Raw genomic sequence first — 72089 nt, 5'->3', positions numbered from 1 at the left:
GTACCATCACCAGGTTTGCCAGCCAGTCCGGATGCTTGATTTCTCTAATGAATCCGGCCTCGATGAGCTTGGCCAGCTCCTCCCCCATGGCTTGTCGCTTGGGTTCGGAAAAGCGCCGTAGTGTTTGCTTGACTGGTTTAAATCCCTTCAATATGTTGAGGCTATGTTCGGCCAACTTGCGTGGGATTCCTGGCATATCCGAAGGGTGCCAGGCGAATATGTCCCAGTTTTCACGCAGGAATTCTCGTAGCGCGGCATCAACTGTTGGGTTCAGTTGAGCTACGATAGATGTTGTCTTCTTGGGGTCCGTTGGGTGGACCTGGAATTTGACTATTTCTTCTGCTGGTTTGAATGAGGTGGACTTGGGGCGTTTGTCGAGGATCACGTCGTCACTGTCCACCGTGGAGCGTAGTGCGGTTAATTCTTCGGCCGCGAGGGCTTCGGATAGTGCCTCCAGGGCCAGGGATGCGGTTTTGTTTTCAGCGCGGAGTGCTATGTCCGGATCACTTACGAGAGTGATTATACCGTTTGGTCCGGGCATTTTGAGTTTCATATACCCGTAATGAGGTATATCTTGGAAGCGTGTAAAAGCATCCCGCCCCAACAGGGCATGATATCCGCTGCTGAAAGGGGCCACTTGGAAAGTTATTTCTTCGAACCGATAGTTCTCCCGCGTGCCGAATACCATGTCAAGTGTCATTTTGCCCGCGCACTGCGCCTCCCGACTAGGAATAATTCCCCGGAAGGTTGTGTGACTTTGCTTGATGCGGCTCCTGTCTATTTCCATTTTATGGAGTGTATCCTCATAAATGAGATTTAGTCCGCTGCCGCCATCCATGAGGACCTTGGTGAGTCTAAACCCATCCACGATGGGACTGAGGACTAACGCGGCTGGCGCTCGTACTGTTCTGTACTTTGGTTCGTCGCCGACGTTGAATGTTATCGCCGTGTCGTTCCATGGGTTTATTACAGCAATTTGGCAGACTTCGTCGAGCTCGCGAAGTGCCCTTTTATGCTTGTTGTTTGAAGTGAATGTCTCAAAGACTATCAATACTCTTGAGTCATTGTCTTCTGGGGGATGCTGTTCCAGGGCATTCTTGATAAGGATGTCCTCGCCGCTCTTGGCTACCTGTCGTAGTATCCAACGTGCTCTAAGACTGTGGGTTGCCACGGTATCTGTTGTTGTATGTATTTTGCATGGGCCATCGAGCCATCCCTCCAGAACGGTGCTGTGCCGTATAGCGGCTTTGTGTTTCTTGACTGTTGAGCTGGGCGTGCCACGAGGGTGCGCCCTTTTCGCCTGTAGGGGGAGTTGGGTTGGGACTGACGGTTCCCAGTCAGCGAATTTTAGTATGTGGCAGCGATTGATGGCGTTGAGGATTCCTTTGTCCGCGCAATTTTTGCAGAACGCTGATATTGCGTCCTCGTCACGGCAGTCTTTTACCTTGCCTTTGACAAGGAGGAATCTGGCCCAGAAGTGGTGGACCTTTTCCTGAGACTGCTGTTTTATGCTCATGAGAGCATCTATGTCCTGGCGGGTGGGTGGAATTAAATCCGAACCCCGACCTGACCGGTTATCCGGAGTCTGACGACCTTCCGGGCTTGACAGTCCGAGTTCCGGAATATTTTCTGATTGTTTGGGACCGTCGTCCGACGCTATGTTCGGAGGGCTAGTCACATCCTTTCGTGGGTGAGTATCCGGCTCTTCATGAACGGCGATCCGAACATAGTCTGTCTTCGATGTAGAAGAAGACTCGCCGTCCTGCTCCACGACTACCGCAATCTGGTGGGTGACCGGCGGAGTTTCGGTTTCTCCCTGATCGGTCTTAGGCCCGATCCGATCGTAATCTGTGGCGATTCCCAAAGCGGCGATGCGATCTAGGAGCTCGTTTAAGGATGAAAACTCAATTGGATCCATCTTCTTGGAGTGCTCGGAATTGATGCGAAGGGGGTTTTCGATGGCCTGAGAGGTCATCGTCGGCTCAACAGCCGAACGGGCGATCTTAGTAAAGTCGCCCATCCGGAGGGTTTGGCCCGGGGCCAGAGCTACCCCGGCTGTGATGTTGTCTTTAAGGACAAGGCGAGCCATCGAGCCTTTCATCGACGGCACAGTGGAACTCTCAATGAAAGCACCAATGTCGGTGTCAAAACCGGCGGATCTCGGGTAGGGGGTCCCGAACTATGCGTCTAGGATCGATGGTAACAGGAGACGGGGGACACGATGTTTACCCAGGTTCGGGCCCTCTCTATTGAAGGAAATATGCCCTAGAGGCAATAATAAAGTATTATATATTTCCTTATATCATGATAAATGTTTATTATTCATGCTAGAATTGTATTAACCGGAAACATAATACATGTGTGAATACATAGACAAACAGAGTGTCACTAGTATGCCTCTACTTGACTAGCTCGTTAATCAAAGATGGTTATGTTTCCTAGCCATAGACATGAGTTGTCATTTGATTAACGGGATCACCTCATTAGGAGAATGACGTGATTGACTTGACCCATTCCGTTAGCTTAGCACCCGATCGTTTAGTATGTTGCTATTGCTTTCTTCATGACTTATACATGTTCCTATGACTATGAGATTATGCAACTCCCGTTTACCGGAGGAACACTTTGTGTGCTACCAAACGTCACAACGTAAATGGGTGATTATAAAGGTGCTCTACAGGTGTCTCCAAAGGTACTTGTTGGGTTGGCGTATTTCGAGATTACGATTTGTCACTCCGATTGTCGGAGAGGTATCTCTGGGCCCACTCGGTAATGCACATCACTATAAGCCTTGCAAGCATTGTGATTAATGAGTTAGTTGCGGGATGATGTATTACGGAACGAGTAAAGAGACTTGCCGGTAACGAGATTGAACTAGGTATCGAGATACCGACGATCGAATCTCGGGCAAGTAACATACCGATGACAAAGGGAACAACGTATGTTGTTATGCGGTCTGACCGATAAAGATCTTCGTAGAATATGTGGGAGCCAATATGGGCATCCAGGTCCCGCTATTGGTTATTGACCGGAGAGGTGTCTCGGTCATGTCTACATAGTTCTCGAACCCAAAGGGTCCGCACGCTTAAAGTTAGGATGACAGTTTTATTATGAGTTTATGTATGTTGATGTACCGAAGGAGTTCGGAGTGCCGGATGAGATCGGGGACATGACGAGGAGTCTCGAAATGGTCGAGACGTAAAGATCGATATATTGGACGACTATATTCGGACTTCGGAAAGGTTCCGAGTGATTCGAGTATTTTTCAGAGTACCGGAGAGTTACGGGAATACGTATTGGGCCTTATTGGGCCATACGGGAAAGAAGGAAAAGGGCCTCAAGGGTGGCCGCACCCCTCCCCTTGGTCTGGTCCGAATTGGACTAGGGAAGGGGGGCGCCCCCTTCCTTCCTTATCTTTTTCCCTTCCTCTTTTCCTATTCCATATGGGAGGTGGAATCCTACTAGGACTAGGGAGTCCTAGTAGGACTCCACACTTGGTGCGCCCCCTCCTAGGGCCGGCCTCCTCCTCCCTTGCTCCTTTATATATGGGGCAGGGGGCACCCCATGAACACACTTGATATACGATATTTTAGCCGTGTGCGGTGCCCCCCTCCACCAGATTACACCTCGATAATACCGTCGCGGAGCTTAGGCGAAACCCTGCGTCGGTGGAACATCAACATCGTCACCACGCCGTCGTGCTGACGAAACTCTCCCTCAACACTCGGCTGGATCGGAGTTCGAGGAGCGTCATCGAGCTGAACGTGTGTAGAACTTCGGAGGTGCCGTGCGTTCGGTACTTGATCAGTCGGATCGTGAAGACGTACGACTACATCAACCGCGTTGTGATAACGCTTCCGCTGTCGGTCTACGAAGGTACGTGGACAACACTCTCCCCTCTCGTTGCTATGCATCACCATGATCTTGCGTGTGCGTAGGAATTTTTTTGAAATTACTACGTTCCCCAACAGTGGCATCCGAGCCTGGTTTTATGCGTTGATGCTATGCACGAGTAGAACACAAGTGAGTTGTGGGCGATATAAGTCATACTGCTTACCAGCATGTCATACTTTGGTTCAGCGGTATTGTGAGATGAAGCGGCCCAGACCGACATTACGCGTACGCTTACGCGAGACTGGTTTCACCGTTCGGAGCACTCGTTGCTTAAAGGTGATTGGCGGGTGTCTGTCTCTCTCACTTTAGTTGAACCGAGTGTGGCTACGCCCGGTCCTTGCGAAGGTTTAAACAGCACCAACTTGACAAACTATCGTTGTGGTTTTGATGCGTAGGTAAGAACGGTTCTTGCTAAGCCCGTAGCAGCCACGTAAAACTTGCAACAACAAAGTAGAGGACGTCTAACTTGTTTTTGCAGGGCATGTTGTGATGTGATATGGTCAAGACATGATATGATATAATTTGTTGTATGAGATGATCATGTTTTGTAACTGAGTTATCGGCAACTGGCAGGAGCCAGATGGTTGTCGCTTTATTGTATGAGATGCAATCACCATGTAATAGTTTTACTTTATCACTAAGCGGTAGCGATAGATGTAAAAGCAATTAGTTGGCGAGACGACAACGATACTACGATGGAGATCAAGGTGTTGCGCCGGTGACGATGGTGATCATGACGGTGCTTCGGAGATGGAGATCACAAGCACGGTGCTTCGGAGATGGAGATCACAAGCACGGTGCTTCGGAGATGGAGATCACAAGCACAAGATGATGATGGCCATATCATATCACTTATATTGATTGCATGTGATGTTAATCCTTTATGCATCTTATCTTGCTTTGATTGACGGTAGCATTATAAGATGATCTCTCACTAAAATTTCAAGATAAAAGTGTTCTCCCTGAGTATGCACCGTTGCGAAAGTTCTTCGTGCTGAGACACCACGTGATGATCCGGTGTGATAGGCTCTACGTTCAAATACAACGGGTGCAAAACAGTTGCACACGCGGAATACTCAGGTTAAACTTGACGAGCCTAGCATATGCAGATATGGCCTCGGAACACGGAGACCGAAAGGTCGAGCGTGAATCATATAGTAGATATGATCAACATGGTGATGTTCACCATTGAAACTACTCCATCTCACGTGATGATCGGACATGGTTTAGTTGATATGGATCACGTGATCACTTAGAGGATTAGAGGGATGTCTATCTAAGTGGGAGTTCTTAAGTAATATGATTAATTGAACTTAAATTTATCATGAACTTAGTCCTGATAGTATTTTGCAAATTATGTTATAGATCAATAGCTCGCGTTGTTGCTTCCCTGTGTTTATTTTTGATATGTTCCTAGAGAACAATTATGTTGAAAGATGTTAGTAGCAAAGATGCGGATTGGATCCGTGATCTGAGGATTATCCTCATTGCTGCACAGAAAAATTATGTCCTTGATGCACCGCTAGGTGACAGACCTATTGCAGGAGCAGATGCAGACGTTATGAACGTTTGGCTAGCTCAATATGATGACTACTTGATAGTTTAGTGCACCATGCTTAACGGCTTAGAATCGAGACTTCAAAGACGTTTTGAACGTCATGGACCATATGAGATGTTCCAGGAGTTGAAGTTAATATTTCAAGCAAATACCCGAGTTGAGAGATATGAAGTCTCCAACAAGTTCTATAGCTAAAAGATGGAGGAGAATCGCTCAACTAGTGAGCATGTGCTCAGATTGTCTGGGTACTACAATCGCTTGAATCAAGTGGGAGTTAATCTTCCAGATAAAATAGTGATTGACAGAATTCTCTAGTCACCATCACCAAGTTAGTAGAACTTTGTGATGAACTATAGTATGCAAGGGCTGACGAAAGTAATTCCCGAGCTCTTCGTGATGCTGAAATCGACGAAGGTAGAAATCAAGAAAAACATCAAGTGTTGATGGTTAACGAGACCACTAGTTTCAAGAAAAGGGCAAAGGGAAGAAGGCGAACTTCAAGAAGAACGGCAAGCAAGTTGCTGCTCAAGTGAAGAAGCCTAAGTCTGGTCCTAAGCCTGAGACTAAGTGCTTCTACTACAAAGGGACTGGTCACTGGAAGCGGAACTACCCCAACTATTTGGTGGATAAGAAAGATGGCAAAGTGAACAAAGGTATATTTGATATACAGATTATTGATGTGTACTTTACTAGTGTTTATAGCAACCCCTCGGTAATTGATACTGGTTCAGTTGCTAAAGAGTAGTAACTCGAAAACGGGAGTTGCAGAATAAACAGGGACTAGTAAAAGGCGAGGTGACGATGTGTGTGGGAAGTAGTTCCAAGATTGATATGATCATCATCGCACACTCCCTGTACTTTCGGGATTAGTGTTGAAACTAAATAAGTGTTATTTGGTGTTTGCGTTGAGCATGAATATGATTTGATCATGTTTATTGCAATACGGTTATTCATTTAAGTTAGAGAACAATTGTTGTTCTGTTTACATGAATAAAACCTTCTATGGTCATACACACCAACGAAAATGGTTTGTTGGATCTCGATCGTAGTGATACACATATTCATAATATTGAAGCCAAAAGATGCAAAGTTAATAATGATAGTGCAAATTATTTGTGGCACTGCCGTTTAGGTCATATTGGTGTAAAGCGCATGAAGAAACTCCATACTGATGGGATTTTGGAATCACTTGATTATGAATCACTTGATGCTTGCGAACCGTGCCTCATGGGCAAGATGACTAAAACGCCGTTCTCCAGAACTATGGAGAGAGCAACAGATTTGTTGGAAATCATACATACAGATGTATGTGGTCCGATAAATATTGAGGCTCGTAGCAGGTATCATTATTTTCTGACCTTCACAGATGATTTGAGCAGATATGGGTATATCTACTTAATGAAACAAGAGTCTGAAACATTTGAAAAGTTCATATAATTTCAGAGTGAAGCAGAAAATCATCGTAACAAGAAAATAAAGTTTCTACGATCTGATCGTGGAGAAGAGTATTTAAGTTACGAGTTTGGCCTTCAGTTAAAACAATGTGAAATAGTTTCACTACTCACGCCACCTGGAACACCACAGCATAATGGTGTGTCCGAACGTCATAACCGTACTTTATTGGATATAGTGCACTCTATGATGTTTCTTACCGATTTACCACTATAGTTTTGGGGTTATGCATTAGAGACAGCTGCATTCACAAAAAAGGGACACCATCGAAATCCGTTGAGACGACGCCTTATGAACTGTGGTTTGGCAAGAAACCAAAGTTGCCGTTTCTTAAAGTTTGGTGTTGCGATGCTTATGTGAAAAGGTTTCATCCTGATAAGCTCAAACCCAAATCGGACAAATGTGTCTTCATAGGATACCCAAAGGAGACAGTTGGGTACACCTTCTATCACAGATCCGAAGGCAAGACATTCGTTGCTTAGTATGGATCCTTTCCAGAGAAGGAGTTTCTCTCGAAAGAAGTGAGTGGGAGGAAAGTAGAACTTGATGAGGTAACTATACCTGCTCCCTTATTGGAAAGTAGTTCATCACAGAAATCTGTTCCTGTGACTCCTACACCAATTAGTGAGGAAGTTAATGATGATGATCATGTAACTTCAGATCAAGTTACTACCAAACCTCGTAGGTAAACCAGAGTAAGATCCGCACCAGAGTGGTACGGTAATCTTGTTTTGGAGGTTATGTTACTAGACCATGACAAACCTACGAACTATGAGGAAGCGATGATGAGCCCAGATTCCGGGAAATGGCTTGAGGCCATGAAATCTGAGATGAGATCCATGTATAAGAACAAAGTATGGACTTTGATTGACTTGCCCAATGATCGGCGAGTCATTGAGAATAAATGGATCTTCAAGAGGAAGACGGACGCTGATAGTAGTGTCACTATCTACAAAGCTAGAATTGTCGCAAAAAGGTTTTCGACAAGTTCAAGATGTTGACTACGATGAGAGTTTCTCACTCGTATCTATGCTTAAGTCTGTCTGAATCATGTTAGCAATTGCCGCATTTTATGAAATATGGCAAATGGATAAACAAAACTGCATTCCTTAATGGATTTATTAAAGAAGAGTTGTATATGATGCAACCAGAAGGTTTTGTCAATCCTAAAGGTGCTAACAAAATATGCAAGCTCCAGCGATCCATCTATGGACTGGTGCAAGCATCTCAGAGTTGGAATATACACTTTGATAAGTTGATCAAAGGATATAGTTTTATACAGACTTGCGGTGAAGCCTGTATTTACAAGAAAGTGAGTGGGAGCACTACAGCATTTCTGATAAGTATATGTGAATGACATATTGTTGATCGGAAATAATGTAGAATTATTCTGCAAAGCATAAAGGAGTGTTTGAAAGGAGTTTTTCAAAGAAAGACCTCGGTGAAGCTGCTTACATATTGAGCATCAAGATCTATAGAGATAGATCAAGACGCTTGATAAGTTTTTTCAATGAGTACATACCTTAACAAGATTTTGAAGTAGTTCAAAATAGAACAGTCAAATAAAAGAGTTTCTTGCCTGTGTTACAAGGTGTGAAATTGAGTAAGACTCAAAGCCCGACCACGGCAGAAGATAGAAAGAGAATGGAAGTCATTCCCTATGCCTTGGCCATAGGTTCTAAAAAGTATGCCATGCTGTGTACCAGATCTATTGTATACCCTACACTGATTTTGGCAAGGGAGTACAATAGTGATCTAGGAGTAGATCACTGGACAGCGGTCAAAATTATCCTTAGTGGAATAAGGATATGTTTCTCGATTATGGAAGTGACAAAAGGTTCGTCGTAAAGGGTTACGTCGATACAAGTTTTGACACTAATCTAGATGACTCTAAGTCTCGGTCTAGATACATATTGAAAGTGGGAGCAATTGGCTAAGAGTAGCTCTGTGCAGAGCATTGTAGACATAGAAATTTGCAAAATACTTACGGATCTGAATGTGACAGACCCGTTGACTAAAATTATCTCACAATCAAAACATGATCACACCTTAGTACTCTTTGGGTGTTAATCACATAGCGATGTGAACTAGATTATTGACTCTAGTAAACCCTTTGAGTGTTGGTCACATAGAGATGTGAACTATGGGTGTTAATCACATGGTGATGTGAATTATTGATGTTAAATCACATGGCGATGTGAACTAGATTATTGACTCTAGTGCAAGTGGGAGACTGAAGGAAATATGCCCTAGAGGCAATAATAAAGTATTATATATTTCCTTATATCATGATAAAGTTTTATTATTCATGCTAGAATTGTATTAACCGGAAACATAATACATGTGTGAATACATAGACAAACAGAGTGTCACTAGTATGCCTCTACTTGACTAGCTCGTTAATCAAAGATGGTTATGTTTCCTAGCCATAGACATGAGTTGTCATTTGATTAACGGGATCACCTCATTAGGAGAATGACGTGATTGACTTGACCCATTCCGTTAGCTTAGCACCCGATCGTTTAGTATGTTGCTATTGCTTTCTTCATGACTTATACATGTTCCTATGACTATGAGAATATGCAACTCCCGTTTACCGGAGGAACACTTTGTGTGCTACCAAACGTCACAACGTAAATGGGTGATTATAAAGGTGCTCTACAGGTGTCTCCAAAGGTACTCGTTGGGTTGGCGTATTTCGAGATTAGGATTTGTCACTCCGATTGTCGGAGAGGTATCTCTGGGCCCACTCGGTAATGCACATCACTATAAGCCTTGCAAGCATTGTGACTAATGAGTTAGTTGCGGGATGATGTATTACGGAACGAGTAAAGAGACTTGCCGGTAACGAGATTGAACTAGGTATCGAGATACCGACGATCGAATCTCGGGCAAGTAACATACCGATGACAAAGGGAACAACGTATGTTATTATGCGGTCTGACCGATAAAGATCTTCGTAGAATATGTGGGAGCCAATATGGGCATCCAGGTCCCGCTATTGGTTATTGACCGGAGAGGTGTCTCGGTCATGTCTACATAGTTCTCGAACCCAAAGGGTCCACACGCTTAAAGTTACGATGACAGTTTTATTGTGAGTTTATGTATGTTGATGTACTGAAGGAGTTCAGAGTCCCGGATGAGATCAGGGACATGACGAGGAGTCTCGAAATGGTCGAGACGTAAAGATCGATATATTGGACGACTATATTCGGACTTCGGAAAGGTTCCGAGTGATTCGGGGATTTTTCGGAGTACCGGAGAGTTACGGGAATACGTATTGGGCCTTATTGGGCCATACGGGAAAGAAGGAAAAGGGCCTCAAGGGTGGCCGCACCCCTCCCCTTGGTCTGGTTCGAATTGGACTAGGGAAGGGGGGCGCCCCCTTCCTTCCTTCTCTTTTTCCCTTGCTCTTTTCCTATTCCATATGGGAGGTGGAATCCTACTAGGACTAGGGAGTCCTAGTAGGACTCCACACTTGGTGCGCCCCCTCCTAGGGCCGGCCTCCTCCTCCCTTGCTCCTTTATATACAGGGGCAGGGGGCACCCATGAACACACTTGATATACGATATTTTAGCCGTGTGCGGTGCCCCCCTCCACCAGATTACACCTCGATAATACCGTCGCGGAGCTTAGGCGAAGCCCTGCGTCGGTGGAACATCAACATCGTCACCACGCCGTCGTGCTGACGAAACTCTCCCTCAACACTCGGCTGGATCGGAGTTCGAGGGGCGTCATCGAGCTGAACGTGTGTAGAACTTCGGAGGTGTCGTGCATTCGGTACTTGATCGGTCGGATCGTGAAGACGTACGACTACATCAACCGCGTTGTGATAACGCTTCCGCTGTCGGTCTACGAGGGTACATGGACAACACTCTCCCCTCTCGTTGCTATGCATCACCATGATCTTGCGTGTGCGTAGGAATTTTTTTGAAATTACTACGTTCCCCAACATCTATGTGGGTAATACCCTACTTCCTGCTTGATTGATCTTGATGAATATGAGTATTACAAGAGTTGATCTACCATGAGATCGTAATGGCTAAACCCTAGAAGTCTAGCCTATATGACTATGGTAATGCGTATATCCTTTCTGGACTAACCCCTCTGATTTATATAGACACCGGGGGGATCTAGGGTTACATAGAGTCGGTTACATAAGAAGGAATCTTTGGTCGCCAAGCTTGCCTTCCACGCCAAGTAGAGTCCAATCCGGACATGGGTACAGTCTTCGGCCTTCATATCTTCATAGCCCATGGATAACAGGCCGGACGCCCGAGGACCCCTTAGTCCAGGACTCCCTCACCGGTCGCGCTCGCCGGCGGACGTGGGGGCGATGGAGAACGCGGGCGGCGCGGGGGTCCAGCGTGGTGGTGATGCGGGCTCCTCCTTCTTCACGGAGCTGTCGCAGCGCCCCGACGAGGAGCCGACCTCGCGGTCGTGCTTCCCCTTGCGGTTCCAGAAGCCCATGGCTTCGAGGTGGCCGGCCGGCGAGCTCAAGGACGAGGGAGGGCTAGGGTTTCAAGCTGTCGGGTTTCGAGGAGGCCGCGGGATGGAGTGGGGCAGTGTGGACGATGACCGGTACACGGGTTCCCCATTTAAGAAGGACGGCGACCTTCCATTGGGCCGATGACAGGTGGGGCCAGCCGCCCGTGCGCATTGATGTTGGCGGGTGGAAGGTAGGTGGCCGCCCCGTGATACGTCCATTTTGCATCATGCTTTTATATCGATATTTATTGCATTATGGGATGTTATTACACATTATGTCACAATACTTATGCCTATTCTCTCTTATTTTACAAGGTTTACATAAGGAGGGAGAATGCCGGCAGCTGGAATTCTGGGCTGGAAAAGGAGAAAATATTAGAGACCTATTCTGCACAACTCCAAAAGTCTTGGAACTCTACGGAAGTTATTTTTGGAAATAATAAAAAATATTGAGCGGAAGAAATACGTCAGGGGGGCCTCCACCTGGCCACGAGGGTGGGGGGCGCGCCCTACCCCCCTGGGCGCGCCCCCTGCCTCGTGGGCCCCCTGTTGGCCCTCCAGTGCCCATCTTCTGCTATATGAAGTCTTTCGTCCAAATAAAAATCATAAGCAAGCTTTCGGGATGAGACTCTGCCGCCACGAGGCGGAACCTTGGCGGAACCAATCTAGGGCTCCGGCAGCGCTGTTCTGTCGGGGACACTTCCCTCCGGGAGGGGGAAATCATCGCCATCGTCATCACCAACGCTCCTCTCATCGGGAGAGGGCAATCTCCATCAATATCTTCACCAGCACCATTTCCTCTCAAACCCTAGTTCATCTCTTGTATCCAATTCTTGTCTCTAAGTCTGGGATTGGTACCTGTAGGTTGCTAGTAGTGTTGATTACTCCTTGTAGTTGATGCTAGTTGGTTTATTTGGTGGAAGATCATATGTTCAGATCCATTATGCATATTAATACCCCTCTGATTATGAACATGAATATGCTTTGTGAGTAGTTACGTTTGTTCCTGAGGACATGGGAGAAGTCTTGCTATTAGTAGTCATGTGAATTTGGTATTCGTTCGATATTTTGATGAGATGTATGTTGTCTCTCCTCTAGTGGTGTTATGTGAACGTCGACTACATAACACTTCACCATTATTTGGGCCTAGAGGAAGGCATTGGGAAGTAATAAGGAGATGATGGGTTGCTAGAGTGACAGAAGTTTAAACCCTAGTTTATGCGTTGCTTCGTAAGGGGCTGATTTGGACCCATATGTTTCATGCTATGGTTAGGTTTACCTTAATACTTTTGTTGTAGTTGCGGATGCTTGCAATAGAGGTTAATCATAAGTGGGATGCTTGTCCAAGTAATGGCAGCACCCAAGCATCGGTCCACCCACATATCAAATTATCAAAGTACCGAACGCGAATCATATGAACGTGATGAAAACTAGCTTGACGATAATTCCCATGTGTCCTCGGGAGCATTTTCCTTTATATAAGAGTTTGTCTAGGCTTGTCCTTTGCTACAAAAAGGATTGGGCCACCTTGCTGCACTTTATTTACTTTTGTTACTTGTTGCTCGTTACAAATTATCCTATCACAAAACTATCTGTTACCTATTATTTCAGTGCTTGCAGAGAATACCTTGCTGAAAACCGCTTATCATTTCCTTCTGCTCCTCGTTGGGTTCGACACTCTTACTTATCGAAAGGACTACGGTAGATACCCTATACTTGTGGGTCATCAAGACTCTTTTCTGGCGCCGTTGCCGGGGAGTGAAGCGCCTTTGGTAGGTGGAATTTGGTAAGGAAAAAATTATATAGTGTGCTGAAATTTACTGTCACTTGTTACTATGGAAAGTAATCCTCTGAGGGGCTTGTTCGGGGTATCTTCACCCCGACTAGTAGAGCAAAGAGTTGCTCCTCAACCTACTGAACCTACTGAAAATGAAAATGTCCACTTTGAAATTCCTTCGGGTATGTTAGAAAAACTGCTAGCTAATCCTTTTGCAGGAGATGGAACAAAGCATCCTGATGAGCACCTAATATATGTGGATGAAGTTTGCGGATTATTTAAGCTTGCAGGTATACCCGGTGATTTTATTAAGAAGAAGGTCTTCCCTTTATCTTTGAAGGGAGATGCATTAACATGGTATAAGCTATGTGATGATACGGGATCATGAAACTACAAACGATTGAAATTGGAATTTCATCAGAAATTTTATCCTATGCATCTTGTTCATCGTGATCGCAATTATATATATAATTTTTGGGTTCGCGAAGGAGAAAGCATCGCTCAAGCTTGGGGGAGGCTTAAATGAATGTTATATTCATGCCCCAATCATGAACTCTCAAGAGAAATGATTATTCAAAATTTTTATGCTCGGCTTTCTGATAACAATCGCACCATGCTCGATACTTCTTGTGCTGGATCTTTTATGATGAAGACTATTGAATTCAAATGGGATTTATTGGATAGAATTAAACGCAGCTCTGAAGATTGGGATCTCGACGAAGGTAAGGAGTCAGGTATGACACCTAAGTTTGATTGTGTTAAATCTTTTATGGATACCGATGTTTTCCGTAAATTTAGCACTAAATATGGACTTGACTCTGAGATAGTAGCTTCTTTCTGTGAATCTTTTGCTGCTAATATTGATCTCCCTAAGGAGAAGTGGTTTAAATATCATCCTCCCATAGAAGTAAAAGTAGCTGCACCTATTAAAGTTGAAGAAAATACTATCACTTATAATGATCCTACCTACTTCTTATGTTGAGAAACCACCTTTCCCTGTTAGAATAAAGGATCATGCTAAAGCTTCAACTGTGGTTCGTAAAAGCAATATTAGAACTTATAAACCTCCTGAGCAAATCAAAGTTGAACCTAATGTTGCTATTGTTAAAGATCTCTTGTCTGATAATATTGATGGGCATGTTATTTATTTCTGTGATGAAACTGCTAGAATTGCCAAACCTTGTGCTAAAGATAAACATAGACCTGTGGTAGGCATGCCTGTTATTTCGGTTAAAATAGGAGATCATTGTTATCATGGCTTATGTGATATGGGTACTAGTGCTAGTGCAATACCTTTTGACTTATACAAAGAAATTATGCATGATATTGCACCTGCTGAGATAGAAGATATTGAGGTCACAATTAAACTTGCCAATAGAGATACTATTTCACCAATGGGAATTGTTAGAGATGTTGAAGTCTTGTGTGGGAAAACTAAATATCCTGTAGATTTTCTTGTTCTTGGTTCCCCACAAGATAGCTTTTGTCCCATTATATTTGGTAGACCCTTCTTGAACACTGTTAATGCTAAGATAGACTGCAAAAAGGATGTTGTTACTATTGGTTTGGGTGATATGTCTCATGAGTTTAATTTCTCTAAATTTAGTAGACAACACCGTGAAGAGGAATTGCCTAGTAAGGATGAAATAATTGGTCTTGCTTCTATTACCGTACCTCCTAGTGATCCTTTAGAACAATATTTGCTAGACCACGAAAATGATATGTTTATGAATGAAAGAAGGGAAATAGATGAAGTATTCTTTAAACAGGAACCTATCCTGAAACACAATTTGCCTGTTGAAATCCTAGGGGATCCTCCTCCACCCAAGGGTGATCCCTTGTTTGAGCTTAAACCATTGACTGATACTCTTAAATATGCTTATCTTGATGAGAAAAAGATATATCCTATTATTATCAGTGCTAAACTTTCAGAGCATGAAGAAGAGAGATTATTGAAAACTCTGAAGAAGCACCGCGCTGCTATTGGATATACTCTTGATGATCTTAAGGGCATTAGTCCCACTCTATGCCAACACAAAATAAATTTGGAGAAAGATGCCAAACCAGTTCATGATCATCAACGACGGCTGAATCCTAAGATGAAAGAAGTGGTAGGAAAGGAAATACTAAAGCTCCTTGAGGCAGGTATAATTTATCCCGTTGCTGATAGTCAGTGGGTAAGTCCTGTCCATTGTGTCCCTAAGAAGGGAGGTATTACTGTCGTACCTAATGATAAAGATGAATTGATCCCGCAAAGAATTATTACAGGTTATAGGATGGTAATTGATTTCCGCAAATTAAATAAAGCTACTAAAAAGGATCATTACCCCTTACATTTTATCGATCAAATGCTAGAAAGATTATCCAAACATACACATTTTTGCTTTCTAGATGGTTATTCTGGTTTCTCTCAAATACCTGTGTCAGCCGATGATCAATCAAAGACCACTTTTACTTGCCCTTTCGGTACTTTTGCTTATAGACGTATGCCTTTTGGTTTATATAATGCACCTGCTACCTTTCAAAGATGCATGATGGCTATATTCTCTGACTTTTGTGAAAAGATATGTGAGGTTTTCATGGACAATTTCTCTGTTTATGGATCCTCTTTTGATGATTGTGTGAGCAACCTTGATCGAGTTTTGCAGAGATGTGAAGACACTAACCTTGTCTTGAACTGGGAAAAGTGCCACTTTATGGTTAATGAAGGTATTGTCTTGGGGCATAAAGTTCTGAAAGAGGTATTGAAGTTGATAAAGCCAAGGTTGATGCTATTGAAAAGATGCCATGTCCCAAGGACATCAAAGGTATAAGAAGTTTCCTTGGTCACGCCGGTTTTTATAGGAGGTTCATTAAGGACTTCTCTAAAATTTCTCGGCCTCTGACTAATTTATTACAAAAAGATATACCATTTGTCTTTGATGATGATTGTGTAGAAGCATTTGAAATACTTAAGAAAGCATTGATCTCTGCACCTATTGTTCAGCCACCTGATTGGAATTTACCCTTTGAAATTATGTGTGATGCCAGTGATTATGCTGTAGGTGCTGTTCTAGGGCAAAGAGTTGATAAGAAGTTAAATGTTATTCAATATGCTAGTAAAACTCTAGACAATGCTCAAAGAAATTATGCTACTACTGAAAAAGAATTCTTAGCAGTTGTATTTGCGTGTGATAAGTTCAGGCCTTATATTGTTGATTCTAAAGTAACTATTCACACTGATCATGCTGCTATTAAATACCTTATGGAAAAGAAAGATGCTAAACCTAGACTTATTAGATGGGTTCTCTTGCTACAAGAATTTTATTTGCATATTATTGATAGAAAGGGAGCTGAGAACCCCGTTGCAGACAACTTTTCTAGGTTAGAAAATGTTCTTGATGACCCACTACCTATTGATGATAGCTTTCCTGATGAACAATTGAATGTCATAAATGCTCCTCGTACTGCTCCATGGTATGCTGATTATGCTAATTACATCGTTGCTAAATTTATACCACCTAGTTTCACATACCAGCAAAAGAAAAAGTTTTTCTATGATTTGAGACATTACTTTTGGGATGACCCACATCTTTATAAAGAAGGAGTAGATGGTGTTATTAGACATTGTGTACCTGAGCATGAACAGGAACAGATCCTACGCAAGTGTCACTCCGAGGCTTATGGAGGACACCACGCTAGAGATAGAACTGCACATAAGGTATTGCAATCCGGTTTTTATTGGCCTACTCTCTTCAAGGATGCCCGTAAGTTTGTCTTATCTTGTGACGAATGTCAAAGAATAGGTAATATTAGTAGACGTCAAGAAATGCCTATGAATTATTCACTTGTTATTGAACCATTTGATGTTTGGGGCTTTGATTATATGGAACCTTTTCCTGCCTCTAATGGATACACACATATTTTAGTTGTTGTTGATTACGTTACTAAGTGGGTAGAAGCTATTCCAACTAGTAGTGCTGATCATAACATTTCTATTAAGATGCTTAAAGAAGTTAATTTTTCCGAGGTTTGGAGTCCCTAGATATTTAATGACTGATGGTGGTTCACATTTTATTCATGGTGCTTTCCGTAAAATGCTTGCTAAGTATGATGCTAATCATAGAGTTGCATCTCCTTATCACCCTCAGTCTAGTGGTCAAGTAGAATTGAGTAATAGAGAACTCAAATTAATTTTGCAAAAGACTGTTAATAGATCTAGAAAGAATTGGTCCAAGAAACTTGATGATGCATTATGGGCCTACAGAACTGCATATAAAAATCCTATGGGTATGTCTCCGTATAAAATGGTTTATGGAAAAGCATGTCACTTACCTCTCGAACTAGAACATAAGGCTTATTGGGCTATTAAAGAGCTCAATTATGATTTTAAACTTGCCGGTGAGAAGAGGTTATTTGACATTAGCTCACTTGATGAATGGAGAACCCAAGCCTACGAGAATGCCAAGTTGTTTAAAGAAAAAGTTAAAAGATGGCATGACAAAAGAATACAAAAGAGTGAGTTTAATGTAGGTGATTATGTATTGCTATACAACTCTCGTTTAAGATTTTTTGCAGGAAAACTTCTCTCTAAATGGGAAGGCCCTTACGTTATCGAGGAGGTCTATCGTTCCGGTGCCATAAAAATCAACAACTTCGAAGGCACAAATCCAAAGGTGGTGAACAGTCAAAGAATTAAACATTATATCTCAGGTAATCCTATAAATGTTGAAACCAATGTTATTGAAACCGTAACCCTGGAGGAATACATAAGGGACACTTTCCGGAATGTCTCAGACTCCGAAAAGGAATAGGTATGTGGTACGGTAAGTAAACCGACTCCAAAACAGTTCTAATGGCAATTTTTCTCCGTTTTGCAATATTTAGAAAAATAAGAAGCAGTCCGGGAAGGACACGAGGCCTCCACGAGGGTGGAGGGCGCGCCCTACCCTACTGGGCGCGCCCCCCTACCTCATGGGCACCTCGTGTGCTCTCCGGACTCCGTTTTCTTGCACGATACGTATTTCGGTCGGTAAAAATTCATTATATAATCTCCCGAAGGTTTTGACTCCTGTATCACGCAAATATCCTCTGTTCTTGTTTCGAGCTGTTTTTCTAACAGATCTAGATCATCATGACGTCTCCAAGTGCCCCCAAGGACAAGTTCTTCGAGAAGGTCATCAATCCCTACCTCGCGGAGGTGCTGCGACACCCTCAAACCATTGAGATGCATGAGGGGGTGCTGCACATCCGCGGTGTTGAGGGACCACGGAGGACCGGAAGCGTGGAGACAAGGCTTGAAGCAATGGAGCAACAAGTTTTCAAGTGCCAGGAGATGGTGGAGCGTGGACTTGACTCCAATCACATAATGATTTCGGAGTTCACCAACAACCACAAGTTGGATGCTAAGGACATTGGGGAGGCCATCTTCAAGCTCCACGAGAAAATCGAGCACCTCCAAGCCCAAATCTATGACCTGCAAAACCAAAACTGTGAGTATGAATATAGATTCAAGAGGATGAGTTTGGCTGCAGATTTAAGGATCCCGGAGACTCGATCATCCTTCTATGATGGTGAGCCTATGCCTTGGAAGATGGACGACAAGCCTACATCATCAACAATCCCTTCACCAGCAAAGGAGACATAATCATATGGGTATGGGCACTCCCCTTGGCAACTGCCAAGCTTGGGGGAGGTGCCCCGGTATCGTATCACAACCACATCTCCTATCTTTACCGTTTTCCTATTTAGTAGTATCTTGATCTAGTAGAATAAAAGTTTTGGTATGATCTAGTTTTGAGTTTTGCTTTATGATCTCTCTGTGTAATCGAGTCCGTGAGCTTTATAATAAAGTTTAGTGTTGAGTCAAGGGCTTGATTATCTTGCTATGATCTTGAAGTGAATAAAAGAAAAGAATAAAAAGAAACAAAGAGATCATATTGATCTTATTGAGAGTAATGACTTCACATAGAAAGAGTATGATGATTAAAAATTGTTGAGATTTGACAAACATAGCTTTGGTCATCGTTGCAATTAATAGGAAGTAATAAAGAAAGAGAGGTTTCACATATAAATATACTATCTTGGACATCTTTTATGATTGGGAGCACTCATTAAAATATGACATGCTAAAGAGTTGATGTTGGACAAGGAAGACAACGTAATGGGTTATGTTTTCTTATATCTGAGATAAAGTATATTGTCATGGATCATCCAACATGTTGAGCTTGCCTTTCCCCCTCATGCTAGCCAAATTCTTTGCACCAAGTAGAGATACTACTTGTGCTTCCAAAAACCCTTAAACCAGTTTTGCCATGAGAGTCCACCATATCTACCTATGGATTGAGTAAGATCCTTCAAGTAAGTTGTCATCGGTGCAAGCAATAAAAATTGCTCTCTAAATATGTATGATTGATTGGTGTGGAGGAAATAAGCTTTAACGATCTTGTGATGTGGAAGAAATAAAAGCGACGGACTGCATAATAAAGGTTCATATCACAAGTGGCAATATAAAGTGACGTTCTTTCGCATTAAGATTTTGTGCATCCAACCCTGAAAGCGCATGGCAACCTCTACTTCCCTCTGCGAAGGGCCTATCTTTTATTATTATCTTCTACGTTATGCAAGAGTCATGGTGATCTTCACCTTTCCCTTTTTATATTTTATCCTTTGGCAAGCACAGGATGTTGGAAAGATCCTGATAAATATATCTAATTGGATGTGGGTTAGCATGAACTATTATTGTTGACATTACCCTTGAGGTAAAAGGTTGGGAGGCGAAACTATAAGCCCCTATCTTTCTCTGTGTCTGATTAAAACTCCGTAACCACAAGTATTGCGTGAGTGTTAGCAATTATGAAAGACTAAATGATAGTTGAGTATGTGGACTTGCTAGAAAGCTCTGACATAGACTCTTTCTGATGTTATGATAAATTGCAATTGCTTCAATGACTGAGATTATAGTTTGTTAGTTCTCAATAAAGTTTCTGATTCATATTTTGCATTGTGAATAGATTATTACTTGAGCATAAGAAATCATATGATAATATCCATATATGTTGTTGTTATGAGAACAATCATGATGCCCTCATGTCCGTATTTTATTTTATTGACACCTCTACCTCTAAACATGTGGACATATTTATCGTTATCGGCTTTCGCTTGAGGACAAGCGAGGTCTAAGCTTGGGGGAGTTGATACGTCCATTTTGCATCATGCTTTTATATTGATATTTATTGCATTATGGGCTGTTATTACACATTATGTCACAATACTTATGCCTATTCTCTCTTATTTTATAAGGTTTACATAAGGAGGGAGAATGTCGGCAGCTGGAATTCTGGGCTGGAAAAGGAGCAAATATTAGAGACCTATTCTGCACAACTCCAAAAGTCCTGAAACTCCACGAAAGTTATTTTTGGAAATAATAAAAAATATTGAGCGGAAGAAATACGCCAGGGGGGCCTCCACCTGGCCACGAGGGTGGGGGGCACGCCCCCTGCCTCGTGGGCCCCTGTTGGCCCTCCGGTGCCCATCTTCTGCTATATGAAGTCTTTCATACGAAGAAAAATCATAAGCAAGCTTTCGGGACGAGACTCCGCCGCCACGAGGCGGAACCTTGGCGGAACCAATCTAGGGCTCCGGCGGCGCTGTTCTGCCGGGGACACTTCCCTCCGGGAGGGGGAAATCATCGCCATCGTCATCACCAACGCTCCTCTCATCGGGAGAGGGCAATCTCCATCAACATCTTCACCAGCACCATCTCCTCTCCAACCCTAGTTCATCTCTTGTATCCAATTCTTGTCTCTAAGTCTGGGATTGGTACCTGTAGGTTGCTAGTAGTGTTGATTACTCCTTGTAGTTGATGCTATTTGGTTTATTTGGTGGAAGATCATATGTTCAGATCCATTATGCATATTAATACCCCTCTGATTATGAACATGAATATGCTTTGTGAGTAGTTACGTTTGTTCCTGGGGACATGGGAGAAGCCTTGCTATCAGTAGTCATGTGAATTTGGTATTCGTTCGATATTTTGATGAGATGTATGTTGTCTCTCCTCTAGTGGTGTTATGTGAACGTCGACTACATAACACTTCACCATTATTTGGGCCTAGAGGAAGGCATTGGGAAGTAATAAGTAGATGATGGGTTGCTAGAGTGACAGAAGCTTAAACCCTAGTTTATGCGTTGCTTCGTAAGGGCCTGATTTGGACCCATATGTTTCATGCTATGGTTAGGTTTACCTGAATACTTTTGTTATAGTTGCGGATGCTTGCAATAGAGGTTAATCATAAGTGGGATGCTTGTCCAAGTAAGGGCAGCACCCAAGCACCGGTCCACCCACATATCAAATTATCAAAGTACCGAACATGAATCATATGAACGTGATGAAAACTAGCTTGACGATAATTCCCATGTGTCCTCGGGAGCGTTTTCCTTTATATAAGAGTTTGTCCAGGCTTGTCCTTTGCTACAAAAAGAATTGGGCCACCTTGCTGCACTTTATTTACTTTTGTTACTTGTTGCTCGTTACAAATTATCCTATCACAAAACTATCTGTTACCTATTATTTCAGTGCTTGCAGAGAATACCTTGCTGAAAACCGCTTATCATTTCCTTCTGCTCCTCGTTGGGTTCGACACTCTTACTTATCGAAAGGACTACGATAGATCCCCTATACTTGTGGGTCATCACCCCGCCACGCGGCCAGACACGGACGAGCGGCGCGTCCGTTCGGTGTCCGCGGCGACCCAAACCCAGCGCAAGTTTGCGCTCGAAATGGGTCGGCCCGGACACAAAACGGACCAAATGGGTCCGGGCCGTCGCGCGCTGGGCCGCCTCGTTTGTCCGTTTTACCCCAAACGGACAGGGCCGGACAGAATGGGGTCGCGTGGTGGAGTTGGCCGACATCGGAGGGACCGCTGGTCGGAGAAATGGACGGTGGGAGCGGACACATAGCAGATCGACCAGCTGTGACAATGCCGTGCACCTACCTGAGCTAAGAAATGTGACAAGTCCAGGGCGTACCTACATAGGCGATCCAAAGTTCCAACCACTGCTTTGTTGTGCGGCGCGTAAGAGCATCTCCACCACCCGCGCTATATAGGCGCCGCGCTGAAAAATTAGTGCTTTTTGTGCGTGCTACCACTCCGGGCGCTCCAGCGGAGACGCAAAAATCGCGCGCACGGCATATCTAGTTCAGCGCGTGATACGTCTCCAACGTATCTATAAATTTTGATTGCTCCATGCTATATTATATTCTGTTTTGGATGATTAATGGGCTTTATTATACATTTTTATATTATTTTTGGGACTAACCTATTAACCGGAGGCCCATCCCAAATTGCTGTTTTTTTGCCTATTTCAGAGTTTCGCAGAAAAAGTATATCAAACGGAGTCCAAACGGAATGAAACCTTCGGGAACGTGATTTTCGGAACAAAGGTGATCCAGAGGACTGGGAGTCCACGTCAAGAAATCAACCAGGAGAGCACGAGGCAGGGGGCGCCCCTACCCCCCCTCCCCAGGCGCACCCTCCACCCTCATGGGGCCCACGTTGCTCCACCGACGTACTTCTTCCTCCTATATATACCTACGTATCCCCAAACCATCAGAGGCATCCACGAAAACCTAATTCCACCGCCGCAACCTTCTGTACCCATGAGATCCCATCTTGGGGCCTTTTCCGGCGTCCTGCCGGAGGGGGCATTGATCACGGAGGGCTTCTACATCAACACCATAGCCTCTCCGATGATGTGTGAGTAGTTTACCTCGGACCTTCGGGTCCATAGTTATTAGCTAGATGGCTTCTTCTCTCTCTTTGGATCTCAATACAAAGTTCTCCACGATTCTCGTGGAGATCTATTTGATGTAACTCTTCTTTTGCGGTGTGTTTGTTGAGACCGATGAATTGTGGGTTTATGATCAAGATTATCTATGAACAATATTTGAATCTCCTCTGAATTCTTTTATGTATGATTGGTTATCTTTGCAAGTCTCTTCGAATTATCAGTTTGGTTTGGCCTACTAGATTGATCTTTCTTGCAATGGGAGAAGTGCTTAGCTTTGGGTTCAATCTTGTGGTGTCCTTTCCCAGTGACAGTAGGGGCAGCAAGGCACGTATTGTATTGTTGCCATCGAGGATAACAAGATGGGGTTTATATCATATTGCATGAGTTTATCCCTCTACATCATGTCATCTTACTTAAAGCATTACTCTGTTCTTTTGAACTTAATACTCTAGATGCATGCTGGATAGCGGTCGATGTGTGGAGTAATAGTAGTAGATGCAGAATCGTTTCGGTCTACTTGTCATGGACGTGATGCCTATATACATGATCATACCTAGATATTCTCATAACTATGCTCAATTCTATCAATTGCTCAACAGTAATTTGTTCACCCACCGTAATACTTATGCTCTTGAGAGAAGCCACTAGTGAAACCTATGGCCCCCGGGTCTATTTTCCATCATATTAATCTTCCAACACTTAGCTATTTTTATCGCCTTTTATTTTACTTTGAATCTTTATCATAAAAATACCAAAAATATTATCTTATCATATCTATCAGATCTCACTTTCGTAAGTGACCGTGAAGGGATTGACAACCCCTTTATTGCGTTGGTTGCGAGGTTCTTATTTGTTTGTGTAGGTGCGAGGGACTTGAGCGTGGCCTCCTACTGGATTGATACCTTGGTTCTCAAAACTGAGGGAAATACTTACGCTACTTTGTTGCATCACCCTTTCCTCTTCAAGGGAAAAACCAACACAGTGCTCAAGAGGTAGCAAGAAGGATTTCTGGCGCCGTTGCCGGGGAGTCTATGCAAAAGTCAACATACCAAGTACCCATCACAAACCTTATCCCTTGCATTACATTATTTGCCTCTCGTTTTCCTGTCCCCCACTTCACCCTTGCCGTTTTATTCGCCCTCTCTTTTCCGTTTGCCTCTTTCTCGCTCGCTTCTTGTTTGCTCGTGTGTTCGATTGCTTGTTTGTCACGATGTCTCCACCTAGATTCGGTGATCTTCACCTTAAAAGGTTAGAGGGGATTGAAAACAATGTCAGAAACCTTATGACTTTACAATTTGAGCATAATAATTTCTTTAGAAACGAGCTTAAGGAACAAAAAGGCTTTATGGGATACATGAATAAAGAGCTCAATGATATGTCTAAGGAATTTTATGGTTTGAAATCTCAGATTGCTCATCTTGAGAAGCTAATTGCTGAAATCTCGGATAAGCAGGCCACCTTAGTTAATAAGATGGCCGCTAAACCGGAATTTTTTTATGAGAATAAAGATGAAGATCTAAAAGTTATTGATGTGTCTCCTATTAAATCTTTGTTTTGCAGTATGAATCTTGATAATGATGGGGCTGGAGATGAGTCACCTTTACCTAGAAGACGTCCTAAAAATTCGGAGTTTTTAGATCTTGTTGCAAAAATTGGTAAAAGTGGGATTGAAGAGATCAAAACTTTAGATATTAATGAACCCACTATTTTGGATTTCAAGGAATTTAATTATTATAATTGCTCTTTGATAGATTGTATTTCCTTGTTGCAATCTGTGCTAAATTCTCCTCATGCTTATAGTCAAAATAAAGCTTTTACTAAACATATTGTTGATGCTTTGATGCAATCTTATGAAGAAAAACTTGAGTTGGAAGTTTCTATCCCTAGAAAACTTTATGATGAGTGGGAACCTACTATTAAAATTAAAATTAAAGATCATGAATGCTATGCTTTGTGTGATTTGGGTGCTAGTGTTTCCACGATCCCAAAATCTTTGTGTGATTTGCTAGGATTCCGTGAATTCGATGATTGTTCTTTGAACTTTCACCTTGCGGATTCCACCATTAAGAAACCTATGGGAAGAATTAATGATGTTCTTATTGTTGCAAATAGGAACTATGTTCCCGTATATTTCATCGTTCTTGACATAGATTGCAATCCTTCATGTCCTATTATTCTTGGTAGACCTTTCCTTAGAACGATTGGTGCAATCATTGATATGAAGGAAGGGAATATTAGATTCCAATTTCCATTAAGGAAAGGCATGGAAAACTTCCCTAGAAAGAAGATTAAATTACCTTATGAATCTATTATGAGAGCTACTTATGGATTGCCTACCAAAGATGGCAATACCTAGATCTATCCTTGCTTTTATGCCTAGCTAGGGGCGTTAAACGATAGCGCTTGTTGGGAGGCAACCCAATTTTATTTTTAGTTTTTTTTTTGCTTTTGCTTCTGTTTAGGAATAAATATTTGATCTAGCCTCTGGTTAGATTTTTTATGTTTTAATTAGTGTTTGTGCCAAGTTAAACCTATAGGATCTTCTTGGATGTTAGTTATTTGATTTTGCTGAAAATTCCAGAAACTTTCTGTTCACGAAAACAATTGTTAAAAATCACCAGAACGTGATAAAATATTGATTCCAATTTCAGCAGATCAATAAACAAATTGTCTAGGTCTTCCTATTTTGGTAGAGTTTTTGGAGTTCCAGAAGTTTGCGTTAGTTACAGATTACTACAAACTGTTCTGTTTTTGACAGATTCTGTTTTTCGTGTGTTGTTTGCTTATTTTAATGAATCTATGGCTAGTAAAATAGTTTATAAACCATAGAGAAGTTGGAATACAGTAGGTTTAACACCAATATAAATAAATAATGAGTTCATTACAGTACCTTGAAGTGGTGTTTTGTTTTCTTTCGCTAACGGAGCTCGCGAGATTTTCTGTTGTGAAGTTTTCAAGTTTTGGGTAAAAGATTTGATGGATTATGGAACAAGGAGTGGCAAGAGCCTAAGCTTGGGGATGCCCATGGCACCCCAAGGTAATCTAAGGACACCAAAAAGCCAAATCTTGGGGATGCCCCGGAAGGCATCCCCTCTTTCGTCTACTTCCATCGGTAACTTTACTTGGAGCTATATTTTTATTCACCACATGATATGTGTTTTGCTTGGAGCGTCTTGTATGATTTGAGTCTTTGCTTTTTATTTTACCACAATCATCTTTGCTGTACAAATCTTTTGAGAGAGAAACACATGATTCGGAATTTATTAGAATACTCTATGCGCTTCGCTTATATCTTTTGAGCTATATAGTTTTTGCTCTAGTACTTCACTTATATCTTTTAGAGCACGGCGGTGGTTTTGTTTTATAGAAACTATTATTCTCTCATGCTTCACTCATATTATTTTGAGAGTCTTAAACAGCATGGTAATTTGCTTAAATTGGGAAATTAGTCCTAATATGCTAGGTATTCAAGACTAGTAAAAACTTTCTTAGGAGTGTGTTGAATACTAAGAGAAGTTTGATGCTTGATGATTGTTTTGAGATATGGAGGTAGTGATATTGAAGTTGTGCTAGTTGAGTAGTTGTGAATTCGAGAAATACTTGTGGTGAAGTTTGCAAGTCCCGTAGCATGCACGTATGGTAAACGTTATGTAACAAATTTGAAACATGAGGTGTTCTTTGATTGTCTTCCTTATGAGTGGCGGTCGGGGACGAGCGATGGTCTTTTCCTACCAATCTATCCCCCTAGGAGCATGCGCGTAGTGCTTGGTTTTTGATGACTTGTAGATTTTTGCAATAAGTATGTGAGTTCTTTATGACTAATGTTGAGTCCATGGATTATACGCACCCTTACCTTTCCATCATTGCTAGCCTCTTCGGTACCGTGCATTGCCCTTTCTCACCTTGAGAGTTGGTGCAAACTTCGCCGGTGCATCCAAACCCTGTGATATGATACGCTCTATCACACATAAACCTCCTTATATCTTCCTCAAAACAGCCACCATACCTACCTATTATGGCATTTCCATAGCCATTCCGAGATATATTGCCATGCAACTTTCCACCGTTCCGTTTATCATGACACGTTCATCATTGTCATATTGCTTTGCATGATCATGTAGTTGACATCGTATTTGTGGCAAAGCCACCGTTCATAATTTTTCATACATGTCACTCTTGATTCATTGCCCATCCCAGTACACCGCCAGAGGCATTCATATAGAGTTATACTTTGTTCTAGTATCGAGTTGTAATCGTTGAGTTGTAAATAAATAGAAGTGTGATGATCATCATTCATAGAGCATTTTCCCAAAAAAAAGAGAAAGGCCAAATAAAAAAGGGGGAGGCCCAAAAAAAAGAGAGAAAATAAAAAGGGGCAATGCTACTATCCTTTTTCCACACTTGTGCTTCAAAGTAGCACCATGATCTTCATGATAGAGAGTCTCTTGTTTTGTCACTTTCATATACTAGTGGGAATTTTTCATTATAGAACTTGGCTTGTATATTCCAACAATGGGCTTCCTCAAATGCCCTAGGTCTTCGTGAGCAAGCAAGTTGGATGCACACCCACTCAGTTTCTTTTGTTGAGCTTTTATGCATTTATAGCTCTAGTGCATCCGTTGCATGGCAATCCCTACTCCTTGGATTAACATCAATCGATGGGCATCTCCATAGCCCGTTGATTAGCCACGTTGATGTGAGACTTTCTCCTTTTTTGTCTTCTCCACATAACCCCCATCATCATATTCTATTCCACTCATAGTGCTATATCCATGGCTCACGCTCATGTATTGCGTGAAGGTTGAAAAAGTTTGAGATTACTAAAGTATGAAACAATTGCTTGGCTTGTCATCAGGGTTGTGCATGATGAGAGCATTCTTGTGTGACGGAAATGGAGCATGAACAAACTATATGATTTTGTAGGGATGAACTTTCTTTGGCCATGTTATTTTGAGAAGACATAATTGCTTAGTTAGTATGCTTGAAGTATTATTACTTTCATGTCAATATTAAACTTTTATCTTGAATCTTTCGGATCTGAATATTCATACCACAATTAAGAGGGTTACATTAAAAAATTATGCCAAGTAGCATTCCACGTCAAAAATTCTGTTTTTATCATTTACCTACTCGAGGACGAGCAGGAATTAAGCTTGGGGATGCTTGATACGTCTCCAACGTATCTATAATTTTTTATTGCTCCATGCTATATTATATTCTGTTTTGGATGATTAATGAGCTTTATTATACACTTTTATATTATTTTTGGGACTAACCTATTAACCGGAGGCCCAGCCCAAATTGCTGTTTTTTGCCTATTTCAGAGTTTCGCAGAAAAAGTATATCAAACGGAGTCCAAACGGAATGAAACCTTCGGGAACGTGATTTCGAAACAAACGTGATCCAGAGGACTTGGAGTCCACGTCAAGAAATCAACCAGGAGAGCACGAGGCAGGGGCGCGCCTACCCCCCCCCCCCCAGGCGCGCCCTCTACCCTCGTGGGGCCCACGTTGCTCCACCGACATACTTCTTCCTCCTATATATACCTACGTACCCCCAAACCATCAGAGGCATCCACGAAAACCTAATTCCACCACCGCAACCTTCTGTACCCGTGAGATCCCATCTTGGGGCCTTTTCCGGCGTCCTGCCGGAGGGGGCATTGATCACGGAGGGCTTCTACATCAACACCATAGCCTCTCCGATGATGTGTGAGTAGTTTACCTCAGACCTTCGGGTCCATAGTTATTAGCTAGATGGCTTCTTCTCTCTCTTTGGATCTCAATACAAAGTTCTCCACGATTCTCGTGGAGATCTATTTGATGTAACTCTTCTTTTGCGGTGTGTTTGTTGAGACCGATGAATTGTGGGTATATGATCAAGATTATCTATGAACAATATTTGAATCTCCTCTGAATTCTTTTATGTATGATTGGTTATCTTTGCAAGTCTCTTCGAATTATCAGTTTGGTTTGGCCTACTAGATTGATCTTTCTTGCAATGGGAGAAGTGCTTAGCTTTGGGTTCAATCTTGCGGTGTCCTTTCCCAGTGACAGTAGGGGCAGCAAGGCACGTATTGTATTATTGCCATCGAGGATAACAAGATGGGGCTTATATCATATTGCATGAGTTTATCCCTCTACATCATGTCATCTTACTTAAAGCATTACTCTGTTCTTTTGAACTTAATACTCTAGATGCATGCTGGATAGCGGTCAATGTGTGGAGTAATAGATGCAGAATCGTTTCGGTCTACTTGTCGCGGACGTGATGCCTATATACATGATCATACCTAGATATTCTCATAACTATGCTCAATTCTATCAATTGCTCAACAGTAATTTGTTCACCCACCATAATACTTATGCTCTTGAGAGAAGCCACTAGTGAAACCTATGGCCCCCGGGTCTATTTTCCATCATATTAATCTTCCAACACTTAGCTATTTTTATTGCCTTTTATTTTACTTTGCATCTTTATCATAAAAATACCAAAAAAATTATCTTGTCATATCTATCAGATCTCACTTTCATAAGTGACCGTGAAGGGATTGAGAACCCCTTTATTGCGTTGGTTGCGAGGTTCTTATTTGTTTGTGTAGGTGCGAGGGACTTGAGCGTGGCCTCCTACTGGATTGATACCTTGGTTCTCAAAACTGAGGGAAATACTTACGTTACTTTGCTGCATCACCCTTTCCTCTTCAAGGGAAAAACCAACGCAGTGCTCAAGAGGTAGCAGCGCGCGGCCCGAAACGCCTTCACGCACCGTTTATTTTCTGCACCCGCTCCCGCGTGCTAGACACTCGAGCGCTCGCTCGCAACTCCACCTACCCCATCGAGCCGCTGGCGCCGCTGTCGCCCGCGCCACCCCATTTCTTCCGGCGACCGTTCCGGCGCTTCCCCGACCTATCCCCGCGCTGCCGCGGCTTCCTCCGTCTCCCTCTAGCTCTTTGGACATCCCGTGCGAGTGCGGCGGAGGGCTGAAAGGGTGACCCGTTTTGTTGCCTCCTATCATGCCATTCGACGTCCCGAAACGCATGATGATCTTCAGAAGGATCTCATTGAGGAGTGGTGGGCTTGGAATGGCCGACAAAGAGCATGGTTTATGTGTTTGATGTTGTATTGTTGAACTATTTGTTGTATTGAAAGATAAACTATTTGTTTGAGTTGTAATAACGAAATTGAACTATTTATTGTTGATTTATTTTGTTTGTGTTTGATCTTCTTGCTTGTGTTTGGAGCACATATGTTGTTTATGCGAGAGCACGCGCGCTGCATTTTAGCGCACCTGCTGGAGCCTACGCGGGCGCGCTAAAAGTTACAGCGGCCGCTGGAGCCAGCGCTCCCCGCCGCGCCAAAACAGACGATCGACGCGCTGGAAACACATTTTTAGTGCGCCACGCGTTGGGCGGCTGTTGGAGATGCTCTAATAGGACAAGCAGAGCCTGATCAATTCATTCACACTAGTTTCTTTCTTCTCAAATACGAAATATTCACACTAATTTGCGTATGTACATACGCCTGAGGACCAGCATAACACATCATCATCAAGCACGTCTCTTCTCGAGTGACCTAGCCTGCACGCTATTAGTGTCAAAAATATTCTTATATTATGAGACGAAGGAAGTAGTTTGTAAACATATGCACATGCAAAATCCTCTCCTTCTTCATGTATCTCGGGCATACAACTGTACACCGCCCAGCTGGCGATTTTATGGGAGTCACGACAAGTCTGCATCAGCAACGTGCAACTAATAGCACATGCCACTCCACTGATCGAAAGTTCACAGAAATATACCTACTATTTTAAAGCATCTCCAGGCGCGGAATAAGCCGCGCGCTGGATAAAACAAATATTTGGCGCGTGATTGAAAGTACCGCTCCAGCAGCCGCGTTATAATCCCACGCGCGGTAAATAAGGTTCAGCGCGCCCAGAAAAACTGCATCACGCGCTGCGTATTTGGTGCGCCAGCTCCCGTGCGCTGGACAACGAACATTTGCATGCGAGCGAGCAACCGCCGCCCTGAATTCTCTCGCCGCGCCCACCTTCGCCCCGCCCCGCATCGCTGCCGGCGAAATTTCAGCAATGGATGGCCGCGCCGACATCCCCCAATCCCTCCCTATACCCGCGACCCCTCCGCCGCCGCTGCCGCAAACCCTAGCGCTGAGTTGACCTTCGGCTTCGCCGCCGGCGCCCCTCCTCCTCCGAGCACCGGTCTCGGGGAATATGGAAGAAGAGGAATACAAGAGTCATCCACCACAGGAGCACCCCACCCATGATCCTTCTTGACAAAATAAAAAAGTGAAGCAAAGGTTTGGGTCTCCGCATGGGCAAAGAGATTGGGTATAATTATGCCGGGAGAGTAATGATCTAGTGTAATTTGAGGCCATGGCTGTGTAAGAAACTCTATTTTCAGTTAGTTACTCGATTGGGGCAAATCTTTTGCTTCCATTTAAATAAGACTTTTAGTTCTTGAAAATTCATTGGCCTATAGAAGCGATGTGACAGGCAGTTTTGGACGGGCTTGGGATTGACCGGACTCCTGGGCAAGTGAGTGTCCTTGGGCCTAGTCCAGGTCAAGTGATGCTGTTCATATGCCTACCCTGCACAAGTCCAGCCAGAGCAATCTCCTTGTTCTAAAAAAAAGCATGTCTCAAAAAAAAGATAAAAAGAAAAGAAAAAGCTAGAGCAATCGCCTAGAAAACGACATGACCGTCAGCATCCATGAATAGGAGTGTCTTGACACTATCCAGTGGTGCAAATGCAAAGACAGATCACTCGATAGATCCACGTCGATTGATAGCTCTCATGGGATAAGGTCGGTACCCGTAGCTATAGTAAGGACATTGGAGGGACGACCGCTGGTTGGAGAAATGGACGGTGGGAGCAGGCGAATAGCAGATCGACCAGCTGTGACAATGCCGTGCACCTACCTGAGCTAAGAAATGTGACAAGTCCAGGGCGTACCTACATAGGCGATGCAAAGTTCCAACCACGGCTTTGCTGCGCGGCGCGTAATAGGACAAGCAGAGCCTGATCAATTCATTCACACTAGTTTTTTTTTCTCAAATAATAAAGATTCACACTAATTTGCATTGATGATAAGCATAAAACATCATCATCAAGCACGTCTCTTCTCGAGTGACCTCCTTACCCAGCTTATTCTAAAGCCCAGTCAAAGAAAAAATAAATTAGAAGCCTACTACTCAAGTCTTAAATAAATAAATTTGGTTGGGCTTTTAAAATAAACTGAGTAAAGAGCAGCTTATTCGAGAAGCCAGCAAAAAAACGGGCGCTGACTCTCACGGCGATGTACAACCATTTTTTTAGAGTACGCAAATTGTGTATCATATCTTTATAGAAGAAAAGAGAATTACAAGAACAAGATGACTACAACTCGCCGCGAACAACGAGCGTAGCAAGAACTCCACATCCGGCTAGTCCAAAGACAGCCACCCACAACAGAACAACTACAACACAAAGGAACTTGCCCAAAACAGAAAAACCTTGCCGCGTCTCAGCCAACGCCAACCACCTCCAAAGAACTGCAACTCCCACCGAGTATCCCTTGTCGAAGCACCATCCACCCTTACCGCCTAAAGGAGATGGCAAGTGTATGGCGGGACTCGACCAGACCCGAGAAAGACACTGTCTTGGAATCACTAGCGACGACCGTACATTGCGCCGTGGAAGATCGATCATGAACAATGGTGAGCACCAGAGGAGCGCAACGAAGAACCTCCAACCCATGTCTCCAGGCACGATGCTCCCACCAGAGGGACGACGTCAAGGACGCCGCCATCGTGTCGATCTTGCACCGAATCAAGGCTTTCGCCCGAAGACAACTACCAACACAAGCGAGCGAGGGGGATGTCAACGCATCTCGGCGATGCCTCCAAGGAGGGGTAAGACACCCACGGTTGCCATCGCCGCCGGCCCGGCACAAACCGGCAGGATTTTCATTCGTAACACGGCACATCACCCCACCTCCAAGGTTTGGGGCAGCTTTGTCCTTGTAGCGTCACACCGCCGCCACCACAACTCCTCGCTAATGAAGCCACACAGCGGTAGTCCACTGACACCACGCTCAGCAGAGAGGAATGCGGCCCCAACATCCACCACCAACCTCGGCCAGTAGCCTCCCGACACCTCGGCCATGGATCAGAGTCACCACCGTGGTTGTCACCCGCTCCAGGGGACATCCACGCAACGACCCAATCCCCTCCAGCCCAGATCAAATCCGGGAAGCCCCAGATCTGACCCTCCTCTCCAATCACCGCTCCGGCGCCAACACCACCCGACAAACACTACCGCCAACCCCTACACGAAGGAGGCTGAACGCCTGCTGCTCGTCGGGAGCTCCTTCCCGACATAGCCTTCACAGCGCCGCCGCCTCCAAAACCGAGATCCAGCCCCGTCGCCTCCAGGCAGCGCCGACGCGCCACCCAGCTTCGCCGCCCCTGATGCCTCCCCGCCAACTCCGCCGCTCCTCCACAAGGCACTCCGCAGACCGGCGAAGCCCGCTGCAACCTCACGCCGCAAGCCATCCACCACCATCGCCGCGAGGATCCTCCCTATGGCGGGGCCCATCTTGAACCCGTGTCCGGAGAACCCTGCGCCGACCACCACGTCCCTGCCGAACTCCTCGCCGCCAAGGAAGTCGATCACGAAGTCCTCGTCGGGTGTCATGGAGTACATGCACGCCTGCCGGAGCACCGGCCCGCCGGCAGTGTCGACGTGGCCTGGCATCACCTCGTCGATCCACCGTGCCACAGGATCCGCCAGCCCGCCCTCGCCCTCGGTGGTGCCGATGGTCCAGTCCCTGCTGTCCGGGTCGCACGGCGGCCCGCCGTGCATGGCGATCTTGATCAGGCCCGGGTACTCCATCGATGGCGTGCTGTAGATGCACGGGTCACCGTAGCTCGAGAACGTCGGGAAACCGGCCTCCGTCGTGAGCTCGCGCTCGTGCCCGGGCTTCACCTTCCAGTAGCAAAGGAGGGTGTGGAGCGGCTGCACCGGCAGGTCGGAACCGGTGACGGACTTCACCAGCTTGCTCGTCCACGCACCCACCGTGATGATGCACTTGGCGGCATGGAACTCCTCGCCGCTTGATGTCTTCACCACGATCGTCGTTCCTTCTCCTGGTCAAAATTTTTCAAGTTTGGTTACTTTAAACCCCCTAAAGGAATACACAAGGAAATGATACAGTGGGTCAAAATAAATAATGAGGATTATCTCCATATCATTTTGCATTTCTCGATAAATATAATCTGTTTGGCTATTCTAAGTGATTATTTTTTTCGGGTAAAGAGGATCTTGTCATTTTGAATTCTTGGGTTCAGGAATTCTTCTGTAATTCAAATGACTCAATAAAAGCTTTATTTACTCTTTTAGTTGATTGGTTTAGTTTCACTTCGTGTATACATGAAAAGGTCGATGCCAATTGAAAAATGCAATAATTCTACTACTCAAATTGGCATTTGCGTGTATAACGGCATGGAAATTATGACGGTACGGCAGTGTCATATGCACCAAAGCTAACTCAACCGCTCGGGGGCCGGCACACGTGCAGGAAGCCATGTAGGGAAATAAACTCACCTTGCTTTGCGATGTTGATCACCTCCAGCCGAGATAATTACACGATAGTACCATATTTGGGACGGTGGTGGCGAATTGGTACCGCTTTTAGAAATTTTTACGTGTCAGTACCACGTTTGGGTCGAACCGTTGCAAATCGAGCTAATCTTCGTATTTCTACGTATTGACGTTGGAACTGACCGCCCGGACCCGCGCGTCAGCTGCCACGCTGGCGAATCGGCACCCGCTCGCTCGCTCGATACGTGCGGTCCGGCTCGAACCGGACCGGCCCGTACTCTGTCTCTCCCTCCTCGCTCGTGCCTTCCTCCTCGCTCCTCTCTCGCCGCCCTCGTCGCCGCCCGCAGCGTTGCCGGACCGGACCGCCGCCGCCCGCCATGGTTTTCGAAGACGAAAGCAGTGAGGAGACGTCCAGCCTGCCGTACATGCACTCGACCTCATCCACGGACGGGCTTAACCCGGTGATTTCCCTTGAGCTAGGTTTAGGGTTAGGGTTTCGGATTTGGGGCTTTTGATTTGGTTGATTTTGCTGGGTTTTGATTTGGGCATTTTGTTTGTATGAGGTTCGGCAGGTCCCTTTCAGCGTTGAAGATCCAGATTACCAGGGGCTTGAGCTGGAAACGATGTCGCCATGTGAGAAGCACGGGAAGGCATCTGAGAGGCTTGTCGCATTTGAAGGAACAGACACAGGGAGAAGGTTCTTAGCATGTGCAGAGCCGGTATGAATTGTAGGGTGATAGTTGGATATTATATTTTGGTTGATAGTGTCATTTTATTGTTGGTTTGACAGTGGCATATTGAACATGACTACAAGGCCCGATTATTAGGGCATATTCACTTTTGCAACAGCAGTAGCAGTAGTTTCATGACAGTGGTAATGTTATTTAGCAGTGGCATTGTTCTTGGTATCATGTGAAATATTCAGTTTGGGACTTCTACAGGTTTTATGTTGCTGTTGTGGCATTTTTATGTAGTTAATGACAGTGCACTATTAATTATGTTGCTTTTACACTTTTACTCCTGTTTGGAACTAAATATTGAGTGCAAATCTGTTCAAATCTGTAGCTGAGTGGTGTTGTAATTTTTCATGCTGTTATTTAGTGGGTAGGTACATCTCAATTACCAGTGTAGCTTAGTGCTGCTATTATTACCAATTTAGAAAGGAAAAAACAGTGGTAGGAACTAATGTAGCTTAGTGCACTAGTTATTTACCTCTGGTATAAACTAACTTGTTTATTATTTATCTTTTTGCTCTTTTTGCAGGAAGGGCAGAATTGTGGGTTTGTTAAATGGGTTGATCACCAGTGGCCCCCAACAATGCAAAATGCATTGTTGAAGCTGTGGGCAATGGTTGAAGATATCAGGAGTGCTAGGGTGAATGATAATCTTGAAAGTTCTTTCACTATCCACCATCTGACAGAAGAGAAGAACAAGTTGGAGGCCAACTATGACAAGCTAGTCCAAAATGTGCATGAGCTTATGAGCTTCCAGGAGGAGAGGGTGGTGGATTTTAGACATCTGCAGTCTGCCATTACATATCAGCATGAATGCAGAAGTGAACTGGTGGCTGATATGAAGGCACGGATGGCAAAGAGACATGCAGAGTCTGAGAAGCTTAAGCAGAATTATGAAGTGCTACTGAACCTGACAAGAGCTCAAGCTACAGTCATCCAGAACCTGAAGTTGAAGCATATTACAGACAAGCAATTGCTTAGTGAAGCTAAGATAAACTTGGAGTTGAAGAATGCAGAGTTCACAAAGTCTGAGGAGAAGCTCACCCAAGATAAGCTAGAGTTGAAGTTTCAGGTTTCAGATTTGCTTAAGGGAAAGGAAAAGCATGGTGAAGAGATGGTGCAGCTAGAGCTTCAGTTTGCTGAGCTGATGAAGGCAGAGGAGAAGCTGAAGAAGAAGATCAAGGGGATCCAGGCCATCTTAGAGAAGTGAAGAAAATGAATATGAGACTAGTGGGCAATGCTGACCTTTTGGGCATGATGGTTGTGTAGTGTATGGCTCTACTAAATGTGAACTTCTCTAAGATGAACTATGGCTGTGTATGTATGTAGTAAATATGCTTTTCATCCTTTTGTGAGAAAAGGATGAACTATGCATCTAAACTCCACTATGTATTGTGAACAATGGTTGTGTACCCTATAATATGTTGAACTCCAGTAACTATTGTGTGTTATGTTTGCTAGACTTGAAATGATGTTATATCATGCATTGGAAGATGGATCAGATATTCTGTGTTATGTTTGCTAGACTTCAGATTATGATTTCTCATGCACTAGGTTTTATATTAGATGATTATGTTAGCATTGGAAGACCATTTGATGGTTATGTTAGCACCGTAAATCCTAATGGTTAGGTTTAGGTGGCTCCGTCGACTCCGAGGCACCGTAAACCCTAAAGGTTAGGTTTAGGTGGCTCCGTCGACCCCTAGGCACCGTAAACCCTAATGGTTAGGTTTAGGTGGCTCCGTCGACCCCTAGGCACCGTAAACCCTAAAGGTTAGGTTTGGGTGGCTCCGTTGACCCCGAGACACTGTAAACCCTAAAGGTTAGGTTTAGGTGGCTCCGTCGACCCCTAGGCACCGTAAACCCTAAAGGTTAGCTTTGGGTGGCTCCGTCGACCCCGAGACACCGTAAACCCTAAAGGTTAGGTTTGGGTGGCTCCGTCGACCCCTAGGCACCGTAAACCCTAAAGGTTAGGTTTAGGTGGCTCCGTCGACTCCGAGGCACCGTAAACCCTAAAGGTTAGGTTTAGGTGGCTCCGTCGACTCCGAGGCACCGTAAACCCTAAAGGTTAGGTTTGGGTGGCTCCGTCGACCCACAGCCACCATAAACACTAATGCTTAGGTTTAGGTTGGTTCATCCATATGACCAAATAGCAAAACAATGCCATTAAAGTATGAACATAAACCATCAAGTTATCCACCCAAGTGGCATCAATCCATGAACCATCAAGTTATCCCCAACAGAACCATCAAGATATCCATTGGCATCAGCACAAGTTGCCTTAGTGGCATCAAACACAAAAGAAAACACATTGTAGTGGCATCAAACTCTAAATAATACACATTGTACCATGAATACAAGTTGCTGATGTATCATCAAAGCAAAATAAAGCACAATGTATCATCAGCACAAGTTGCTGTAGTGGCATCAAACCAAAATAAAGCATCAGCAGTAGTTATTGGAGTGACATCAAACCAAAAGATAACATTCCACATTGTAGTACGTGCACATTGTAGCATCAGCAGAAGTTTGCATCACCTTCTGCCACCTCTACTAGCATTGAACCAGGCCATCCATCCAGTGTGTGTGCCATCAGTTGGTGGAGGAGGAGCACTAGAAGTTGAGGCACCATACTGCCTTGGGGAGAAAGGCCTTGAAGAATGAGCACCTCTCCCAGCAGTAGATTGAGCACTAGAAGATGCTCTTCCAGATCCTCTTCCACCACCAGCCCTTCTTCTAGCACCTCTGCCAGCACCACTTCCACCACCTCTGCCGGCACTAGCAGAAGCTCTAGGTGTTGCTGAAGTAGTTCTAGGTGTTGCTGAAGCAGCTCTAGGTGTTGCTGCAGGAGCTGTAGGAGCAATGCCTCTTCCTTGTGAATTCCTTGCAGCAGGCTTGGAAAACAATTCAAAGGAAACACACTTAATAATACTACAAGTAAGAAATGTACAAGGGACAAAGGTAATTTACAGAAACATCAAAGTAAAGAACTAGTTCAAAGGGCTTACCACATGTTTGTTCTTTCTTAAGGCCAACTCAGGTTTCAACTGTTTAAGGCAGCTTGTGTATTTATGCCCTTGTAATCCACAATTGCTACAAGTTATTTTCCCCATTCTTGAGGTGGACTTTGGCTTTGGAACTTCAAATTTTCCCTTTATCCTCTTCTCTTTCTTTCTTCCTTTCTTGACTTTAAGTGCTGGAGGTTCTATGTCTGGACCTGGGATCTTTGTCCAGTCATGCTCACCAGGGACAGGATATATCATTGGTACATATGCTGCCAAGTAATATGGTTTCTTGAAAAATTTGCTTACAAAGTCCTCTGGAAACCTTTTTGCCTTGTTAATTGCTGAGATGGCATGGTTACATGGGACTCCACTGAGGTCCCACTTTCTGCAACCACAGGTTTCAAGTTCCAAATTGACAGCATGTGTTTGCTCCCCACTAGTTACTTGCCACAAGTTAACACCTGCTTGAATGGGTTTGCAGTACCTGGCCCTTTCCTTCTCAATCTCCAACTTCTCACTGTAATGTGGTGTGATCTCCCATCTAGCTTCCTTTCCACTCTCTCTATTCCTGTGCCACCTAACCATCTGCTTATCCTTTATGCCATCACACATAGTTCTTATTGGTTTTTTCCTATGATCTAGGATGTACTTGTTAAACACCTCAGACAAATTGTTGACAACCAAGTCAGTCTTGCAATTTGTGTCAAATGCATGCCTAGCCCAGGTTTTCTTGGGCACTAAGCCACTGCCAAGCTTCCTCACTCTCAGCTTTGAGATCATCCATTGCTATATTAAATTTGTGTTCATTATATGCATAACTGGCATTATCCATGCATTTCTTAAGGTCTTCCCCCCTAAAGCCAGCATTTTGGAAGTTTGCATATATGTGTCTTAAGCAGAATCTTTGATTACTGTTAGGAAAAACTCTATCAACTGCAAACAGTAGCCCCTGGTGCACACAATTTAAACAACTAAGCTACTGTCTAATACACATGTAAACACATATTTAGCAGGCAATGCAAGGTGGATAGACATATCTTCTGTCTGTCAGACATTATAGTATATGGACCATACTGTCCAACTTCTCCTCCAAGACAAATTTTCAGTTGGTGTAGAAACCAGCACTAGTTTGCTTTGTCCTCTTGTCCAACAATGCCAAATGCCAGTGGGTATATGTTGTTATTGCCATCTCTACCAGTGGCAGCAAGGATTTGTGCACCAGTGGTTAGCTTGATAAAACATCCATCAATACCTAAAACAGGAAGTAAACATAACATGTTAAATGCATTTATATGTGCAAGCTATTGAAACTAACAACATCAAAGTAGTGTACAAGCTAAAATAAACTAACCAATGAATGGTCTACACCCCTGTAGAAATCCCTCCCTTGCTCCATTGATGCAGTAAAACATGGCATGGAATCTGGGTCCTGGATGTGGGATTTTTTCAGTGGCTCTTGGAGTTACAGTGCTGACTACAACTCTACTCCCAGGGTTTGTATCCATGACAGTCTGAGCATAGTCTCTCAGCCTTGGGTATTGCTTCTTATGATCTCCCAACACAGCCTCAACAGCTAGGTTTTTTGCCCTATATGCCATAGCCTTGGGCACATCCACACCATACTTTTCCATGCAGGCATCAATAAGTGTATGTATGCTAGTAGTGACATCAGATCTGAATAGTGGCTCATATTGCTTTGCAAGCCACTTGGCACTTACCCTGGTTGTTTCAGTAGAACTAGGGCAAGTGTGTTGTAATCTCATCTTCTTAATTGCAAAAGTGTTTCCCCCTTTTATAACAGCTGCCACAATGCAGAACTTGCATTGTGAATTCTTGCAATGCACAATGATCCTCTTATCTGAGTTCCTGTGATACTTGAAGTCTCTGCACTGAGTGGTGTGCAAGCTCAACAAAGCGTCTCTGAATTGATGTTGATCTATGAAACACATTTGCAGTTGTAGTTGTTGGTGTGGTTGCTCCAAATCCTCATTGTACCATACTCTAGATGGCCTCTTCTTTGCCCTGCTCTTCCTTCCTTTAGGTAGCACAAATGCTAGTGGTTGAAACCCATCATCTTCACGGTCCTTCAGTAAACTATTATCTTCTTCATCTGATGATGGTTTCTAATCAGGTTGCACTTCTTCTAAAACACTGGAATGTGACCTTGTTGTTGGTCCCCTCCTTACTTGCAGCTTCTGCTTCTTCTTTGCTGGCACATAAATTTTTTCTTCCTCTTCTGGAACAATAGGGTCATCATCCTCCAAATCAAATAATTCCTCTACCTCTGTGTCACCCTCATAATGCACTTGTTCTTCCTCCTCTGTTTCTTCTTCTGATTCTTCATCCTCTGTTTCTTCTTCATGTTGTTCTTCTACTTCTTCCTCTATCTGTCTGTTTCCCTCTTCCATCTCCATGTCTTCAGCATCATTCATTTCCTCATTATAGTTAGGCCTTAAATCCCCAATATAATAAGGGTTAGTGTCACTGTCATATTGCCCTTCAGATGAAGATGCATAACTGCCATCATAGCCATCTTGTTCTTCTTCCACAACTTCTTTTAACTTTGGATTTAGAACACTCCTGCTCTCTTGTGTTAAAACAGCAGGGCCTACAGCTGCAATAGAGAAGCTACTCTGACCTTCATAAGCTACACCTTGCTGATCAACAGCATACACAGGAGGATCAGCCAGATCATAAACCACATGCTCAGAATAAACAATTGCATCTAATTTTTGCTTCTCTACAAAACCCTTTTGTGCTAAACTGACAGCTGGTGGACAAGCCCTAAATAGCAAATTAAGCACCAAACTCTCCTCATTCTGCCTCTTGATCAACTGTAGTTTAACATTACTATCAACCAATTCCAAACCCTGCTCTCCTGGGGTCTCCATGTAAAACAACAGTGAATTATCAATACTAAAGCCTTGTGTTTCCATCAATGCAACCATATTCAGATATGTCACATATGAACAACTTAACTTCCTCTCTAACAGATCATTATTGTCAAAATGGATCCTAACATTCCATATGTCTTCATATAAACTACAATTCACATGCAATTTGCCTAATCAGTACAGTATAACCCCAATTAGCAAATAAATGAGAAGAAGAAAAAAGACAGAAACAGAAACTTACAGGACGCCGCCGAGCCCGTGGGTCAGCTCGTGGCTATTGCTAGGGTTCGCCACCCATTGTTGTGCCAGCCGTACCTGCTGCTCCATGGACAGTGCGGGCTCCATGAACTCGTCATCATCGCTGGAATACTCAGAGCTCGAGTAGCCATCGCCGCCCTCGATTGGAGATCTCCCCTCGATTCCTCCTGCCCCGCCGCTGTCGAAGAGGGGAATGTTTGCGCCGCCGCCATCACCATTGCCGCCACCGCCGCTGCCGCCACCACCGCCCGGGGTCGCCGCCGCCATCGCCGTAGAGACGCGCGAGGGAGCTAGGGTTCGTCGACGAACAGAGGAAGAGAAGAAAGGAGAGGGAGAGACAGAGCACGGGCCGGTCCGGTTCGAGCCGGACCGCACGTATCGAGCGAGCGGGCGGGTGCTGATTCGCCAGCGTGGCAGCTGACGCGCGGGCCCGGGCGGTCAGTTCCAGCGTCAATACGTAGAAATACGAAGATTAGCTCGATTTGCAACGGTTAGACCCAAACGTGGTACTGACACGTAAAAATTTCCAAAAGTGGTACCAATTCGCCACCACCGCCCCAAATGTGGTACTATCGTGTAATTATCTCCCTCCAGCCTGTCTCTCATGACGGCGCCCATCTTGACAGCGAGCGCCTGGAACATGGCCACCGCCTTGGTCGCCTTGATCACCCCGCCCATCTCGCTGCTCGCCGCCGCCCACCCCTCCGGCACCCTGAACGCATCCGCCCACGCCGGCCGCGGCGCGGTCCCCGTGGGTGCGAGCTCGGTGGCGCCGCTGGCGACGACGGCTCAGAAGTTGGGATCGCCCCGGGGGCCTAGGTCGAGGTGCGGGGTGGGCGTGAGCACGGCGTACCCGGCGTCCCGTTGGGCGTCGTCCCAGAGCGGCTGCGGGTAGGTGTCGCGGATGGCGCAGGACTCACCGTGCGACGAGCCGCAGTGGTGGAGGAGGTCGAAGCACTCGAGCAGGAGCACGCGCGCGCCGCGGGACGCCGCCGCATGCGTCGCGCAGCTTCCCATGAGGCCCGCGCCCACGACGATCACGTCGAAATCGGACGAGCGCTCGGTGGGAGGAGCAGCCATGGTTGCTGATCGGGGAGATGGGAGGAGCGTACGAGGCGCTCAGCCGAGGGAGGGGGGAGAGCGGGGGCGGGAACGGCGGCGAGCGGCTGGCTTTTACGGTGGGTGGCTAGGGTTTTATGGAAGGAACGGTTTATAGATATTTCGGAGCATCGTGGTCGTCCAACTAGCGTCATCAAACGGTACGAATCGCTCCCGTCCATGCGCCGCGGTCTGAGGGAACCAACTGCCGACACCGGTCATTTGACGACTTACCACTTCGCCAGGGGGAGAGATTCGGGGCGTCGCCACTTCCGACGATGGCGGCAACGTCTCCGGCGATCTGTTATAAGTCGCTCCCCGGTAAATTTTCTTTTCTATGGGCATCTCCAACGCCGATCATTAAATCACGTGCATACATCCGGACCTTGTTGTCCAGACGTGTAGAGCCATTCAATGTGGGCCTGTTTTGATCCCCCTCCGCCGCCGCCGCTGTACCTCTCTGACTGGCACACAACCCGCCCGCTCGCCTTTCACGACAGGATCGTCCGCCCAGGGCCCGTCCGTAGGCAGGTACACTTCGTCCCCCTATCGACGTCGTTCATGGTGGACACCATGCCCGGTAGGTGTTCAGTCAAATGCCACTGAGCTTATTTTTCAAACGCCATGCCATTTTTTTAGAGTAAGAAGGATTGCGGGGTACTTGACCATGGAGGATGAGTTGTGTGATGCGTGGTTGGCTGCATCCGCACGTAGGCAGGAGAAGAGAGGGAACCTTCTGGCAACAAATGCATGAATCGTTTCACCATGAAAGCACATTGCGCCCTATGACATGCACATCATCCATGATCGCAATGTGAGGTCGTTATCGTATCAATGGACCTCCGCACCAAGTTTTGTGGTGCGGTTGATATGCTGGAGGCAAGGTGGCAATTGTGCGCAACAGAGGAGGAGATCGTAAGCTTTTGCTTCTTCTTGTTTAATTTGTTGATTGATTCGTTCATTCATTCAATATTGCTATTCACATTGTGTAGCCCGCACACGCTGCTATGATGTACCACAAGATAGTGGGACAACCATTTATGCACATGCATTGTTGGATGAAGCTCAAGGGGCGGTATGTGTGGGACGACAGGATCCGTGCATGAAAAACTTGTTGAACATCCGGTTAATCTCGTTGAATTTGAACTATAGTTGTACTAGACTTATTTGCATGTTATGTATGGATGATTTGTGCTATTTTTATCCAAACATTGCTGAAATCTGTTGTGTTTGCATGAATTTTGTCCGGTTAGTTGAAACATTGTTTGAAATGTAAGCTGACATATGCGGCTAGCATTGGATGGCCGCCTCGGGCATCAGTGTCTACGGATTGGTCCCCCTGGCCACGGACGGATGCCGGAGCAAATTTGCGGGTCAGCGTTGGAGATGCCCTAACCGTTTAACATTCTGGCTATATTTTGTATCACTTTAAAACTCCACACAAATAAATAAGGTGGTGATATTTTTTCAAGATCTTTTCTTTACATTCCATTGTTATCTTTTTTTAAATACTCTTTTACTCCAGCTGATTTGATGTTCATAATTCTTATGAGTGTCCTCGGATGAGTGCAATAAGCTTTGTTACATAACATTGCTTCTTCCTTGCCATAATATTTCAAACCATGAATGTATTGTTCAATATCTGCTGCATTGCTTCAGAAAAAGGAAAATATTTCCTCCATCATTTTTAGTTTTTTTGTGTGTGGACTATGTGTGCATTATGCACATACAATGTCCTCTAACCTTTCAGCTTTGCATGTTAATGGTTGATGTTTTTGATACTTCAAATGTAACATGGTTGATGTTTTTGGTCCTTCAAATGTTGTTAGTGTGCTTGTATAATGGAGGCAAACGAGATGGAACTGATTCACATATGTTAATGAAAGGTATCGGCTTCAGATAAAATTTTAGGTATCTTAAATGAGGCAATTTAAGATGGAAACAATTTGTTCTCTTTTTTTCACCTCCAGCAGTAGCCTCATTTTCACACACATCAGATGTGGCGCCCTCTTTTTATGGGCACGGATCATATTCAAGTATCATGTTGTGGACCACATATTGTGGATTGCATTGATGCATCCTCTCAAACCATTTTTTTTAATTTGTTTGTGACCTCTACTAGCACTTAGACACAAAGGAAAGCGAAAGGGACATCTATAAGATTGCCAAGATTCGAGAGGAAGATATCAGAGCTAAATCCAGCGGATCTCGGGTAGGGGGTCCTGATCTGATAGTCTTGGCTAAATGGTAATAAGGACATAAGGGACACGAGATTTACCCAGGTTCAGGCCCTCCGAAGATGCACGCACCTAGCACGGCGACCTTCGCCCTGAGCTGCCCCAGCTCGGTCGCAAGCACTGCCTCCTCCTTGGCCCTCGTCTTCGCCGCGACCTTCTCCGGCCGCACGTCCACTGCCGCCGCACCAGCTCGGAAAAGCCCATATCGTTTTTCAACCGTGTTAGGGGGGGGGGGGGTCAACTGAGTTCAAGAGGGTGCACGTGGGTGTGGCGTTGGCTGGCTGCCGAGGCACAACACACGTTCATCAAAGCGAAGCGCTCCCTCAAAACCAAGAACCCTAGCCTCCCTCTGCCGGGAACTCCTATATGGCGCCGTACGCGGCAGAAGCCACAGGAGCGCGCACGCACCCCGCGCCCCCCCTCCCCGCGCTTGTGGGTCGGCCCATGTGCGCGGGGGAGCCCCTTGTTTTTAGGTTGAATTGTTCGTGAATTCAAAAGTAGTTCATGATTTGAAAAATGTTCAGGAAATGACAAATGCTCACCGATTCAAAACAATGTCCGCGATTTCAAGAAAAATGTTCACAATATTAAAAAATGTTCGATTTTAAAAAATGTTCACAAATTTCAACAAATGTTCACAAAATTCAAAAAGTGTTCTCTGTTTCAAGAAGCATTAATGAACTAAAAAATTGTTTGTCAAGAACATAAAATGATCCTAAACTTTAAAAATTGCTTCCAAATTTCAAAAGTCACGCGTTCTAGAAAATGTACACAATTTCAAGAAATGTTCCAAATTTGAAAAATCTTCATGAATTTGTAAAAAATACTAATGAATTTTAAAAATGTTCATGATTTCAAAAAAAATGTTCATTATATCAATAAATCTTCATGATTTTAAAAAATGTTCATGAATTTTAAAAGATGTCCACTTTTTCCAAAAATGTTCAGGAATTTGTCAAATATATTCGTCAATTCAAAAAATATTCACGAATTTGTAAAAAAAACATGAATTTGAAGAATTTTCACGTTTCCAAAAAATGTTCATGGCTTCAAAAAATATTTACAATTTGAGAAAATTTGTTCACAAATTTGAAAGATAGCTGAAAAAAGAAAAAAAATAGAAGGAAGAAAAGAAAAGCAGAACATAAAAGAAAAAAAGGTAAGCAAAAAAGAGAAAAGAAAAGGAAAGAAAAATCTGAAAGAAAAAAAAAGAAAAAACCGGTTCTGGAATTCCCAAAAACCAGTGGGGTTAGAATCCCGAATTGGGCCAGCCCAAACAGTAGCGGACGCTCACGCGCTAGCTCGCTATTTGGCAACCTACGCACCAAATAGGAGTGCCCCCCTCTGCCTCGCTTCGCGCTCCTCAGCCCACCCTGGAATTTAAGAGAGCAATTTGGGAAAATTCCACACCTTTCCTGGGATTTTACTCCTATAGCACATCTTTATTTTTATTGGATTAAATAGCACATATTTGATTGATAGCTAGACAAAACATCACAAATTCATAATTTTCCTACCTTTACACGTCCAGGCCACACCTCATATTTGTTAGGACGAATTTGCCCTCACATTGAAACGAATCAACGCACGGAGACAGAGTGACCACGCAGTGCTCCGATGCCGCACCATGCCTCCTCCCCAATGATGTTGCCTCGACATGTCTCCTCCCCACGAGCCGCCGCCTCGCCGTGCCTCCTTCCCCGCACTACCACCCCGCGGTTCCTCCTCCCCCACTTGCCGCCTGTTCGACTATTCCTATCCGTCCAAGCGTATCTGCTTGTTGCTCTGCTGTCTGGCTGGAGAAGTGCTCGTTGTACATGCTCGTTGGAGCCTAGTGTAGCTGCTAGTTGCTAGCTTTGTTAGCATATGGCTCAAATACTTGTGACACACGCCAGCTTTGTTACTTGTTGATGGCTGTAGTTGATCGTTTCATTTTTATTTGAGAGAAGTTGATTGTTTCATATGACCCGAGGGCAAATTCATCCTAACAAATATGAGGAGTGGGCTGAACGTGAAAAAAAGGAAAAAATAATATCAATTTGTGGTATTTTGTCTAGCTATCAATTAGAGGTGTGCTATTTAATCCAGCAAAAAGAAAGGTGTGCTATAGGAGCAAAGTCCCAGGAAAGGTGTGGCAATTTCTCAAATTGCCCAATTTTAGATCACCAGTATATCCACAGAAAAAAAAAGGAAGCCCAGCAAAACTGTCCAGTTGTCCCGGCCCACAACACAACAGGCCAGATGCACGCCCGCAGCCCGCAGCCCGCATTGCTCCCGACCGATTCCAAATCCTCTCTCCCGCACCCGCCGCCCGCCGCCTCCCGCCTCCCGCCTCCCGCCGGACACCCAGGCAGGCCGCCAACTCTAGCCGACCTGCCTGCCACTGGCTGCGCGCCTCTGCCCTGCTGCTTCCGCCACTGCTGCCATGGCCATGGAGTCGGCTGCCTCTAGCCCCCGCGGCGCGTCGAGGAAGCGCCCGCGGAGCCAGTCGCCGCCTCGCGGAGAATCTCGACCTCGTCCTCTCCCTCCAAAGGTCATCCTTTTGTGGCCTTGCCTTAAATTCCCAACAGCATCTGTTTGGTGATATTTGGATACTGTGATAAGTACATTCTCCAGTGTTCCTTTGTTGGTGACAGAGCGAGCACGCTTGTTAATCATGTCTGAATAAACCTTGTTACTCTCTTCCTGTTTATACTCTCAACACCTGTATGTATGTATGTATGTATGTTATAAATCGTGCAGAAAGATTGAACTGGCCATCAATTTTATAACGGCCCAGTCAAATCGTCCAAGCCATGGCCATAGAGCGGACAATATCCAGCTACTGAGAATGGTGTCATTCATTGGAAACTGGGTGCAATCAATTCTGTCTAAGAAAGTTCCAGAGCCTTTTGATCCTGTGCTAGATTATAGATGCTGGGAAATTTTGAGATTTTGCATTGAGAAGAAGCCGTCAATCTCAATTTCTCTCAACCTACTACTTAAACCACTTGGTCGTGTTGCAAAGGATGGTTTGAGCAGAGTTCAAAGCGGCGCTTCATATGATGACCACGGATCATTTTTGATCTTCGAACGAGGTTTTGAATGCGTGTCCTTTCTTTTCTCCTCCAATACAAGAGCTTTCTTCAACGCAGGCGTGGATTTGTGGACCTCTTGTGTCACCGAGGCTATTAATCTTGTCCAGAAGGTTTCAACTAATGAGAAAAAGGGTTGCACTGTTCTTCAGAATCTTGGAAATTGTCTGTTTGAGCAATTTTCAAGCTTTCTCAGATTCCATGCAAATCCTAAGAATATTTTCCGTCCTTTTGTTGACAAGATTCTTGATCCTCTGTTGGAATTGTTGGTTTTAATTAATTCACAAGCAAATTCTAACAAGCACAAGCTGGCAGGATCCACGTTGAAGATTGCTGAAGAAATTTTGTCAAACGGACTGTTTCATCCACAACATCTTAGTGGATATTTTGGGCTCAAGAATTTGAAAGCTAGTGTCAAGGATGTCAAAGGAAGCTACCATAGGCATCTATTTGAGCGATTCAAAGGAATAAAAGCAGAAAGCAAGGCTGTATTGCTTGCTGGGTTCGGTTACTTGCTTCAATTGTTTGTTACCAGGGCTAGAAATCAAAGAACATCTTTAGCACCGAGGGGAACATCCTTCAAAAGCCCACAAAAATCTAGTGAGGGCTCTGAAGAACCCCAGCAACAAGGAGAATCCATTTTTGAAGTGTTCATGCAATTTATGGAACCTTTGATGTTAGAATGTAAATCATATTCGCAAAAGGACTTCTCTGATTTAGGAGTCACAAAGCTAGTAGAAGTTGATTGCATGCTGAAGTTCATCAATGAGATGCTAGCAACAGTTACTGAAGAGAAAATTTATGTCCCTACAGAGGACACCTCAGAAGGATCTTATCTCCAGTTCTTGCAAGAAATTTATAGGGTCTTAATCTTGATGGCTGAAAAAATGTATGATTTCTGGGTGTCAGCTCTGCATTTAGAAGATGCAAACGTTAAGAAGATGCTGCCTTTAATGTTTGTGGAGATTGTTGTTGCAGTTGGTTATTTTCTAGAAATAGAATACAAGGTCATGGGGAGTGACCTTGTAAAATTATGGTCAGTGATTTTTGCTTTGTCTGCTATCAATGTATCTTCCAAGGACATCAAACCCTGCTTCCTACTAACCTCAAAGATTTCATGCCTTTCGTCCCAAGTGATTCGTACATTTAGTGAGCTTCGTCAATTCAGTTATGTTCTTTTCCAGTGATCACTTTTAGCAATGCCCTCTAAAACATAATTATTATCTTTTTTCTTTATTTTTTATATGCTTCTTACGTTCTGCTTTTGTGTTCTTCCGTTGCCTATGCCAATGGTTATATTTCTGCAACGGGATGTATATTTTACGAACTACTGAATAGATTTTTTATTTTGAATCTGATGCTTCTCTCTTTTCCATCTTGTAGGTTGCGCACTCCATTTGTACGCTGTGCAATACTGTGAGAACATTCAGAGCTGTTGCTGGTCCTGATGTCGTACCAGGACCGTTTTCTGTGGTTTCTTTATCCTCACATGAATGTTTCGAATCACTGGCAACATTGCTGAGCTCTCAAACATTGAGGGATGCTATCTGTACTTCAATTAACTCAATGCCAGAAGGACAGTCTAGTCGATGCATAGAGGAGCTTACAGTAGATCTTACAGATACATTGAAATGGATGAAAAGTTGCGACGAGGTTGTAGATTTGGAATCACAGGGAGAGCCCCGCTTGATGTCCAGGAAGTCAGTTTTTCATCAGAGAGCTGAACTTTTTGGAAGGTATTTATCTGAACTATACACAAGCGTGCTTGACTCAATAACTGTGTCTGCTTCAAATACCACTGGTTGCAAAATCTGTTGAAAGGTTGGTCAACACAATACGTCCCAACTTGAGTCAGTTGGTGAGAAATGAATCAATTAATTCAAGTGAGTTCATTTCTTCAGTTGTAGGAAAGAACCTATCTAACAAACAATGTGCCAACTGGCAAAAGATTCCTAGTTTGTCTTGGTTTTTTGCCTTCTTCTTTCGCATATACACATCATGTAGAAGTCTGTATCTGCAATCTGTTGGCCTCATGCCTCCAGATTTAGCAATAGAAGCAACAGAATTAGTGGGGAATTCATTCATTGTATGCTGCGGAAAGGAATGGACCAATACGTCCAATATTATCGCTGAAGGCTACTTTGCTTGGATTGTTGAAAGTGCAGGCTCCCTTTTGGAAGTCATCGAAATTTTATCACAGTCCCTTCCAAGAAACCAGTCTGGTTTTACTACGCTTTTTTACACTCTTCATGTGATGGCTCTGCAAAGACTCGAAGACCTTAACAGGCAGATTAATGCATTTGCCTTTTTGCTTGAAGATAGCACACAGCAGTTTGATACTGAGGATAGGGGAAACAGTGAGTTATTAAAGGATTCTTGCTGTCTTGAGGCTGCTCAACTAACCAGTTTTATGATGAACTATGTGAGAATATTATCTTCAGGAGGAACCGGCAGTATTTCTTCCTGGGATATGAGTATATGCTCTTTAGATGAAGATTCTTTTCATATAGCAACTTGGCGGCTTCTGTGTGAAAACATTGATATTTGGAGTTCTCATGCATCCAAGGAGGACTTAAAGAACTTCTTTTTGAACCTGATAAAGTTTTCTTTTGTTCAAAAGACGTCATGCAATGAGGAGAGTAGTGACTGTCAAGATTCACGCAGAGAAATAACCTTGCATACTATTTCGGTGGAGCTTCTTTGTGATACTATCATTTACGACCAAAAGGTTTCATTGTCCCATTCCTTTCATCCAAAGAAAACTTTGTTCAAGAATTTACCGTGTATGCTTATAGTATTAATTCTGGTTTGTTAACGATGATATGTTTGTTTCGCAGTTTTAGGTTTAGTAGTTTCTTCCGTTTGTTCTTTCCTACTTGGTCTAATTTGGAATGACTGTACTATTTCACAGGTGTTATTAAAGAATTTGGCATCAAGTTTTTGCAGTGCTCTCAAGAAATCGATATCTTCTTTTATCACCAGAGCTGATGAAGATAGTGCCTTATTGAACATATCGCCTGATTTGATGGAGATATTAAATAAACTGAATAATAAGAAGTTGGTTGGTACATATCCTGATTCTACACAAGCACACGGTGTAGATAAATATCGGATCTGTGAGAATTTACTAAATTTTTGTAGCACAGTTCCCGGATTTCATTCCAACTCCAAGTCATTCTTGCAACTTATAACTTATATTCTCCATCTTGAAAGGCAAGTGCACATTTTTTAAATTTGTCCATTTATTTGTACGGATGATGTTAGTTCTACTTATCTCCTCGGCTTTCCCTCGTTGTTTAGTCTTGTGAGATTAATTGGAGGGTAGGAAGGTGTAGGAATGCCAATTCTCGTGAGGATAAAAGGTCCACTCTTTTTATGGATCCTGATGATGTTGATAATTTAACTTTGATGTCACCACAAAAAACTAGTCAGTGTAGTTGCTAATCTGTACAACTTAAGAATTTTTCATTTTAATTTTATTGGTTATTTATAGTCTATGTTTAATCTTTCTGTGTATTTGATAAATTAAGATGAGCTTATCATATGATGACGTGTGCTTGCCAACTATCAACTAGGTGACACCTAGTTAATGCTATCCTTCTTGGGTAATCTGGGTGATCCGCAATTTCGGGAATATACACCGAACATGCTCATTTCTTATCTGCAAGTCTGCTCTGGTTAGCTTGCTGACAAATTCTTCCTTTCCATTCAGACTTCTCCTATTGACATTGCTAAGTCGTCGTTATGAATCATGTAATCCGATTGAGCTAATTCGTCTGTTTATATGTTGTCGAAGGGCAATGCAAAATCTTGTTTTGAAATTTGGCAAAGAGTACCCAAAGTCAAAGCAATACTCCACGTTTTCCGAACTTCTAGGTAACTCATATTCTCTGATTTGGCTTTTGAGATCTGTTCAGGAGATTATTGGATTGTCACACGAAATATTTGGAGAGCACACTGATCAGAAGAAAAATACGTTGTTCTCCTTGGTAGATAAGACATCAGAAATATTTTCTACACTAGCGAACATGAATTCAAAATTTTGCTTGCTGGGTCCCAAGAAACAAACTGGATCTTCCCTGAAGCATACTGCTAGGGAAAGTGACACTTCTGAACATGATGATCAGGCATTTGATACTCTAGAAAATTCAGCCCTGGAGCATGTCAAAACTATGGCTGAACAGTTAGAGAAGACTACAGTTGGCATACCTGTAACCGCAAAGGATCGCAACTGTGTTATAAAAATAGAGAACTCTTATGACAATGTGTGCTGGGATAAACTATTATGCACTATGTCTTGCATAGGTGGATTCTTGTGGGGTCTTGTTTCAGCATTTGAAAGCATAATCAAAGACTATCCAACTGCAAGCTCAGAGGAAAAAAAACTGATGCTTCACTATGCCTCCAATTTCAGCAGATCTATTGCTAAATTTGAGACCTTTGTAGATATCTGTCTGCATGTCTTGTTTATGGAGAACAAGGATTTTGGGTCTATTGATTTGATCTCCGGTCATCTACCACAAGAGCTGGATTGTGAGAATGGTTTTCTGAATATTGAAGTAGTCATGGATGGATGGACTATGCATCAGCTAAAGGATAACAAATTACAGTCAGATGGTCCACCCGGTATGAAAAGATCTCTTTTGAAAAATCTGTTAGATGGTGAAGGTCCATTTGTAGCATTTACTTTGAGGGAGCTCTACAGTGTATCTGCTGCTATTGTCAAGTTGAAGGGCCTCATATCCTTTTCAGGTGATTTCTCTACGAAGGCATGCAATCCTTTCCAACACCTGTCGCTGAATCCAATGGTTGGGACAGCTTGCAATTCTCTACAGAAAATTGCAGACATGTCTGATTGGCCAGATATGTTTTCTCCTGTATGGATTGATGGAATATTAAGATATCTTGACGTTTTAGGAACATTTCCTGAACTCAACTTGTCAAAAGAACTGCATGCTCAGATAGTAAATGCACATGTGAGTGCTACTGGAAAGTGCATTTTACTTCAAGGAAAGAGTGCGACTCTACCTACCCATGAGGTTGGATCAAGCACAAAAACACTTCATTTACAGAATACATCTGGCTATGTAGTTACAAAGAATATTATCGATAGGCAGAATAGGTTAAATTCATTGATATCAAGACTTAGACTGTCGATGAGAAATGTTGTTAGTCTTGCATCAAACATGCATCTAAGTGCAACTTTACAAGTCATTGAAAGAGCCTTGGTCGGAGTGAATCAATATAGCCACTCAATATATGAAGTGAAGACTGGAACATCTGATGGTGGGACAGTTTCTTCTGACGTTGCTGCTGGAATTGACTGCCTTTATCTTGTTCTTGGATCTGTGCCAGGTTAGCAGCCAAAAATTTCTGTCTGATATTCTCTGGAATGCAATCCTATTATTCATGTAATGGAATGTGATTTCTACTTGCTTCTGGGATATGTTAAATTGTCTTATGCAAATAAATCAGTAATCTACTAAATCTGTAACATCATGATATGCATGCGAACTAGATTACTTGCCTTAACAATATTGTTTGAATTTGGATGTACCTGACAATAGCATTAGTCTCAATTTTTCGTTGTTCATTAATGTATATTCCACTGTCCACTACTGAATATATGAAGTAATAAGCATCAAGTTGTTCTTCGATGATGAAGACTTCTGATCAGTTATAGGTGGTTCTGGACATAATGAAGATCTATTTTAAATAAATATGTAGAATTCTATCTTGGAGGAGTGCTTGATCCAGACTTACATTTTTTGGTTTCTCTTTAGGTAACAGGTACTCCCTCGGTAAAGAAATACAAGAGCATTTAGATCACTAAGCAGTGACCTAAATGCTCTTATATTTCTTTACAGAGGGAGTAGTTGCTTTGCTTAATGCTTAAAGTTCACGAATAGCCGTAAATGAATAGATAACACATCATAACCAGAAACTCTGGATCTTCTGATCCGAATAGTTCCTAATGATGAGTAAATAGTTCCTAATGATGAGTAATGAAAGGGGTTGGCTCGGGTAGCATGGCGATAGTCTGGTAGAGAATGTTGGTTGTTGCGCCAAAGGTTACAGTTTGAAACTCTGATATGTGCCCCTAAAAATACAAAACGTGCAGCTCTTGCTTATTCTCAAAATAGCTTATACTATATAAAGGTGTGGAGTTCATATTTTTGCAAGCATGATCTCAAACTACAAGGCTGGTCATCAGCATTCTGCAGTTTGCACCTTGTTTCATGGCAGGGAGCAAGTTTTTTGAACTGATTTTGTACTCATATTGCAGGAAATAAGCGTGTTTTTCAGAGAACTGTCCCAAGCCTAGTTGGTGCTTTATTCAACATTGTTTTACACCTTCATAGTCCACTCATTTTCTATATAGAGAAGCTACCTCCTCTTTGCCCTGATTTGCACCCAGATGCTGGAGCGATTGTTCTAATGTGTGTTGAGGTTATCACATCATTTGTGGGGAGGCATACTTTTCAAATCGATTCGTGTCATGTGTCCCAGTGCCTGCATCTTCCTGTGACGCTTTTCAAGGGCTTCAAACATCTTCTTGCTGATCGGAGTGTATCCTGTTCATCAGAAAACATTCGTGAGCAAATTGCAGGACAACCTCTAGCTAGTAAAGAATATATACTTGACAGACAATTTTCTGTTGACATGTATGCTGCATGTTGCAAATTGTTGTGCACTGTTCTTCGGCACCAACAAAGGTAAAGATTTGGCATTTTTTTCCTTTTTGTGATTTTATGTTCTTTATTAAGCTAAGCCTTTATATTGTTTTCCCCCCCTCTGACTAGTGAGGTTGGACAATGCGTGTCTGTCCTAGAAGACTCAGTAAACATACTACTTAGTTGCTTGGAGTCTGCAGATTCCAAGATGGTTAGCATGGCAGGATGTTTCACTCGGAACAAGGAGGAGGCACTAAAATGTGCTTCCTTTTTCAGAAGGATCTATGAAGAGGTTTGTGATGCTTATGTTCTGTGATTTAAAATGTTACATATCTTGCTTTGGTAGTAATGCTATGTCTTGACACATGGTTGGGATGTTCCGTCTGCTGGATGTAGTTCACATTGCACTGGGCTTAGCTGCATATCCTTCTAAAAGTAGGCTTCATAATTAGGCCATCTACAATGCGAAGCACTTAGAGAGGTGCTTATACAAAATAAACCAGTTTTTTTCTCAAACACCGGGGGTTATTTCTATAGCAGAGGTGCCTAAATAAGCACCTACGTTCTACAAATAAGCTCTAGCGCTTAAGTGGTTTATTTCTCAAAGCACTTTTCTAAGCACCTTGCATTGTAGATGGCCTTAGGAACCGTTTGCTGCAACAGACTTTGTATTTTGCTTTCACAGAATCAGGAACGTAAATGGCACAGTATATAAATATCATGTCATTCAGCCATCCATGTTTTATGGTTCTTATGTGACAAATCATACGTACTGATTCTCCTTTCGTGTGGATAATACAGATGTGTCATCAAAAAACAATCATGGAACATCACTCGATGCACTTTCTTGCTGGTTATATTTCCATGTTTTCTGGACTGGGTCCATTTCAGACAGGCATAACACGGCATGTTCTCCCTTAGTGAAGACCTTCTATTTAATTGTTCATGTTTTTGTCTCAGCATTCTCGCCCTTGTCCATGGTAGGGAAATTGACGAGGCCTTGCGACCTGGGTTGTATTCCCTAATTGATATCTGCCAGGAAATCGATTTTCAACAGCTTCACACATGCCTGGGTGGTCCGTAAATTCTGCTTGTTCTATTTATGAATAACCGTTACTACTATATAAATACTAATCCGACGCCCAAGATAATCCTTTCCTTCTTTGGCTTTGCAGAGGGCCCATGCCGAACCACTCTTGCTAACCTAGTGCACGACTATAAATTGCATTTCCAGTATCAGGGCAAAATCTAGTCCCAAGTTGCTAAAGAATTTTTGGAATACTTGGTTATTTGTCCTGCTTAGGCTGGATATGGAATCTATAGTGTCACCTTTTACATGATGTTGGGTTCATGGAGTTCAATGGATATGCATCAAACTTTGGAGGAACCAATGAAACTATGGTTAGCGCTTATTAAACCAGCCTGCTATCGAATCCTTTGCTCTCGCCCGACCCGCTCCCGCGAGTGGGGGGGGGGGGGGCGATTCCCTCGACCGGCCGCCGCCGGCCCCCTCTCCCCTCGATCTCCTCCCCCCGCCGCCGCCGGAGCGCGCCGCCGGGCAAAGCCTGGCCGGCGGCGGCGGGCCATCTCACCCTTTGCGCAGGGCGGGCTGGCGCGAGGCAGTCTCCTCGCGTGCTTGCGCGGTGCTGGGCAGGGCGCGGCGGCGCGGTGTTGACGGCCGTCCCGGCGACGGCGGGGGCTGTTGGCGTCGCTCGGTGGGCTGCTGGGCGGTGGTATGCCCCGTCGCGGCCGCGGCGGCGAGATCCGGCTCGGCCCTGGCCGGATCCTGCTCGTGGCGGGCGGTGCCGCGGTGGATGTGCCTGCTGGAGTCGGGGACGGCGGCTGGCAAGGCGTAGCTCGGCCAGATCTGACCTCCTGCGGGGCGGGCCGTGGTCGGCGCGGGTCAAGGAGGGCGGTAGTGGTGCGAGCCAGGGGTCGGGGATGGCGGCAAGTGGCCCGGCCAGATCTGACCTCTCGGCGGCGCGGGCCGCGTTCGGCTAGGGCTGCGGGCGGCTGCCTCGACCGGGGCCATCTCGGGTGGTCGGGGTGGCGGCGCAGTGGCGGTGGTTGCGGATCTGCCCGCGGCAGCGGCCGGCTTCTCCGGCGTCGGCTCGTCTGCGGTCGGACCGTCTCGACCTTCGCCCCATCTCCTCGTCATCTGGGCGCTACTCCCATCAAAGGGCTGGTCCTCACCCAGCTGCGGTCCACCGCTCGTCTCGCGCCCGGTGCTGCAGGACCGAGCTCGTCTCGCGCACGGTGCAGCGGGACCGAGCTCGTCTCGCGCACGTTGCAGCCGGACTGACCTCGTCCCCCTCTAGGTGCTGCAGGACTGCGCTCGGGGCAGCAGGACGGGTCGGTGGATGCCAGTTCTGGCCGGCCTATCGGGTCTCGACGCTGGGGGTCGCCCAGGGGTGCGAAAGGGGGGACCTTTCCGCTCGTCTCTTTCGTTGGGGTGGAGGCGGGTCTCGTGTGAGGTGGTGTCAAGGTCTTGGATGCCGGGGCGGCGGCCCTGGTGGTGGTAACACGGTGCTTTTGGACAGAGCCCGTGCTATGGCGCTGCCCGGTCACCATGGCCGTGTGGGCGGCGTGGTTGCCGGGATGTGGCGTTCGGTGGCGGTGAGTGGTGGCCGAGGTGAAAACCTGTTCTATCTTCGGATGGACCGGCGGCGGCGAAGATCGTTCCCTTCTTGAAGGCGTCGTCGCGGCTCTCATTGCCCGTCATGCGGCTTCAGGGGAAACTCTGATCCTTGGATCGGGCGGTGGCGGCGCTCCGGTGTCGTACCCTTCCTGAAGGCGCCGCCTTGGAGCCCATGGTTCGTCATATGTAACTTCATCTCTTCGTTGTAGTATTGCTAGGAGTTGTGTTGTTGCACTCAGCGCCTATGTATCTTGTCTTGGGTGTGTGCGTGTGTTGCGGTGACGTGTGTTTGTACTGGATGCTTGTTGGTCGGTGCTTTATATATAAAGCGGGGTGAAAGCTTTTTTCGGTATTAAACCAGTCTGCTGGTATTGTGGCAGATGAAGAGAAGCCGAATTGTTTGCAGTAAATCCCAGTAATCAAACTCGGTAATCTCAAACAAAGTTGGTGTTCATATTTTGAGGGCAATACTTGTGATGCACCTGAAAAACAACCAGTACTAGGTGAAACTGAGCACGTCAAGTATAGATGTTAGGCCATAGCAGCACAAGTGGTTTGCCAAAAAAAAAAGAACTGCACAATTGTTGGTGGTTTAGAGATAGTAGTATATAAATGTAAACGAGAAAAGGTGAAACAGAAGGCGAGATAATATCCTCACATTAAGGCAGATAAATCCTTTCTCAAGGAAAACTGCTGCATTTGCATGTTGGCTCAAACCGGTCTAGGATGTAAACCGGGTACCATTTAAGCCCACTTATGGTATTGAGCTAGCTAAAACTAACTAAACGGAACTCGCGGACGCCGTTTATTGCGCCATTGGCATCCCAGTGGTCAAATAACAAGTTTTACACCCATGTGCATTTGATATTTTTCTTTCTATTCAGATTTTTTCAGCAATACATTAATCGGGTGCCCCTGCAACCTTTTTATCTTTTAGCAACGTTAGTGAAAAAGAACAATCGATCATAGCAATAGAGTATGGCCTGGATAATATAGTCCTACTAGTTTTAGTCTAGAACAAGCGTGCTATGTATTGAGAGCATATCTGGTGCACCGAACCCGGATACACATTCAAAAATGTTTGAAAGATTCCAAAAAATAATTAGTGCATTGACAACACATCATTTGATGTTGTCACAAAATTCCATACCAAAAGTCATAAAATTGCATGAGATACAAAAATGACAAATTTGACATCAATATGATAATGGGTCAAATCTAAATCCCAACTTATATTAGGTTCGCATTCATGTCAAATTTGTCATCCTTTCATGTTTTTTCAAAATTGCTTCAAAATTCAAAAAAATGTTCATATTTTCAATTTTTATTCGAAAATTAAAAAATCTTTGGCAATTTTAAAGAAAAATCCCACTTTTAATATTTTTTCACAAATTCGAAAAATGTTCAACTTTTCAAAAGTTATTCAAAAATTTAAAAATATGTTCTGGAATTTCAAAAATGTTCCCACTTTTAAAATTTGTGCACAAATTAGAAAAATGTTCATGTTTTCAAGATTTAGATAATGTTTTGGGGAATTTCGAAAAATGCTTTTATTTTCGAATTGTTTTTCAAAAATTGAAAAAAATGTTCGTGAATTTTTTTAAAAATCCTGCTTTCCAAATTTGTTCACAAATTCAATAAATGTTCATACTTTCAAATTTTGTTCGCCAATTGAAATAATGTTCATGTTTAGAAAATATTGTAAGTAAATTCGAAAGTTTTCGTGTTTTGATCCTGTTTTACAAAAAATATATTCGTAATTTCAAAAAATGTCGGTGTTTTCAAATTTGTTCCCTTTTCAGAAAAAATGTTTGAGATTTGTTTTCACAAAATGTTAGAGTTTTTAAAATTTGTTCAGAAATCTCAAAAAGAAAATCACGTTGCAAATTTCATAAAAAGTTCATATAAATCTGGCTGCCATTTGGGACACTATCTTAAGGACGTTGATCACTTGCAGTAGGTCTTTGGTTCGAGTCCTCAAACAAACTTGAGTTTTTGGGAAGCCTGCCACTACAAATGGGCCGGCCCAGGTTAGCTGCCCCTGTGCGAAACGCCGACCTTTTGCCGCAACGAGCGGCATACAGGAGGTCCGGCTAAATCACACCATCGCTTGTGCATAACATAGCATAATTAAAGGGCCCTCTTTCAAACCATGCATAACATTCCATTGTTGCCGCTACCATGAAAAAATCCACCATGGGTCAACTCCACAATGAAAAAAGGGCCGTCTTTCCCTGAAACATAGCATAATTAAACAAGGAAATCACTGAATTTAAACAGAGCATGATTAAACATTGCCACTGCTCACTTTCGGGAACCCTATAGTTCAATAAACCCTAGCGTAATGCGTATGAAATTCCATAAAATCGAACAAAAGAACATAGGGGATATAGAAATAATTGCTTAATCCACTGGGGAACGACTCGATCTTAACAAATAACCATGCCACACCGGAATAATTTTGACTTACCATACGTCGGAGCCACGACCTCGTCCGGCCGCCGTATCGGGGCACCCATCAGCGCCACGGAGCACTGCAGGCAGATGCGGCGGCGAGCTGTTCCGTTCCTCTGCCTTCTCTGGGCCACTCACACACTGAACCTGCCAACGATCAATCGATCATCAGCCAGCCGCCGCCGTCCAAGGTTGACTGCTTTTCGAGAGGAATGGGTGAGGGGATGAGTGACAGAATCAGATCCCGAGGGGCTGAACGAAAAAACACCAAGGACTTGCAGCGGTTGCCCGCGAACTCGTGTGTGTGCTGACGTGGACGTCGCGGCGTACATGAGCTGTACGTGAACGCGTAGCCCAGGACTGGCCGCACAAGTTGCAGGACCGTATTGACATAGTATTTGCAAGTTGCGGGATCGTATCTGACCAGTTTGAAAGTTTAGGGACCATTTTGATCCTTGCCGGCGAGTTCAGGGACGACTGATGCATTTTACTCTTCAACCAAAGCCTGATCTGGCCGAGCCCAATTTCAGGACTAGGCTGGTGCACTGATATATTTGGAGAAAAGGTTCAAGGCGAGCTTGACTTTGCATTAACAAAGCCATCAAGCGATAAGGAGTACATAAGTATCAGATTACAAATGAAAATAGAAACATAAAAGAAGCTGGGCTGATACAAGGTGCACATGGGGGACAACTTGAAGCCAGCTACAAGAACAAGTGTCGCTACCATCGACCACCGCTACAATCAACAACAATTAACCAAACTAAGGTAAAGGGAGGATGGCACCATTGAGCATGCATCATGTCACTGACTGCACCCAAAGGACCAAAGGGGCCAAACCACAATCTGTCTCCACTGCCACAAAGGGCCTCAACCCTTTCACCCTGCCTCGAAGGATGTCGCACCGACGGCCGACAGAGCGGTTCACCAAAACCTAGATCAATGGAGGCATGGAGCCCAAGCTGCCAAAGGAGAATCAGTAGGAGCAAACCCACAAGCACGAGTAGCCTTCCACATGAGCATCGTTGCCGACTGCGGCCAAGACATATCGCCGAATGAGAGTTGTCAAACGAAGGCGTTAAAAGCATGAGGAATGACAAAAATGTGCAACACCAAGCACCGACGAAGAATAGGTTTTGCCGGAGCATAGGGCTCCCGCTAGAGAACGTACTGCCACCACCGTAGAGGGGACCCTGATCCTCTCTTGCCCACATGAGGTATTGATCCGCCAACAGCGGTGACAGGGATCCACCATGATCGTAACCAAGCCGAGTTACTGAAGATTAGAAGCACACCATCACTCGCCGTCTACCAATCCACCACTACTCCCCCACCACCCTAGTAGTCTTGGGTGATGCCCTCATGAAGGAGCACAACACCAGAGTGCAATCGCCGAACGAAGCAGGGGACCAAGGTTTTCACTAGCGCCAGGGGATGGTGGGGTTTAGAGGGAGAGGATGGCCACCGAGCCGGGCTGTTAGTAGCTAGGTGGAAGGAATCCAAGGAGGTGTCCTGTTGGAAAGAAATCCGAAGGAGGGTTAGTGCTAAAATATTCTTGTTATACGGTGAGAGAAGATTGGGAGCGAGGATAAGAGAAGAAGAAAATGCTACACCTACAGATAGGACCTATGAAATTCAATTCTACTAGGTGACGTGGTGTTTTGTGATTGGAACTCAGAGGGAAGGGGAGCGATTAGCACCGTGGTATAGTTTAACATTTTGAGTGATTTAATTTAAACCTTGAATTTATACGTGTAGTCGAAGTTAAACCCTAAACTCTGAGTTCTCAATTCCCGATCATCGCTGCCTTCAGCTAGTTTCTAGACCGGGATTGCTGACGTGGCCAATGGTCAATCTGGGATCACTGACTAATTTTGACTTAAACAAAACCAAAGTGAGTTCCGCGCGGCTGTTGTCGACGAGGGACAAACTTGGTCACCAAACCTCTCGTTCTGTCGTTCATCGATCACCGTGAAGGCAGCAAATCACGGCTGACGTGCGAACTGATTACGAGCTGCGGCACAGTGGCGGCGCCTGCATGCGCGGAGAGCATCCTCCGGGGATGTTGCGAGCTCCGGTCCGGTGCCCCTGCCACCTGCCGCCAAGGCGACGACACGACAAGATGTTGAAGACGATGGGTGAGTCCTTTCAGTCAATCTCCGGAGGACAAGCAAGGGCACACCAACACGCCCAGCTCGTGGTCCCAAGCAAGAAGACCACGTTCCTCACCGGGCCACCCCTACCAGCAGCTCGCCATGCATGATCCGGCCGCCGGTGCTCCACACCATCGCGGTAATGCATGAGGCAAGCACAGACAGGCTGCCATGTCTGCCCTCGCGGCGGTACCGCCGGTGCAGCTGGGCTGATCCGTGCGGCGGCCACCACGCGGGCCCTGCTAGACCGTGCCAGAAAGAAGCCCGTCGACCAGCACAACATCGATGGCTCGATCTTCTCCGGTGAGTCATGGCGGCGCCCGGCCAGACCTGTCGACGTAACCATGCACGTTCATGAAGCACTTCGTAGGCGGCTTCCGGAGCACACGGAGTTTGACCAAGCCGAGGATGTCGGTTGCTGCGGAGCGTAGCCCACCCTGAGAAGTACCCGCTGACCCATGGGGCCCACCTCGCAAAAGAATATATGGATCCGAATTCAGATAAAGCTCGCCTTGTGCTGCTTAAAAATACGTAATAAATAGAGCAGCCGACCGGGAGAGAGAAAGAAAGAGAATCGCTCCGCCTGATCTGTGCCTGGAGCCTGGCGTCGTCGCACCGTACCATGGGGCTGCTGGCACTCAATCTGCTCATGTCTATGCAGCGGGATCGGCGTCGCCGGCCAACTCAAGGCCGTAGTAAGCCGCCCGCCTCTCACCTCCCTAGCTCGCCCTATTCATCTCTGCCATGTCCATGTGTAACCAAGTTTTTTTTTTTTTTTTTTTGCGATGAATTTGTAATCTGTTCAACCTCTTACCAAGAGAGCTGGGCGGCCAGTTGCGCGGGAGTACATGTTTTCAGAGAAAAACAACTACTCTATTATTCCATCAGCATCTATCTTTACTATATATTTTTTCTAACCAATGCGTCGTCTATTTCAGATGGATTGGTGGCTTCATCTGTGGCCAAAAGGAAGGACTCAGCCTGCCTACATGACGACAATTCTCGAACTGATAAAAGATCGAGATATTCAGGACCACCCCTTCCAGAGGTTCGCCATAAAATGCTCATAATAACTTACTTATATTGCAAGTAAAATATCCCTGTGACGGTTCTAGCTTGGCAAAATTGGTGGATCAATACTAGCTAAATAAAATTATCTCTTGATACAGACTAGACTTCCTACTTTCCTAGCTATAATTATCCCTGTACTCTTCCGAATTCCAGAAAAAAGTTATATGCTCAAATTAGTTTAGACATATGTTCGTCTCACTTTCACTGTTGCTGATAAAGCTGTTGGATTCTTTTACATGGTCTTGTGCAGTGTGCACAGTTTGAACGTTCGGACATAATAACTGCCATATTGTTTGTGTTACTTCATCTGGTCCTATTTTTTCCCCTTTTCAAAATTGAAGCAACTATTCGCCTTAACAATTTCTGAGATGGTTATTCTCCAATGCTTGTTCATGCAGGACATATGGCACTATATACATTCCCTGCTTCCTCTGCGAGATGCTGCACGTGTTGCATGCGTGTCACATTCATTTAGAAGTTATTGGAGACGTTTTCCCAATCTCAGCTTAACTAGGGCAACCCTGGGTTTGAAAAGCGGGGTGTATGGAATGTCATGTAAAAAAGCGATAGATCTTGCCAGGAAAACCAACCACATTCTAGGAAACCACTCAGGCATTGGCGTTACAACACTCAAGCTTGAAATATGTGATTTCCCCCTTTTCAACACCTCCCGTGATGATCTCGATCGTTGGCTTGGTATTGCGGTTAAACCAGGGATTGAAGAACTTGACCTGGGGTTTTGTTCTCATGCAGCTATGTACAACTTCCCATTCTCAATTTTACCTGTTGGGTGGGACAAGTCAATTCGACAGCTTCATCTCACCAACTGTGCCTTCCGTCCCACGGCTGGAGTTGACTATTTAAGAAGCCTGACTAGTCTGGATTTTGATTATGTGCATATTACAAAGGATCAGTTAAGTCGCCTTCTTTCCAGTACAGTTCATTTGGAGAAACTGAGACTCATGGCATGCAATGAGTTAATTGCTCTGGAGATACCTAGCTTGCTGCATCGGCTTAGCCACATGGTAGTCAACAATTGCGGATATCTGGAAGTGATAAGGTGCAAAGCTCCTAATCTCTGCAGTTTTGAGTATATGGGCGTCTTGCCACAACTATCACTTGGTGATTCATTGTGATACCTTGACATGCGTGCTTCATATGGGGATGTTGTTCATTATGCTTGTGCCAATCTTCCGCACATGGTGCCAAATCTTGAAGCTCTTTACATATCTTCGTCCTACATGGTATACTCTTATACTCTTGATTATTAGATATCAGCATTCACTAGTAGAAAAGAGGGCTTTGGTTTAGGCCGGGTCAGCCCATTAGTCCCGGTTCAGTCCAGAACCGGGACCAATGGGGGCACTGGTCCCGGTTCGTGAGGCCAGGGGCATGCCGGGCCTCGTGGGGGCATTGGTCCCGGTTCGTCTGGCCCCTTTGGCCCCAGTTGGTGGGACGAACCGGGACCAATGGGCCTCGCTCCTGGCCCACCACCATTGGTCCCGGTTGGTGGCTTGAACCGGGACCACAGGCTGCCCTTTAGTCCCGGTTCATGCCACGAACCGGGACCAATGAGGTGCCTATATATACCCCTCGCCCGCGAGCAGAGCACTCCAGTGCTCTGTTTTTCTCTGGCCGGCGAGGGAAGGGCTTTGTGGTGCTCTAGCTCACCTCCTATGCACATGAGGTGTTCGATGAAATGCCCGAGCCACACTAGTTAAGCTTTCTCCTCTCGAAGCTCGACCTCAAAGCTCCATTTTCCTCGAGATTTGTCTAGGTTTAGCGGCCCGTCACGTCCCATTCCCGTCTTCACCGCCGTCGATCGCCCGCGCTGATCTCGTCGCCGGCACCACCGTGGTGAGCCTCTTGTTCTTATCTTCTTTCTGAAAGAAAAAAAATTCTTACTTTAGATAGATACTTGTCTAATTTTCTTACTATTTTATTGCTTGTTATTATATAGTGCGATGGTTTTGGTATCCGCCCCCGTCGGCCCTCGTCCTGTCTATGATTCGGATGTGGTATATATTATCTTTATAACTATTGGTTCATTTATTGTTTATGAAAATTATGCCGACCAACGTGACATAGATTTTATTTATCTAGGAGGTATGTGAACCGGAAATTCCAACCGACCCTATTGTCGAGAGGTTAAATTTAGTTAAAGAAGAAAACAATTTCTTGAAGGAAAAAATAAAAAAAATTGAGGAGGAGAAGATGATATTGGAGTTGCATGTTGCGGATGTCGTCGATGATCACAAGATCAAGATGGATGCAATGCGCTTGAATATTAGAAAGATTAGAAAATATGCCATTCATACCGAGGCTTGGTATCATTATGCCGTTGGATCAATTGTTACCTTGGTTGCGATTATGATCCCATTTGTTTTCGCATTGAAATGTTTTACATAGTTTTAATGTATGGTTTAATTAATTAGATGCTCTGGAGAGCTATATGTTGTTAGATGAGTACTATGTATGTACTTTGGTTTTAATGTGACGATGAACTTCTATTAATTTGGTCACTTAATTATCTATTCATGATGTTCTGTAATGGTTTTTGACACACTTAATTATATATAATGCACGCAGATGAACCGACAATGGATGTACGGTGACAGACACACCTCCGAGTACATTAAGGGCGTGCATGATTTTCTCGAAGTGGCTGAGGCAAACAAGCAGAATGGTTTTATGTGTTGTCCATGCCCTAAATGTGGGAATACGAAGTCTTACTCTGACCGGAAAATCCTTCACACCCACCTGCTTTACAGGGGTTTCATGCCACACTATAATGTTTGGACGAGGCACGGAGAAATAGGGGTTATGATGGAAGACGGCGAAGAAGAAGAGGACGATGACAACTATGTGCCCCCTGAATACGGTGATGCTGCAACGGGGGAAGCTGCTGAAGATCAAGAGGAACCAGACGATGTGCCCAATGATGCTGCAACGGGGGAAGCTGCTGAAGATCAAGAGGAACCAGTGCCCGATGATGATGATCTCCGCCGGGTCATTGTCGATGCAAGGACGCAATGCGAAAGTCAAAAGGAGAAGCTGAAGTTCGGTCGCATGTTAGAGGATCACAAAAAAGGGTTGTACCCCAATTGCAAAGATGGCAACACAAAGCTCGGTACCGTACTGGAATTGCTGCAGTGGAATGCAGAGAATGCTGTGCCTGACAAAGGATTTGAGAAGCTATTGAAAATATTGAAGAAGAAGCTTCCAAAGGATAACGAATTGCCCGACAGTACATACGCAGCAAAGAAGGTCGTATGCCCTCTAGGATTGGAGGTGCAGAAGATACATGCATGCCCTAATGACTGCATCATCTACCGCAGTGCGTACAAGGATCTGAACGCATGCCCGGTATGCGGTGCATTGCGGTATAAGATCAGACGAGATGACCCTGGTGATGTTGACGGCGAGCCCCCCAGGAAGAGGGTTCCTGGAAGGTGATGTGGTATGCTCCTATAATACCATGGTTGAAACGTCTGTTCAGAAACGAAGAGCATGCCAAGTTGATGCGATGGCACAGTGAGGACCGTAAGAAAGACGGGAAGTTGAGAGCACCTGCTGACGGGTCGCAGTGGAGAAAAATCGAGAGAAAGTACTGGGCTGAGTTTGCAGCTGACCCAAGGAACGTATGGTTTGGTTTAAGCGCGGATGGCATTAATCCTTTCGGCGAGCAGAGCAGCAATCACAGCACCCGGCCCGTGACTCTATGTATGTATAACCTTCCTCCTTGGATGTGCATGAAGCGGAAGTTCATTATGATGCCAGTTCTCATCCAAGGCCCTAAGCAACCCGGCAACGACATTGATGTGTACCTAAGGCCATTAGTTGAAGAACTTTTACAGCTGTGAAATGGAAACGGTGTACGTACGTGGGATGAGCACAAACATGAGGAATTTAACCTGCATGCATTGCTGTTTGTAACCATCAACGATTGGCCCGCTCTCAGTAACCTTTCAGGACAAACAAACAAGGGATACCACGCATGCACACACTGTTTAGATGACACTGAAAGTATATACCTGGACAAATGCAGGAAGAATGTGTACCTGGGCCATCGTCGATTTCTTCCGACCAACCATCAATGTCGAAAGAAAGGCAAGCATTTCAAAGGCGAGGCAGATCACCGGAAGAAGCCCGCCATGCGTACCGGTGATCACGTACTTGCTATGGTCAATGATTTACACGTAATCTTTGGAAAGGGTCCTGGCGGACTAGCTGTTCCGAATGACGCTGAGGGACACACACCCATGTGGAAGAAGAAATCTATATTTTGGGACCTACCCTACTGGAAAGACCTAGAGGTCTGCTCTTCAATCGACGTGATGCACATGATGAAGAACCTTTGCGTGAACCTGCTAGGCTTCTTGGGCGTGTATGGGAAGACAAAAGATACACCTGAGGCACGGGAGGACCTACAACGTTTGCACGAAAAAGACGGCATGCCTCCGAAGCAGTATGAAGGTCCTGCCAGCTACGCTCTTACGAAAGAAGAGAAAGAAATCTTCTTTGAATGCCTGCTCAGTATGAAGGTCCCGACTGGCTTCTCGTCGAATATAAAGGGAATAATAAATATGCCAGAGAAAAAGTTCCAGAACCTAAAGTCTCATGACTGCCACGTGATTATGACGCAACTGCTTCCAGTTGCATTGAGGGGGCTTCTACCGGAAAACGTCCGATTAGCCATTGTGAAGCTATGTGCATTCCTCAATGCAATCTCTCAGAAGGTGATCGATCCAGAAATCATACCAAGGCTAAGGAGTGATGTGGCGCAATGTCTTGTCAGTTTCGAGCTAGTGTTCCCACCATCCTTCTTCAATATCATGACGCGCGTCCTAGTTCATCTAGTCGATGAGATTGTCATTCTGGGGCCCGTATTTCTACACAATATGTTCCCCTTTGAGAGGTTCATGGGAGTCCTAAAGAAATATGTCCGTAACCGCGCTAGGCCAGAAGGAAGCATCTCCATGGGCCATCAAACAGAGGATGTCATTGGGTTTTGTGTTGACTTCATTCCTGGCCTTAAGAAGATAGGTCTCCCTAAATCGCGGTATGAGGGGAGTCTGACTGGAAAAGGCACGCTAGGAGCGGACTCAATAATATGCAGGGACGGGCATTCTTGGTCTCAAGCACACTACACAGTTCTACAGAACTCTACCTTGGTGACCCCGTATGTCGATGAACACAAGAATAGTCTGCGCTCCAAACACCCGGAGCAGTGCGACGACTGGATTACATGTGAACACATCAGGACTTTCATCAGTTGGTTGGAAACACATCTCAGAGGTGACAACACTGTTTGCGATGAGCTGTACTCATTGTCCAGGGGACCATCTTTGACTGTATTGACTGACAAAGGATACGAGATAAATGGGAATACATTTTACACGATCACCCAAGATCAAAAGAGCACCAACCAAAACAGCGGTGTCCGCTTTGATGCAGCAACCGAGAGGGGAAAGGACACATATTATGGTTACATAGTGGACATATGGGAACTTGACTACGACCATGATTTTAAGGTCCCTTTGTTTAAGTGCAAATGGGTCAATTTGTCAGCAGGCGGGGTACAGGTAGACCCACAGTACGGAATGACAACAGTGGATCTAAAAAATCTTGGGTACACTGACGAACCGTTCGTCCTAGCTAATGATGTGGCACAGGTTATCTATGTGAAGGACATGTCTACCAAACCGAGAAAAAGAAAAGATAAGGAAGCGAATACATCATACGATGAGCCAAAGCGCCACATAGTTCTTTCAGGAAAAAGGGACATCGTGGGAGTGGAGGTCAAGACAGACATGTCTGAAGATTATGAAAAGTTTCATGAAATTCCTCCCTTCAAAGTCAAGGCTGACCCAAGCATCCTGATAAACGATGAAGATTATCCATGGTTACGGCGCAATAAGCAAATGACACAAGCGAAGGAAAAGTGAAGACTTTCTCCCGCAACTATTATGATGATACCATGCCAACTTTGTAACAGACGAGTATGATACCATTGTCCGTTTTGTACACGAAGTGCATCCAGTTTTTGTCGTAACCCTCTCAACTTTCTTGCACATTCTATGTGGATGAAATGATGATACCATGCCAACTTTCAACCTTTTCAGAGTTCATTCGAAATGCTTTTCAATTTCAGGGTCTTATAGCTCAAAATAATCAATAAATGCATGAAAAATAAGAAATGAAGTCAGAAAGGGTTGAAAATTGATGATGTGGCTTTGAATGGTGCATTTTGAACAAACAAAAATTCAGGAGTTCAAATAAGTTTAAAAAAATAAAATCCCTTTGTAACAGACGAGTTTCCGTATGAAATCCTGATACTTCGAAAGAGATTGTCCGTTTTGTACACGAAGTGCATCCAGTTTTTGCCGTAACCCTCTCAACTTTCTTGCACATGCTATGTGGATGAAATGATGATACCATGCCAACTTTCAACCTTTTCAGAGTTCATTTGAAATGCTTTTCAATTTTAGGGTCTTATAGGTCAAAATAATCAGTAAATGCATGAAAAATGGTGCATGAAAAATAACAAATAAAATAAATAAGTAATTAGAAACAAATAATATAAACTTTAATAAAATATATAAGTACAAACAAAATAAAATAAACTTTAATAACATAAAAAAATATTATGAAACTAAAATTATCAAAGTATTTTCTGTCCAAAACATTATAAGCAACCTCTAGTATTATTGAAACTAAAATTATATAAAATTGATGCAACTAAAATTATCGAAGTATTTTCTCTTTAAAATCATTGAAAGCAAAAAGAATTTTCATAAAGAACTTTTTTTGTTAGAAACTTTAATAGCAAAAAGAATTATCATAAAGTAAAATAAATAAGTAATTAGAAACAAAATAAAATAAAATAAATAAGTTTTTTGTTGTAAGTAGAAACAAAACAAAATAAATAAAGCAAAAAGAAAACAAAAAATAGACAAAAAATAAAATATATGCCACCTACTAGGCCACCACGGCCTGAATACGACTAGAAACCCATCGATGGGCCAGGATTCAGGCCCGCAGAAGGCCCAGTAGGCCCATCAGGCATAGCAGTGACAATTAGGCCCGTAAGCCTGCAATGGAGAGGAGCTCGAGAGGGGAGCGGCAGTGGGGCTTATAAACCACTGCGCGCCCCTCTCAACTAGCGAGGTGAGACTAAACTTTCGACGCGGGCGCAGCAGCACAAGGCCTTTGGTCCCGGTTGGTGGCACCAACGGGGACTAAAGGGGTGCATTGGTACCGGTTGGTGGCACTAACCGCTACCAATGCCCCCCCTTTAGTCCCGGTTGGTGCCACCAACCGGGACCAAAGGCCGCTGCTTCCCGCCCTTTGGGCTGCTGAAAAGAGACCTTTGGTCCCGGTTGGTGGCACCAACCGGGACTAAAAGGGGCATTGGTCTCGGTTGCTGCCATGAACCAGTACCAATGCTCTCCGTATATAAGCAGGACTTGTAAATTTTTCAGTTTCATCGAACATTTGCCCCCCGACGACGCCGAACTCATCGACGCCGCCAGGCTGCTCGTGCTCGCCGTCGCCGCCCCGCGCCCTTGCTGCCCGTGCTCGCCTACGCCGCCAGGCTGCCCGTGCTCGCCGTCGCCGCCCCGCCGCCCGCTCCTCGTCACCGCCCACTCCTCGTCGCCGTTGCCCCGCGCCGTTGCCCTGCCCCGACGCGCCGCCCCGGCCCGCGCGCCCCTGCCCCGACGCGTCGCCCCAGCCCGAGCCCCTGCCCCGACGCCGCCCCACGCCCCCGGCCTGCCCCGACCACACGCCGCCGCCACGTTCGGTCCGGCCGCCGGCCTTCCTCTCTGTTTTTTTCATATATATGATATTTTTTTTCAGATTTTTTGTTCATATATATGATGATTTGTTTTTTTGCATTTTTATAAAAATGTATATATGTATGTATGTTCTCTGTGCATATAAAAGTTAGATTTTTAGTACATTTGGGTACATTTTAGGTTAGTTTCATTTTTAGAAAAGTTCTATATATTTAGGAAAAGAAGGAAGAGAAGGAAGAAGGAAGAAGAAGAAAAAGTTTTATATATGCAAAAGTTACATTTTTAGAAAAGTATTATATATCTAGCTAGGAAGATAATGAAGAAGAAGAAAAAGAAGGAGAGGAAAAAGGAAAATAAGAAGAAGAAAAAAGAAGAAAAAGAAGAGGAGAAGAAGAGAAAATAGAATACCCCGTGTATCTATTTTCTCTTCTTCTCCTCTATTCCTTTCTTCTTCTCCTCTTTTTTTTCTTCTTTTTTTCTTCAATCTTCTCCTCTATTAATATCTTCTTCTCCTCTTTTTATTTCTTCTTCGTCTTCTTATTTTTTAGCGGATATGTCGTTGTCGATATACCCCGTGTCCCGATAACTTCAACACCAGGGGGGTTCGACCTACCCCCTCCCTGATAACATTATTTTCCCATGTATGTATGTCGTCGTTGTCGATATAACCCCCTCCCGGATAACTTCGACCATGATAACTTATACCACGGGAGCACCCCCCGGCCCTCTCGCTCGACCAAAACTCTCGAGGACACCCAAACCCTAGAAAAAAACGATGTCGGTCTCCTACCCCCTCCCGCCGCGCCCCTACCCTTGAAGCGTTGCCGAGGCCACCCCAAACCCGGAATAAGCTAGGTCTACGTTTGCACTAATATATCCACGTGCTGTCATGTTTGTGTAATAATTGCCATGTTGTAATATTTGCAGAAACAATGGAGCACGGACGAGACGAGGAAGCAGAAGAGGTGTTGGGGGACATAATCTTAGCCGGAGGTGATGTCTTGTCGTATCTTAATGACAATGATGGTCTGGAAGAACAGGGTGAAGAAGCAGGCTACGGTGATCGAAGAGTGGAGGAGGAAAGACATGATTATGATGGCTCCGGTGACCTAATGCTGGTGCAAGAAGGAGCCCATGGTGACGGCTCCGGTGACCGAACAGAGTCCGGCCAGGTAAATATATTAGTTAAGCCTGTGCTGACTAGCTAATTGATGCATTCATTGTTTTGGTATGTACACATATTAATTAACTCTCGTCTTTCTTCTTTTTTCTAGCCCTCTGGATCGAGCACAACTTCGGTAAAGAAACGAGGCCCGAAGAGAAAGTTGCGCTCGGATGAAAGGTTTGAGATCACAGCAATCGCGCGCGACGGCCAACCGATTGAACCCATCCGGACAAAGGAAGCATTTGCTGCTCAGTGCGGGGTTCTTGTTAGGGACAAGATCCCGATCAGCATCCACCAATG

General features: G+C 44.5%; 2 pseudogenes; one reads left to right on the top strand and one right to left on the bottom strand.

Moving 5' to 3' along the window:
- Positions 1-32277: 32277 nt before the first annotated feature.
- Positions 32278-42470, bottom strand: LOC109742387 (probable sarcosine oxidase; annotated as a pseudogene).
- A 5121-nt stretch (positions 42471-47591) lies between these two features.
- On the top strand, positions 47592-55821 carry LOC109742389 (uncharacterized; annotated as a pseudogene).
- The last annotated feature ends 16268 nt before the right edge of the window (positions 55822-72089 follow it).

This window comes from Aegilops tauschii, chromosome 5, assembly GCF_002575655.3.
Source record: "Aegilops tauschii subsp. strangulata cultivar AL8/78 chromosome 5, Aet v6.0, whole genome shotgun sequence".
In the NCBI taxonomy this organism is placed as follows: domain Eukaryota; kingdom Viridiplantae; phylum Streptophyta; class Magnoliopsida; order Poales; family Poaceae; genus Aegilops; species Aegilops tauschii.
This window is presented reverse-complemented; position numbering and strand designations above follow the sequence as displayed.